The 59402-nt window shown below is 37.9% G+C and overlaps 1 protein-coding gene across 1 annotated transcript; it reads right to left on the bottom strand.

Moving 5' to 3' along the window:
* Positions 1-7509: 7509 nt before the first annotated feature.
* On the bottom strand, positions 7510-55047 carry ZCCHC4 (zinc finger CCHC-type containing 4). Its single transcript, XM_079920450.1, is given in 14 exon segments — positions 7510-8071; positions 8074-8171; positions 12560-12704; positions 13219-13270; positions 14725-14800; positions 15046-15167; positions 22403-22503; positions 24067-24217; positions 28199-28271; positions 36252-36332; positions 36824-37099; positions 53143-53225; positions 54009-54127; positions 54911-55047. Coding segments are annotated over 14 exon segments (1575 nt in total). The 5' UTR covers positions 55038-55047; the 3' UTR covers positions 7510-8000.
* Positions 55048-59402: the final 4355 nt, after the last annotated feature.

Below are 59402 nucleotides of genomic sequence, written 5' to 3'. Positions count from 1 at the left end.
TTTAAATGTGTTAACTTGTTTAAAAGTTTCCACAAGTTATGAACCTGGTTAAGAGAATGTGACAGTATCATCCTGTGATTCTTGATCTTAAAGTCTGTGGTAGAAAGCCATCTATCTAACTTTCACTTCTTTTACTTGTTCAAAGTAGAAAGGAGGCAGGATCTTCAATTTGCAACAAGCCCCGTCTTCCTGCCCTCTGTCTGGATCTAGCCCCTGGGATGAAGGTGATAGAGGTAGACTAATTCATTCAGCAACAAATATTCGAGGCACTCTTTTGTGCCAGGCGATTTGTAACTCCTCATGTTTACCCTGCTTCCTGAGATAGGCTTTTTCCCTTGCCTTTTCTGCAAACAATTTAGAATGTCCCCCAAATTCACCCACAGGCAATATCCTAAGGTGAGAATGGACTTGCCTTTGTTATTCATGAAATGCGTTTTTGGGTATTATTTAATGTTCTGGGGTGGTGTGTGATTGCTAGCACAACTGATGCCACCTTGGGCACGTACAGTTCCTCCCGTCCTTCCACTGCCCTACCCAGGGCTGTACTGTGCGGTAAATCACTTCTCTGTCAAGGGCATTGTAGTTAATTGTTTAATAATCATTAGGACCAGGTGGCCTCTATGCTCTGTTAGTCCCCAAGCAATGATGAAGACCTTCCCTGACGTATTCCTGGCACCCACAAGACTAGTTACCCATTCATAAATCTTGACTTAACGAATGCACTTCCTGTTTCTCTAGGTGAACTATAAAATTGTCCCAGTGGTCCTTCGGCGATGCCGAGTGCAGCTGTGAATGCTTCCAGACCGTTGTCTGCTTGATCCCATCCTGTAAGTTACCGGATAAGCGTATCCATGGATTATATAATAGCTGCCTGCCTCATAGTCTGATCTCAAGATACCTTCTCCATCCTCCAACAGGTGGCAATAGATAACCTACATGGTAGGGGTCCAATATTTTTATCCGCTTAACAATCTTATGAAAACTGAATGCCATTTTCCTGAACCTTATCCTGAATATGAACCCTCATACAACACATGGAAAGGACTGTTAATAGAACTATACACTCAGTGCTACAAGACAGACGAGAGTAACTACCTGCATATTATGAAACCTTCACAGAAGAGTATGAATTACCCAGAAGGCATGTGTAACAACACAGGAAACAGCATAGGTGTGAAGTTCCAGATGTGGCCATAGCACCTCATGCGTGTCAGCGGGAGTGGGTGGCAGGGATTGTTACTGGAAATGATCCGAAGTAGCCATAGGACAAGAGCTGTTAGCACACGGTATTTCCAGGCTTTTCTTTTTCTCACTGCCCCATAAAGGAGACTTTGGCTTTACCCACTCCATTTCTTTGCCTTCCCCATTCTCTAAGGAAAGCACTGCTTAGTCAAATTGGTTTACTTGTGCTTATGTGGCACCGGATCAAAAGGAAAAGGGGGAAAGGCCCAGGGATCAGGCATTGGTGCTTTTTAAGAAGGCAAAGACGGGAGATACAAATGTGCAGAGTGGGAAGTGGGAAAGGGGTGAGAAGAGAAAATAGACTTTAAGAATTCCCATGATGTGTATTAATCTATCCTCTTCCTAGTGCTTGAAAAGAGAATGCAGGGGCTAGCTCTTCTGAAATAACTTTTTGGTAGCCAGGCTGTTTCTTTGATCACTACACCCCTTGGGCTAGCTCACACCGACGGCACCTTTCCACGTGTTATAACGGTGTGGGGTTAGATTCTGAAAGGCAGGAAGTTGAGAACAGAGGTTGTTGGCGGAGGGGCGTGTTGTTGACGGCATCACACTGGTTCATCAGTCATGCAAGACCTTAATTCTTGTGCCAAGGCTGATGATGGGTTAGAAAGGAAGGAAGACTAGTTGGGTAGAGGCGGAGGGGAGGGGGGGTTGCAGGAGGTGATTCCAGAGACATTTCTGAAGTAGGATAATATGAACAGATTATTGATTAGATCGGGGGAATGAAAGCAAGGGAGTAGTCAAGACAGGTTGGGATATTTGGGCGCACAGACTCAGGGAGTAGAGAACTGGTTGTTGTTGGGTGGGGTGGGATATGAGGGAAGTATGAGGGGAAGGGAGGGAAAGTAGACCAGAGCAAAGGAGTTCAGTGGGGACTGTGTTCAGGTGGAGGTGTGGTGTGAAAATCCATCTGTGATGGCCAAAAGGCAGCTGAAAAGGCAGGTGTGAAGGGGAAAGGTCAGGGCCTGAGCAGAGATGTGGGACTCACAGTGTACAGGGATGGAAGATGGGAGTTGTGTGGGATGTGACTGATCTAGGCCAGGTGGAAAGGCTGTTATTTTGAGAGGCCTATTTTGAAGTCAAAAAGTAAGTGAAACGTACAAAATAAGCAAATTAACTGGATTTGCTGGAAAAAGAAATAAATGTTAGTGATAGAATCTCTCTGCCCTGCCGTGGTCCCAGTGGCACAATAACTAGAATGTGTCGGCTCATGTAAGTTACAAGTCCAGTCATGGGGCCAACTTCAGGGCAGACTAGATCCAGCAACTTGGAGTCGCCAGGGACCCAGCTGAAGGTGTGCACTACCATAAAGCTGGCTCCCCATGTGTTTGCTGGAAGACTGCCGACAGCACCTGGAGCTACAGGCTTCCTCATTCAGAAGGAAGAATGAGCGTCTCTTCACCAGTCACAAGACTAAAGTACTGAGCTGCGTTGTAATTAGACCAGCCCCTATCCTGAGCCTCGCTGAAATCACTCACAGGTAAAGGGGGTGGAATTATGCCCTATAAAAAGTCCTCCCCAAGAGCTGGAGCGGAAGTCAGTCAACCCTCCCCCAAATCCCACAGCAGGCACACGATGGAACGGGTGGGAGTGATGGTGGCGAAGCGGCCCATCCATAGTGTTCAATATGACAATCAATCATTACTACTCAAAGGGTGGTTTTACGTTTGAAGCGCGTCTGGGAGATGTGGGTCTAGACTGTCAGTTCGTGGTGCTTTGCTTGTCTCCCACGACCACTTCAGATGCTGTTCGGAGACCAACTCATGTGACTCCCATCTGGAAAAAAAGTTCTAAGAGCTACAGAACCAGTATTTGTATGTATAGGAACTTACCTTAAGGAAATGAGAAAAAATGTGAGTATAAGTATGTTCACCATAGAGTTGTTTACACTAGTGAAAAATGCAAACAATTTAGATGTCCAACCATAAGAGACTGATTAAATACAGTACATGCATACTGAAGAATAATACCGTTGTTATAGGTATAAATTGATGTTCACAACATGTTTATGAGGAGAGGATTACAAACAGTATATTTTAATAGTTCCATTTTTGTGGGGGAAATTTTAGAGCGTCTATATAGCTTTTACACAAGAAACAATCTTTGGAAGAACACACACGTAAGTGTGACAGTGGTTATGTCTGGGTGGTAGAATTAGAGTTACTTTTCATTTTATTTGACTCACCTGGCTCATGTATTAATTGTAAAGTTAGCGGGCAGCAACTTTTATTTCCTTTTGTCCTCTAAGCATGTGGAATGTTTAGGCTGTCTATCTCTAGTTTTCTCCCTTTCCTCACCTCCACATTTTCAGATGAAGAAGCTGGCCCATCTAATCAGGCTTCGTTTCTTAGAGATCACCAGATGTCACGCTGCTAGTCTGCAGGGCTACTAAGCAACACAGTAGTGTGAGAATCTTGTGACTGTCCAGCTAATGGGATAAAACTCACCCCTCAGATCTCTGCGACCTGCTTGCTTACTTTCGGTGCTTTTTCCCCCCTCAGTCTTGCTGAGTTAACATTTATACTAAGTCACTTGAAATCAAATAGTAGAGTTCTTATCTTCACTTTTTTGCAGTAGCTGACGCTCAAGTAATTTAACCCATGTCCTAATGTTCCAATTAAAACCGCATCAAGTAAGTCAAATTGGATTTTGCTTTGCATTTTTTTAAGCTTTTCTTCCTTGGGGAGCTCTAAGTGTATTAGCGTCTTACTGTCAGGCAGCACAGATGGGTTTGGAGGCATAAGTGGCCATCTCCATTCACCCGGTCCGTATTTAGGAGCAGCTTCTACTTGGAGGGTGGAGAACGGTGTTAGCCTGGGCGCCTGCTTCCCAGGCTTGTGGGAGGAGGAATGAGGCCATGCATACTGCAACTGGTTGTCTCTGATGTCACCATGTGCAAGACACAGCTCTGGGAGCCAATGAACGTTCACGATGATGTCCACAGGCCCCTGCCATCAACGAGTTTCTAATCTACACAGGGGAAACAAGCACAAAGAGTTGTTCTAATGCAGGGCATGATTTAAGTACCTGAAAAGAAGTAGAAATGAAAAGACACACAAACACACACCTATTTTTATTTCACTGGTAAGAGACGTACTGTTCCACTGGAGACACCAACAAGGACATCACGAAGGAGGCGGTATCAGACAAGCACCTTTTATAGGCTGTGGTTTTGTATTTAAAAATTAAATATCTTGTTTTATTGTGCTTCGTAGATATTGTGGTTTGTTTTACAAATTGAAGGTCTGTGGCATCCCTGTGTTATGAGATGATGTTTTAGCATTTTTTAGTAATAAAGTATTTTTAAATTCAGGTATGTGGATTTTTTTTTTTAGACAATGCTGCTGCGCACTTAACAGACTACAGTGTGGTATAAATGTAACTTTTAGATGCCCTGGGAAACCAAAAAATTCATGCGACTCCCTTCACTGAGATACTCAATTTATTGCGGTGGTCTGGAACCAAACCCACTATATTTCTCTGATGTCTGCCTATAGTCAAGCTTCTCCCAGATGCCTAGTATTTTAAAAATTGCTTCGAAAAGGGCAGAAATCAACTTAAGTGTTTTTCTTAAAATAACCTGGAAAGCTGAATTATTCTAAGTTTAAAGACTTCCAGATAAGGCTGCCAATCTCGCTCACACAGCACATCCCAACATTTAAACCCTCCTGTTGGCTCGGAATTCCTCCCAATATTGTTTAAGTCTGTTTTCCTATTTTCAGTCCTTCTGAGAAAGAGAAAAAAGCAAGTCCTCTCCATATCTTAGGCATGCTTACTGTTAGGGAATGAATTGTGTCTCCCCTAATCTGCATGTTGAAGTCCTAACATGCAGTAGCTCAGAGGGCGACTGTATTTAGAGACAGGGCCTTTAAAAAGGAGATGACAAGTAAAATGAGGCCATTAGGGTGGGCCCTAATCCAATCTGACTAGTATCCTTATACAAAGAGGAAATTTGGACACAGACAGACACCAGGAATACACACACATAGAAGAAGGACCATGTGAGGACACAGTGAGAAGGTACCATCTGCAAGCCAGGAAGAGAGATCTCACCAGGACCTGAATCAGCAGACACCTTGATCTTGGACTTCCAGGCTCCTGAACTGTGAGAAAGTTAATTACCGTTGTTTAAGCCACCCAGTCTGTGACTTTTTGTTATGGCAGCCCTAGCAAATGAATACACCTACCACCTGAGAACCTCTAGAAAATTCCATGTTTTCATCAACATTTTACTGAGCACCTACAATACATAAGAAAGACATGAGAGTATAAGAAGTGGGTACTGACCTGAAGAAACTGAAACCTTTCGGGGAAACAGAATCTGTCAATATAATCACAGAATAATACATGAAAAGTGCCTCAAATGTGGTGCAGAATAGCAAGGGGTTTGGAGAGGAAGGTACTGGCTGCTATCAGGGACTCATGTGAGGCTTCCCAGGAGAGAGTGGGACTTGGGCCAGGGCCTAAAGGCTCCATAAGACTTTAACAGACAGCTGTATGGAGGGAAATGTTTCAAACAGAAAGAAGAGACTAGGGTGAAAAGATTGGGGCATATTGGAGAAATAAATTAGTCTAAATATCAGACTAAATGTAGGGAAAAAAACAAATCTGATCATCCAGGGCCTACAAAGTAACTTTGTATTTCATTACATTTTATAATATAAGCAAGAAGTAGAATGAAATTTAGCTGTAGTTATTTAAGAAAAATGTCCTTTTAAAAAGCTTAGAAAGTTTTATCTGTCAAATTTCAGGAATTTTTTTCTATTGCTATTTTGAGTATCTTAATGTTCAGATAGGCAGATTTCTAATTAGAACAAATGACTTCATCTCCCGTCACACTTTACCTCCCAGAGACATTTTTACATTCTATTAGTTTATCCTCTGAGAAAAGAAAGGGATTAAGTCCTTAAAATTAGTCTTAATTGAACAAAAAAAACAGAACCATCAAATTTCCTATTTTTAACTCTCTGAGGTAACGAAGTTTTTAAGTACAGAATTCCTGATTATTAGTAATACCCTATTTGCTCAATACTAAGATGGACATTTTTTTCACATTTCAATATTTCTGAAAAAAGAGACATCTAAAATTTAATGTATACAATTAATGAGATAAAGGTGTTTTCTCCCTGAAAAGCTGTGATTACATTGAAAATGCATTTTACAATTGATCGTATCTTAAAACTAAGAAAATATGGTGATGATAAAAACCATTGGCCATCAGGACCCAATTCTTCAGCAGTCATGGTCCCGCAGCTGTTTGAGTTTCTGGGGACATTTCAACAGATTTTAACCACGGTATCGTGGACACCATGAAAGTCAGGCAATGTCCACATCTATGCCTGAATCAGAGAGGGGAACTCTCACAATGATTGTACAAGGTTCATATCTCATCCAATCACATCAAAATCTGCCCCTCCTATCACCACAGGAACCCATGTTAAAGAGGGGGCAAGAGAAGAGTTTTCTGATGCTTGTTAAGTCCAGGAGCTTAGCTCATTTTTTGCTATAGCCTGATCTACCAGGACCACACTGATCAGGGCCACATGTGTGTATTCCACATCAGGCAACAAACCATCCTAACTTAAATACCAGATGGAGTGCAGTTCTTCTACCTTTACTCTCAGGGCTCTAGCTAAGCCCAAGCAGAGATGCCTCCAAACCTGCTCTACAGCAGTCATTTGGGAAAGAGAGAAGAGTCATTGTGCAAATGCAAGCCATTCTAAACTACTAAGAGTTGTGAAATGCAAGCCATTCTAAACTAAGTCTTAAGGAGACAATGAACTGTTTGTTCAAACTACTCCCTTCCATGCTACAGTACCTGACCACCCGGTGATTACCATTAGTGCTCCTAGCCATCTTCATTTGTTAACGTTTCTCACGGGTAGCAGGAGAGCTGAGAGCCAGGGGCATGTGCCTCATTTAATTTCACCACAAACAAACCTGAGGTCTAACTATTATTGTCCCCATTATAATAACGAAGAAACAGTAGCTTCTAGAGAATGAATGACCTGGCTAAGGACATACAACCAGGAAGTATTAGAATAGCAATGAGGATCACCAAAATGAAAACCAAAGTATCCTGCCTTCTGCTACTACTTGTACAAAGAGAGAAAAGTACTGCCTAGGTTAAAAGACACTAAGATGACAGGGCAAGTCATAATTCTAAATACCTCACTCATTCAACAAACATTTAGGTGATTCTATACCATCAAAGGACAACTGCAAAAAGTATTTGAAAAATAAATATTTAATAATAATAATGTAACCATAATCATAATCTTTATATCTTTAGACTGCCTTTGTCAAAATTCTTTCCATCATCTTCAGATTCTGTCTAAAAAAAATTAAACATTGTATTTCTCTTTACAAGTGGGGTTTAAGCCATTGTACAATACTTTAATATTTAAAATATCGAACTTAACATACTCTTATGTTCAATGTAAACAAAACCTCAGGTTTTCATTCTCATTTTCTTCTTTCTTCTAGCAAAAGGACGCTTTATGCCCATTTTTCAGATAAAAGAGGCTAAAATAATATGACTGGAAGAGATTTAAAGAGAGAAAAAAGGCACTGAGAGCTGGCAAACCAGCTAAGGATGAAACAACTCCCCAGGTCTACAGAGGGGCTGCTGGGGGTGAGGAGGTCTATAAACCAGGAAATACCACCTGCCTACTTTCAAGCTTAGAGAGGTGCATACCTTTGAAAGCAACAGAAGTTAAGTCCAGTGAGGCACTTTCAGAAAATGGCATCAAATAAATCTATAAATCTTTCTTATTCGCAAGCCACTGGACATTTAAGAGCACAGATATTGATGAGCTCTTTCTCTTCTTTTCTTCTTCCCTGTAACAGTTGTATGATTCATGGACTGTCCTTTAGTGGTCTCCATTTTCATCTTATTGCTCTTTCTTTGCTTCTGCTTTCTGACAGCTCTGAAAAACAAGGTGCTAAATTATTTTGTAGAATGAGCACAGTGAATTATGTAATTATGTTGAAGTTTAATTAACTAGCTAACCAAATAAGAAAACAGAAGGGAAAGAATTTACTGTATTATAAGCATAAATCCTCAGAATCCTAACCATAATAACAAGGAGATAGAGTCCTGACCAAGCAAAATGTTTGAGAAAAGAAATTCCTTTGAAACATGGTGACTACAAATTTAGAACAATCTATTCAGGAGAAACACACCACAGAAGTAAATAGTCAGGCCAATGAGTTGGGAGGTTTTTTGGTTGGTTTTTCTTTCTTTCTTTCTTTTTTTGGTACATCTGTACTGCTCAACTCAGCACTTCAATCTCCAAATCCCTGAATTACATTTTTCAGAAAAAAGACCAATACACTGGCAGTTAGCAGTGGTAGAAAAATGAAATAGCACAATGGAAAAAACTGAAAAAACTTAAAGAGGCCCATCTTATAGTCCTACAGCTAATTTTCCTTTCCTCAGTAGATCTAAAAGTCCTGACAAGTGCCATACAAGATGCCCACATTTTGTGGTCTCTTCTTGAAGACTAGCTTCAAAATGAACAAGTTGAAGCCACTATGGAGAACAGTATGGAGGTTCCTTAAAAAACTAAAAATAGAACTACCATACGACCCAGCAATCCCACTACTGGGCATATACCCTGAGAAAACCATAATTCAAAAAGATACATATACCACAATGTTCACTGCAACACTGTTTACAATAGCCAGGACATGGAAGCAACCTAAATGTCCACTGACAGATGAATGGATAAAGAAGATGTGACACATGTATACAATGGAATATTACTCAGCCATAAAAAGGAATGAAATTAAGTTATTTGTAATGAGGGGGATAGACCTAGAGTCTGTCAGAGTGAAGTAAGTCAGAAAGAGGAAAACAAATACTGTATGCTAACACACATATATAGAATCTAAAAAAAAAAACGGCACTGATGAAGCTAGTGGCAGGGCAGGAATAAAGATGCAGATGTAGAGAATGGACTTGAGGACACAGGGTGGGAAGGGGAAGCTGGGATGAAGTGAGAGAATAGCACTAACATACATACACTACCAAATGTAAAACAGATAGCTAGTGGGAAGCTGCTGCATAGCACAGGGAGATCAGCTCGGTGCTTTGTGATGACCTAGAGGGGTGGGATAGGGAGGGTGGGAGGGAGGCTCAAGAGGGAGGGGATATGCGGATATATGTATATGTATAGCTGATTCACTTTGTTGTACAGCAGAAACCAACATAACGTTGTAAAGCAATTATACTCTAATAAAGATATTTTTTAAAAAAATGAACAAGTTGAAACTCACTCTCTAAAAAACATTAAATCACACCAGGAAAAAAAACACCCAGATAGGGCTTCCCTGGTGGCGCAGTGGTTGAGAGTCCGCCTGCCGATGCGGGGGACACGGGTTCGTGCCCCGGTCCGGGAAGATCCCACGTGCCATGGAGTGGCTGGGCCCGTGGGCCATGGCCGCTGAGCCTGTGCGTCCGGAGCCTGTGCTCCGCAGCGGGAGAGGCCACAGCAGTGAGAGGCCCGCATACCGCAAAACAAAAAAAACAAAACAAACAAAACAAACAAACAAACAAACAAAAAACCACCTAGATCCTTTGTTTCAGGTGCTCTCTGAACTACATTACAGGCAATCTAGAGCTGAGGAAGATTACTGGTCTATCCATTCACTTTCTCCAAGCTAGCAGAATCATGCCATTTATCATATCATGAACGAAGGGATGGGCTGGGGCTGCCAGTAATGGCAAACCTGGGCATTTCCGTGGCTTCCCAGCAATATCAATTGTTAGATTCACTTATCCTAAACCACCACGAGTCCTAGGGAAATGCTCCTTCTTGATCTTCCCAGAACCAAAACCTGGGAAAGGAGCTTCATAAACAGTATATAATCTCCTAGTGGACCAAACTCAGCCTCTCCTTTTGTTCATTCAGTATATATGTTAAGTGTTGGGAATACAAAAATGAATGGACAAAGTCTTTGACTTCAAGGAGCTGGGAGACTGAGCCAAGGCAGATGTCACTCTTCCCTTTCCTTCCCCCCATTTTTTTTAGGGGAAGAAACAGAGGCTATGAAATCATCCATGAGAAAGTGGCAGAACTAGTTTGATTTAGGAAATTGTGTTCTTAATTACCTTGATACTACATACTCTACTATAAATTATTCAGGTATGTAAAATGCTAAGCATACAGTAATTAATAAATAAATATTAGCTATTATTAGTAGCTCCACATGACTACTACTCAGAATTTTGCTTGGCAATTTTATATTTTTCCATGTTTAGATTTTTCACCATGGACTGGGGTATCCTATAAGTTCAAAATAAAACAGTCATCTTTATACTGTTTTGTGCACGTTACATAAATCTCCTTTCCCTCCAGCCATTTTTTAGAAGTAGGATAATGTCCTGATAAGTGATGATCTAGCAAATTTTTTTTTTTTTCTTTTTTGCGGTACGCGGGCCTCTCACTGCTGTGGCCTCTCCCGTTGCGGAGCACAGGCTCCAGACGTGCAGGCTCGGCAGCCATGGCTCACGGGTCCAGCCGCTCCGCGGCGTGTGGGATCTTCCCGGACCGGGGCACGAACCCGTGTCCCCCGCATCGGCAGGCGGATTCTCAACCACTGTGCCACCAGGGAAGCCCAGATTTAGAAAATTTAATGAAGTATAATCTCTTGATGGCAAAGTCAATGAAGCTATGCATGTCTGTATACAAAATTTAAACAAATTTTCTTTGGTTTGTCCACTCAGAAGAACTAAACATGAACCAGATTTCACTAGAAGATACAGTAAACAAAAACAGAAAGAAAATGTTCATTTGTAATATGAATAAACAAAACTTTCCAGAGATAAAGTCTCTCAACAGTGATAAACTGAGTATAATAAACTGATTGTTTCATTTTGCCTTAAAATTAAATTGACCTAGTATTTGTCCTCTAAATTATAGGTATTTATGTAACTGATAAAATGAGCTCTAACCACAAGAGGGAGCCAGCATCATGCCAGATCACAACCACAGGAAAATTAGTACCAAGGAAAACCAAATTAACATGACAGCTATAAAACATATAAGATGAAAAGATCTTTTATGCCATATATGCTAAAAAAGCTATTAAAATTATTTTTTACTATTATAAAGAAAAAATTTTGCATTGTCAATTTCATTGTAAAATTTTTTTGAAAGCAGTATCTGAAGATCACTGTTCACAGTTTAGGAGTCTTCTCTAAGAGAAGAAAGTGGTACTATTTAATAACTATCAGGTATACCACATCCTAAGGAATTTGGTCTTGAATTAAAATTGATAAAATCTAGTACTAAGAGATACTACATGATTTCCCTCAATGAAAACAACATATTACTATCAAATAGACTAGTCAGGGCTATTTAAGAACCAATAAAGAGCCTACATTGTATTACCAAAATGCACATTCAGTTTCCACGTGTCATAAGATCACAGAATCAAAGGCTGAGCATGTTGTTTGCAAGCAGAATTACATTGTAATAGTGCAACAACCCCAGATCGATCCTTTATTAGGTTGTATTCTATTCTTAAAGCTTTATAAAAAAATATTTTATAAGACTCTTCAATACACCTCTTTAATTAATTTTTAAAATTCCACTTCTACCCTAGATTACTTAGTGGAAATAATTATTTAAAGTAAATTTGATAAAAAGTAATAGAAAAGGTAGCTTAAATACTAGGCAGAATTCAAGTGGCTGGGCTTTAATGGAAAAAAATGATTTCTACTGACCAAAAAAAAAACAAATGGAAAAGAATTCTAATACAATCACAAGTAGCTACTAAACCATCAGATACTTCTAATAATAATAGATTTTTTTTCATCACAAGTCATATGATAGCTCAAAATTTTTATCCTGATCTCAACGGTCATATAATGTTAAACTTGGCTATCTGGTTTTCACATCAGTAAAACAAGAGGACTCAATAGCTATAAGCCCTTCAGTTTAAAAGGAAAAAAGTGTGACATTCAAGTTAGCCCAGTTGAAATACCAATAGTTTTTCTAAATATACTATTGTCATTGGTGTAACCTTGCTCTGAATTACACAGCTATATTACACAAATATATAGGAAGTGAGTCACTTTCTGCCTTATATTTTGGTTATTTTCATGCCTTACCTGTAAAATTTTTAGCTCTTTGACTCACCTTCATATCCTCCCTCTCCCCATCTATGCAAACAATACCTAACAGTGAAAGCAACAATTAATTTAGCATTTAGCATTTCTGGATCCTCTGATTATTGTGTACTTCTGTGGATTGCTCTGTACAAATATACAAGGAAAATTTTTTCTAGTAAATAAAAGAATTCAACTAACTTGTTAACTTTCTTAGACGTAAAGATGTTAGGACAAGTACTCCGTTTATGATCTAATTCACCACAAATAAAGCAGCCATCTTTAGGGCCGTTGCAAGAATGATCTGGAAGAGCACAGTGATTGCAAATGTTACAGTGGATCCAGGCTGTAAAATAAAAATTAGGTATTAGAAGAGGTTCATTTAATATAATTTTTCATTTGATTAACCTTTATGATAAGCAAGCGTGAATAGTGTTTACTTCAAATATTGTGATTGCTTTGCATAGCTAATTATAATTTGGCTAAAGAGGCCAAGGTTAAGAGGTTGGAATTCCATGTAAACCAGCTAACTTCTTTCTGATACATGGCCACAAATTCAGCCCTTCTGCCCTGAGTCATGAGCTTAGAGCCACTGACAAAATGGGGGCTGGCTGAGTGATACAAAACCCTGTTAAAACAAGCCAAAGCAAATGCAACACTGAAACAGGGTTGAAGTCATGTCTCTCTCTGAAGGAGAGAACGTACATTTTGGCAAGTGTAAAAATTAAAAAGCAAGTAAATTAAGGCAAGTCTCTATTATTTTTTTCTTTTGTAAATACAGTTAAATAAAAACCCTATTTAGATGAAGAAAAAGTCAAATATTTTCAGAAGATCTCAAACACTTAAGTCTGAATACTTACAAGGCTTTACACACTTTTTGCAGAGAAAGCAATGATTCCATTTCCTGCCATCCTACAAAAACAATTTTTAAATTATGTTTAACTTGTCACTAAAAATCAAATTTCCACAATTAAAAATTAAAATGTCTTATTAAAATCTGTGTAAATTATTCATTCCTTATTTCTCACTTTCCTGGGCTTTACTATTAAATACTTTGATTTTAATTTATGCATTTCTCTACTCAACTCAAACGCCTCCTTGATGGGCCCCAATTTCCTTAACTCTAAAACTGGAGGATTTATCTAAATGATCTTGAAAGTCCACTCCAGATCGAGCAACCCAATCTGCATAAAGAAGGACTCAATGAAAATTTCAAGAGAATTAATGATTCATAGTTTTTATGTGTCTAGCTGGTATAATCCTTAATAACATTCATATTTGAGAACTTAATGTAATTTAGAAGGATAGAGATTACTATTTGAGTAATTTAAAAACTGTGAAATAAAACATACCTAAAAAAGTACATGAGATGCATATGTCCAGTTTAACGAGTATTATAAAGTGAACACTGATGAACCCAACAAGTCAAGAGACAATACCATCAGTACTCTAGACACTTCCCCACATGCCCCTTCCCAACCCAGCATTCCTCCTTCCCCACTGAGAAACACCTATCTTGGTTTTTGTGATGGTCACTTCCTTGCTTTTGTTTATTTTTTCCACTTACGTGTGCATCTCTAAATAATAAAATTTTGTTTTCCTCATTTCGTACTTTGTATGATCTGAGCATAATTTTTTTTAATGAAGAATACAGATAATTTCTAAACTAATTGGAAATATATAATCAGATGTGTTACCATAGTTAAAAACCAGTATAACCAGTAATATAATTATAAAGTTATAAAAAATGTACTTTCCAATAGTTTTAAAAATATAGCCTTTCCTCTGGCAAATAATATGTGCATATCAGCCAACTAAACTTCACGTGTTCTTTCTGACTGGATTTAGTTAAAATAACCGAGTAACCTAAAGGTGATCCCACCTTCCTAAAAAAATAACTAGGAGGTATGTCCCCTGTAGTCCTTCCTTATCTGTAAAAAGCCCTGTCTACTAGTGATGTGAGGAGTAAATACACAGCACATGTTATTAATTATTGCTTCATCAGAACAGTGATGGTATCTAATAGTTCAATTCCTTATTCAAAACACCTTAATTTTGCCCTCAACAAAATTTAGCCCTTATTTAGTGCCTTATTTGAAACACTAATAATTTTAGCAGTCATACAGTACCATATAAAAATAACTCAAATAGTTGTTAATGATGATGAAGGCAACTAAGTATTTTAAAAGCCTGCCATACTTTATAATTAGAGAAAAAATATTATATTAAATTATAATTAATAAATGATAACACATTAATACAAATTAAAATATTAACAAAATAACATTAAACAAATGTAATGAAACTAGTGACCTAAAATAAAACTAATATGTTTGAGTAAAAACACATTCTAAAGAAAACTGTACCTTGGATGTGCAAGAATTACAGTGTTCACAGTGCTGATTCTCTAGAGAAACATATCGTTGACACAGAGGGCAAAATCTAAGGAGAAAAGAAAAGACTCGAAGAAATCAGCTGCATATACTTATTGAGATTCACAAGGTAGATAAAAGTTCACAAGGCATTTGTTACAAAAGTTCGGTGTAATTCAAATTAAATTCAATATAACATTACAGGCCAAATTTAAAAGTAATAAAAGAACTACATGAGTCAGTATGAAAGGCATTTGGTGTTAGATATATGGAACTTTATTTTCAGTGACTTGTGTACTTCAAGGTCTCTCTTACCTGTACCCTTCTTCAATAGGAAGGATTATTTTGTTGGGTGGGATATTGGTGAAAATACGCACAGGAGACTGTTTCCGTCCTGTCTTTCCATGTTTATAAAGTGCATGATTATCATAATCTACCTAGAAAGTTTAAAAAAATTAAAAAGGAAAAATTTCTCAAATGAGTCAACATTCGTTAAGATTCTTTAACCAATAAATGAACAAACTGATGCCAAGGTACAAATTAAATCAGAGTATTTAATAAGAAGTTCTCAAAAGCAAGAGTTTACTTATTAATCAACAGCCTCAGAGGGGCCTCTATGAGAGTAAAATTTCATTATAAAAAAGGTAAAATTTGTTATGACACATTCATGTTACCTAGGATTCAAAAAACAACTCTAATCTTTTATCCAATGCAACAACAGACTTTGCAGGAAAGGCTTTTATATAATTAAGACTTTAGCTTTGGGCATTAAAACATTCCACCTTTGATGATCTGTGCCAGCTTGTATAGGGCTTTTCATTTTTTGCCTGTGAAATTCACTGCATGCCCGTTTTCAATTCCCCAAGGCTCAGTGCAGCCTCAGTGTGGCCCTCCACCATCACTCTCTGACACAGCCAACCCAGCATTCCTCCTTCCCCACTGAGAAACACCTATCTTGGTTTTTGTGATGGTCACTTCCTTGTGGGGGCCAGGCAGTGGCTCTGCCACTCACTTTTTATGTGACCTCAGGCAAGTCTGCATCATTTTCATCTGGAAAAGGAGGTTACTGATACTTACCTTAGAGTTGTTATGAAAGTTAAATGAGACAATGTATGTAAAACACTGAATTCAGGACCCGGCATATGGTGGAGACAGATAGAAGGATGGAGTGCAGAGGGAAATCTATAACTATAGTTGTTTTCCCCACAATGACTATTTCGAATGTTTACCTCTCTCCTCAAGATCCCTAACTCAACTTTCCATTTCTGCAGATTATCTGGAAAGTAAACTGAGGCCAACAAGCATGATTTCTATTAGCTTCTTGCTCCCTTCTCCTCCTCCACCCTATCATCCATACACATTCTCAATTTGGTTTTAAACCTGCCATGAATCCACCTGGTCACTAAGTCCATCCATCTTCAGATCAGTAATTCTCAAAGTTTGGTGTCTGGATCAGCAACATCAGCATCACCTGGGACCTTGTTAGAAATGCAAATTCTTGCCCCACCTGGGACCTAATAACACAGAAACTCTGGAGGTGGGACCCTGCAATCTGTTATTTTTAACAAGCCCTCCTGGCACACTAAAGTTTGAGAGCCACTGCTTTACATGACCCACAAGAATACCATGAGATTTTTATAAGGTTAATACAGGTAGATCGCAACTTTCAAGTAAGTTGTAATAAATTCTTTAGATTCTAAATAAGGTTACACTTAAGAATCTACAACAGAACTGACTTGCAAAGTAGCTATTTAATGAGAGAATTACAAAAATGTAAGGAATCGGTGACAATGGAAAGAGAGGACTTTAATGGGAGGGAGATTCCTAAGCTCTCTCCATGGCTATGCCAATGCCTGCTAGATTTACAGGTGAACAAAGTTAGGAAGACTGATTAACAAACTTCAGCACTGGGAAAAAAATAAGTACAGGATGAGGAGACTCAGCTAAATGAGAGACAGTGCGGAAAAAAAAAAAGCCCTAGGGCGTTTAGCATGTGAGCACGCACAGTCCAACGTGGGGAGTCCACAGTCTATCACAAAGGTGTAAGACTGGTGTGGGCTCACAGCCGGCTTACACAGAACTGTAATATTGTAACAAGGAAGGGAGACGAAGTTAGATCACATTTGAAGCCCTCCATTCAGCTGCTACATTTTAAGAGAGACATTAATAAAGCCAGTTCATTTCTATTGAAAGTAATGGGAATAAATAGGGCTTATAGTTTAACAGATTGGGGGTGTTTATTCAGAAAAGAGAAGACTGGGAGGATCTGATAGCTATGTTATAACTGAAGGGGTGTCATGTGGAATAGAAATTAGACTTATCCTTTATTGCTTCGGAAAACAGAAGTAGGACCAATGGTTAGAAGTTAATAGGGAGCATATTTTATCTCCATATGAGAAACTTTTCTAATGATTAGAGCTATTAAATAAATTGAGTTGCCTTGTAAGGCTGTAGGACTTTGCTCAGGGAAAGCATTCAAGTGAGACTAGATGACTGCTTGTCACGAATTTAGTGGAAAGGATCATTACATTGGGAAGTCAGCCTACGTTAAGGCTATGCATCTTCACAACTTTAAAATTCTATGAATATACGTTACCTATTAGAGGCTAAGATACAAAAGTAGATTTTACTTCAAAATCACCGTAAAATAGTACCTTAAGTAGTTTTCTTTTAAAATGATTTAAATTCGTAATTTTTCCCTAATGCACCTTCTCTATGTATTCAGTAAATATATGGTACCATATTAAATTCAACAAAGATATTTTGAACGTTTATGAGTGTCATAAGAAAAAGAATTCTTCCCAAGAGAATCTTATGAAGATTTTCAAATGCTGGAAAAGAGTATCTTAGAAAGATTTTTAGTAAATGGAATAGTCCATGCAATATAATAGATAGCAGATGGAAGAGAGGGAAAAAAAAAGAATTTCTTTATGGTTACCTAAGGAGTCAGAGAATATGTGCGTCAGGGAGCTGGTTGATTACTTGATCTTGCATAACCTAATTGAGATTATTATTATTTTTAAATGTGGGTTTGTTGTGCTAATTAACTATAAACATATGGTATGTAAAATGCATGCTGCTAGGGTAAATTAATGTACCTCTAACATACATCCATATTTCATAGCTTCATCCACACAAATAAACCTCCTATGGAAGTGCTGTAAAGCAAACACAATTTTGCAAATTGCGTATCACTAGTGGTAGAGCTGATACACCATTTTCCCATCATTATCCCTGACATTTCACTCACAATGATGATGAGAGGCATTTTTGAATAGAAAATTTCTCCCATGGAACTGATTAATGTGATGAAGTACTGTATAGAAATGAGGGAAAGCACAAAATCTCTGCAATTCCTAACTTTTAATTTTATCTATACACAAATTTCTTCTGCAACATGAGACTGAAACTAGTTATACGGAAAACAAGACATTCAAGTCGACAAACATTTATTATTCTGCACCTACTATGCTCCAGGTATCATGCTAGGAAACAAAGCTTAAATAAAACAGAGTACATGTTTGTATTTTCATAAATCCCTAAAGTGTGTTCTGTTTAATTTCAATATATTCAAAAGATTCCAAGTGAACTCTTCAGCTCCATCAATCAACTTCTACCATAGCAATAAGGTTTTTTAGTCACACCATATTCCATGTAACCTCTTATTTTAAATATCATATGTATTACAGACATACACATACATATATGTGTGTGTGTTATTCCTCATCACTTCAAATCCATTAAATGTTTTATGTTTATTGTATATTGAATTTTGAGAATTTCACGTGTCACCTTATAATTTACAATCATTTCTCAGAAATTCCTGTCAAAACCTCTTCATTTCTGAACATGAAACCAGACTCGAAAAACAGTTTTCTAAACAGGATGATTTTTTAAAAGACAGCTTTAAAAAAAAACAAAGGTCTCTACTTTTAACAATCCAGACAAATGTCCCAGATTAAGCAGAAACAAGAGATCATAGCATGTTCAAGGTGGAAGGGAAGTGAGAAGATCTAGTTCAGATATGGTAAATACAGGACCTGAATGCCATCACTCCCTGACCCTGACCCTGTGGCAGACATCACTAATCAGTCACGCTACTCTTTGCCACTGAGCCTGGTATTCTCAACAAATTCTCCAGAAAGTCACTACCAATTTATCAGGCTTAAGTCTAAAAGTAAAACTTATCTGGCATCCTTTTTCTGGTTCAGTCATTTTATTTTATAGGTAAGGAAACAGAGACCTGGAAAGATAAAGTGACTTCCCTCAAGATTATATTTAATCTTCTAAAAGGCAGTGCTAAGACTCAAACTTCTTCTGACTCTAAATCAGAATTTCTTTTCATTACCAAATCCTTCCTTTCTAATCTGCCCTTAATAAAGCTCTTGGTTTTCTACGTCTTTGATAGCTATTTTATTCTGTACTCATCAAGTGCTTTATCACTGAAGAGTCTACATGATTTATAGTTTATGAAGATTTGCAGCATTTCCGCCTTCCTCTTACCTATAAAGTATTTCCAAAAAAAGAGATTTAGTGATTTTTTTTTTTTTTTTTTTTTTTTTTTACTGCATTGTGGTTTCGGGGCTTATAATCATCTCAGGCAAAGTCAGAAAGAAGGCCTAATCAAGGTCTATGGGAAAAGACCTGTGAAGGAGGAGAGGAAACTTTCAAATTTTTCATTTGATGAAGGTGGCTAATATAAAAGGAAAAAAATTACCACAAAATGAAGTTAAAGTAACAAAAGAAAAAAAAAGAATGCAAAAGGCTCAGAAAGGATAATAAGTCCAGAGAGAGTTTCAAACAAAAAAAATAGTAGAAAAATCATCAAAGGGGAGGTACAACAAACAAAGTTTACATATACCCTAGGAGATCTGGCAAAATCAGTTTCTCCCACTGAGCATGTAATGGGCAGTAGTGTTCTTATCTTTAATAGGAATCATGAAAAAATGAAGATTTTTTTTGTTTTATAGGTTTTATTCTAATTCTTCTTCTCAAAGGTTGGCTTTCTCTTTATTGGAAAGACTGCTTTTCACCCTGATACACATGGCCTAATTAGAACATTTTCCACCAATGCACTGAATCATATGATTACTTTCAGTAAGCTTGGACCTTGGAACTAGTTCTTAAAATTAAAACTACAGTATTTCCAAAAGTTCTTTCCTAGTAACACAGGCTGTCTAAACAAACAGTAACTGGTTACTACACATTAATAATCACTCTCATCTGCTTTATTCTGGATCTGCCTTCTTCTGCCTCCTCACCAACTGAAACTCTTGCCCACAGTGAAAACTCATCTCTAAATTGTGGATGAAACAGTTTTCTGAGGAACGATGTGTTTTGCAGTTAAAATAATGTGTTTTCTGACATAAAAATTGAAGAAAAGTTTTACCCCCATTCTGGGGCCATCTGAATGATGACTATAGTGATGGTTACGACAATGCTTATAGCAATAACCTTTTTTCTCTATTTGCTGTGTGTCAGGGATGAGGCTGAATCTTTTAATGTATTATCTCAAATAATTCTTAAAACCTTATGAAGCAGATATATTATGACTATGCTCATTTAACAGGTAAGATGAGTTTCAGAGAGTTAGATAAAATGTGTAGGACCAGCTAGTAGGTGGCAGAACCAGCATTATAACCTAGTTCCTTTTCAACTCCAGAGTTCGTGCCCTTTTTCATTCAAATATTCATTCAACATGTACAGGGCACCTACTACGTGCCAAACATTGTACTAGATGATTATTCACTGTCAAAGGCAGCAGGTGCTCCTGGAAACCAGAAATAGTTTACTTAGTTAACGTCTTTAGGATATGTCAGCTATCTCTGCATTGCAAATGTCCATATTAGAAGCATCCTTCAGATAAGAAACAGAAAACTGGATGCCCTAAAAAGGAAAGTAAACCAGCTTTGAGAAGATATATGGTATGGATTTGCCTAAAGCAGAGCTCAAGAAGTCAAGGTTAAAATGACTTGTGCTACACACTTTTGGAAAGGACACTGTTAATATGGTTCAAGAGCCATAAAAAAGTCCATTAAATTTGATAATGTAACTTTTATAATTCTATTTTAGTTTTGGAAATTTATTTTAAGGGAGTTATGGAAAATATGGAAAAATTATATGAATAAAAGATGTTCATGGCAGTGTTATTTATAGTACCTTAAAGGTGGGAGCAACCTCTAAGTCCAAAAAGAAGAGAATGATAACATAGCCTATTGATGGAACAATTTACTTGTTAAAAGCATAAGATTATGTAGCTACATTTTAAAATATACACTTATATAAGGCAGAAATGAAGAAAGCAGAATTCATATTCATCTTCTATGATTACAAATATGTAAAAGTGTTTTTTAAAAAGACTGGATGTGAATACAGCTGACCCTTGAACAGCATGGTTTGAACTGCGTGGGTCCACTTATACGTGGATTTTTTTCAATAGTAAATACTGAACCAAAGTTGGTTGGATCCACAGATGTGAAACTGCAGATATGGAGAAACCTCACATACAGAGGGCTGATTATAAGTTATATACCAATTTTCAACTGCACCCATAATCCTCCTGTTGTTCAAGAGTCAACTGTACCTCAAAATTATAATATTTGCTATGTGACGTAGAATCACAGGTAGGATCTATCCCCTCATTTCTGGTAACACTGTTTCATTATTTCTAAATAATTTTCATAATAGTGTATATCTTCAAGACTAGAAAGATTAGAACCAAGTGCTATAGGGAATTATACCCATTATCTTGCAATAGCATATAATGGAATATAATCTGCAAAAATACTGAATCACTATGCTGTACACCTGAAACTAACACAATATTGTAAATCAACTATATAAAAAAAAAAGAAACAAGTGCTATCTTGGAACAACTAGTGAAGACGTTTACAGTTCTAGAGCTGAAAAGCCTGAATCAGAGGCTAGTCAACTGCTCAGAAAAATCAAATAGAAAAATGTCATTACAAACCTGGAAGCAGTGCCCACTTGGTGACCACACATAGTGATGGCGACAACAGGGTTAACCTCAGAACCCAAGGAAATGAATCCAGGAGAGTGGACATTGAAACAGAAGGAGTTGAAGGACAAGGATGCAAAGGAGGAGGTCCAGTCAGTCTGCCCTGAATCAGCACACCCACACCTCAGCATCTCTGCTTCTCTGACATGCCACAACCTTGGGCACACCCCTCCTTAGAGCTCCTGGCATCCTCTGAGCAGCAAAGTTAAGTGTACGTGGCATTCCACCCACCAGAAAAAGCAATTTACTTCTCTACAACCTCTGAATGGAGAAAACCATGTTCATAATGATGATCCTGGGGTGCTGCACAATCTTCTGGTGATGATGAAAGATCAGATCATTTGGTCTAAAACCTGGCTACAGTTCAGAATCACCTGGGAAACTTGGTAAAATATTTTTTCTTAGGGCTTTACCCTCTGATTTTGATTTAGTAGGTTTATTTTGGTACCTAAGAATCTATATTTTTAATAAGCACCCTAGAGATTACAGACGTTTAGGAACTACTGCACTAAGTTACATATGATATAGTTTTAGTGTTTCATACAGCTTATAGTGTTTGCATTTACTAAAACTGATGAATCATCTTATCAGAATATTTATTTAAGCAGAATATCCATTCCCCAACCATGTCAGAAAACAAAATATTTACTATACCTGGTAATCCAGCATGCAGAAGCTTGGGAAAAACTGACAAATTCGGGATTCAAAAAAATAGGGAAAAATCCAGAATATGGGTAGTTCTTTGTGACTGTTATCTAATGGATCACAAAAAAAGAGAAAAGAAAATAAGAAACTGATATTAAAGAAAAAAAATAAAGTAGAAAGCTGTTACTGAAAATATATGGTATTGGGAGAAATTGTAATCCTTCAACACATTTAAATCATACAAACGAAGAGATGATTTACCAGAGTACCATTTACAACTTGACCTTTCCCAGAAGTCAATGGAAACATTCTTTTATATCTAAACACAGCTATACATGGTATGTAAAAGTTATCTTTACATGCATATCACTACAGTCTAGGTAAAGGCAAAGATATTACAAAAAAAGTGGGAGATAAAAAATGAGCATCACTTTGAAGCACAAAGGTGGTTATGATATGGAAGAAGGAAACCTGGACCAAAATGCAGAAGGCCTTAGGTCTGAATCTTAGCTCTGCCATAACTCACTATGCCAGCTTTCAGGGTGAATCCATCTTTTCTGAATCATGGAAAATTCTTATGAACAATTTTATCCAAATTAATTTTTATGAGAGACAGGGGACACAGCTATTAATTACAGAGCACCTGATACAGGCTAGTACAATGCTAGGTGCTTTCTGTATGTTATCTCCTTAAATAACCCCTGGAGTTAGATGTTAATATAGTAATCTCATTTCACAGATGCGGAAACTGAAGCTGCAAAATTTAAGCAATTTGTTCAAATTCATGCAGCTAATAAGCAGCAGAATCAGTTCAAGCTCACAAAGCTTTTTATTGCTTTCCCAACAACAATGACTTTATCCACTCTGATAAGTAGACTTCAGAACCAAAAATAAGTGGAATACTTAGCACTGTGAGTCATGTTTTAAATTTCATTTGCATCCTGTCCCCAAAGCACACTACTTATATAGCACAATTAATGGAGAAGCTTGATCACAAATTCCTGACACTCTTACATTTATCAACTTGCAGGTTGGAAACTGAAAAATGATTATACTGACTAATTAGATAATTACATAAAATACTTTGAAGTCCTAAGCCATTTTAAGCTGAATATCCTCCAGTCATTAACCCACTTCTAAGCTTGGGTTTCCATGTGACACTGATAACCACTGTTAGGCGACTGGACAGCCAACCTTCCCACACAAATCTTGGCACAGTTTAGAGCTGTGGACCAGGGGCTGGGTGCCCTCCTAGAGTTCTGGGCAAGACTTTTGGAAGAGGAAATGTAAGGTCTAAGTGGGCAGAGATAAGTGTCTGTCTTGTTCACCCTTCCATTCCCAGCACCTAAACAGTACCTGGTACATAGTGGCCATTCAGGAAATATTTACTGAAGAAATGCCAACAGTTCACGGCTATTCTTCATAATGTCCCCTTATGCCCACCAAAAACAAATACTTTACCTATGAGCCATTTTTAAAACACATGATTAGAATAATACGAAGTGTATCATGATGATAAAGTTATTATCAAATAAGCCTATTTTTAAAAAAAGAAGAGAACGCAAGACATGTATATTTTATCAGTGCTCTGATTCACTGAGCTCTGCTAATATTTGACAGGAAGTATATACATAGATACATGTTTATTTTGCAGTAAGTAATAAATTACACACCTTGGCTTTGACCTTCTTTCCACATAGCAATTAACTTCTTGAATGTAACAGCCAGAGGTTCAACCAAGCCACCAAAAGGAGGATCTGTCACCATAATGACTCCTTCACCTTTATCCTTCTGTAAAAATGTTCTGCATACTTCAAGGGCAGCCTGGAACAAACAGAAATTCATTTCTAAATTAGGACTAAAGGGAGGTACTTCATCCTATTGGGAGGAGAATGCATTAGGCTCAGTCTCACTCTTCGGACTGAACTTCACCCATCCTGCCACCCCAGAGTCCCTCAGTGACATCCTGAAGCCTCTCTCATTCAGCCCCCATAAGATTTTATCTTTGGGTTCCTTGATAAGTGGGTTTTTAAAATTGCAAATTCAAACACCATCACTATCAGAGGACTACACATTCAAATGGTTAAATTAAAAAACTAAATTTAGTAACCTAAAAGAGAGAAACTCATTACCCATGAGGACTATCTAAAATGCTAAATTCAATTGAACAAACAGAAGTAAGGACTGTGCTAAACACTGGAGACACAAAGACGAATAAGACATATTTTTTCCTGTCTGGTTTGTCCACCACCATAAGTTCAGGTTAATGAGAGCCTAATTACCAGTTAAACATGCACATGTTTTTGAGTGCCAGGTAAATGACAGGCACATTTGAACATGCAAAGTAACATGCAAAGTAAATAAATGAAAGCTCACAAATAAAGCTTACCCAGGCCATGAAACCATGCCATTAACGCATTTTCCCAGCAAGCTGACGTGTTTTTAGTGATTGCAAAGTTAACATTAAAAACTGTCTAGGATATTTATCACTTTTTTGCTTTGGGAGAAGTCAGTAAGAGACAGACCTGTAATATTAGCTCTAATCTACTGACTTTGTAGTTGCTTTCAAGTACTTATCTATAAAAGCAACTCAACACTTACAGTATACAAAATGGCAGAAGATTTGAAAGCTTAATGGCATTTAAACTTTAATAAAGCTATATGTACTTTATAATAAAATATATATTACTTTACTACTAAATCAACTTAGAAGACCCAACTGATGAAAGGAAAAAAAATCACAACATCCTAATCCCTTTTCTCTAGTAAAGTCTTTATTAACTTCCTCCTCAAAGTCCTACAGCAAAGGATGGTGTCAAGAAGGTTAATCATTTTTCAAGTGCTGCCTGGCACTTCCTTAACCTGCCTACACGAACAAGGACTAAAAGTACAGATGATGTTACTGAAAAACTTCAAATTCCTTGGAGTAAACCAGCTATACTCCAATACAAATTTTAAAATAAATTAATTAATTAAAACCCCTTAGAGTTAAAAGTAGAAAAAAGAAAATAGGTGAACGAGGCCTGAACTCTTAACCAAATTAAAAAAGAAATTAAAGAATATCTTCCCAGGTAAGAATCAATGGTGGGATGTCCCGTCCTAGGTTGCTGAGGGTCCTAATGTTGACCACCTATGGGAAACAGACACTTGCTTACGCCACCAAGGTTGACAATAACTTAACTCTGTTCTTCATCTCAGTCATCAATAAAAAAGTGCTCGGCATTTTAAATAGCCACCCTCTGTACACACTTTAACCACCTTACCAATAAGGCGTATGACATTTTTTATTACGCAAAAGACTGTATTATTTGCTATGAAAAAAATCCTGTGCAGAAAACTCCTACTTTTTAATCCCATGAACTGTGAAGAGCTTCTGTGCAGTGGCAGAGGCTTAGATCCTCAAAGGCACATGGTACCTCAAAGGCTTATATGTCTTCACAGACAGACACCTAGTAGACACTTAAATGCTTTGGTGATTGATTAGTAGATGGTAATCTCTACTGAAAACCCTGACTCCGTAAGTAGGTAGAAAAAGGGGAGACAGTAAAATCATTAAACAATAGTTTTCTGTAGGTCACTCTCTACAGTTGCAGTGCCATTTAGTGGCTGCTCTTAAAATACAGAGAAAGGAGAGCCTGGGCTGGATGACTGTTTTCTTCTGTGAAACAGAACATGGAGCTCAGTCTTGGCAGCTTATTCCAACCGTTATTCTAGAAACTTGTAAGGTAATTCTATAAACTCTCAATAAAAGTTACATAGAATTTCCTAGAAAAGGCTACTTACATGTTACTTTCTTAAGATATATGAAATTGCTAGCCAACTCTTCGGTATGTAATTTTACTCTTGTCTTTATTGTTCAAATTAAAAAGCAAAGTCATGGTCTGGTATTAAAAACAAATAAACAAATACCTGACCCACTACTGCAGCATCAAGCAGTAATATGAACTCAGTTCCTTCCTCAGCTGTGTCACCAGTGCTGACAACCCCCCTGAGCTCAAAGCCCCACAGTTTCAAGAGACCACACTGGACATTTGCACGTCGATGTCGTGCCAGCCCCACAAACTCAACATTTCCAAACGTCGCTTCCACACTTCCCTACTCTCTGTTTTGAAGAATGGAAGATGAATCCAGGTCACGGCCCCAAGTCATCTTTGATTTCACCCCTGGTACACTTATCACCAAGTCTTCTTTTTTTTTTTTAATTGAGGTATAACTGACGTATAACATTATATTAGTTTCAGGTGTACACAGAGTAATTACACCAAGTCTTCTGGTTTCCATCTGGGAAATGCCTTCAGAATCCACTTCTTTCCTCTCTTTTCTCCACTGTCACTGTCCGAGGTGAGAAGCCCCTCTTCATCTTCTGTCAAGCGGTCTTTCAATTCCTCGTTCTCCTTCATGCTCATCGAATCAGTTCTCAAATTCTAGTGTTTATCAACCACACAAGCGCTCTGGGAAACAGTGAAGTCTAATTCTGTTATTTACTTCAATACTCGGTTTTCATACCTTTCGCGGCTGAAAAATATGTATCCCCATGCTAAACGGATTCTGATGGAAGGAGTACATCACTGGCTATACTTACTAAATCTCACTTTTCAATGAGTCTCATTTCTTCAATCCCAACCAACAATTTAGAATCTATTTTCATTTCCTGGATGCTTAGTTTTTTAGTCTTGCTTGGTTTTCATTCTATCATTAGCTAATATCTTAAAGCACAATATATACTTAAAACATGACTCACAATTCTTTAAAAATTGATATATACCCATCATATGTATGTATGGATATGCTTCAAGCAGTCTTGATAATTTCAAACATTTCTGACCAACCTCCTGTCAGGTGTGATTACTTGGTTGGTTATAGATTTTATTTTGTAATGGGACTGACAAAGAGCTCAAATTAGGAGTAGAAATATCAGCTCTGCTATGTTGTTTATTCACAATGATGTTATTAACATCATATTGAAAGAAGATTTTTTTAAACCACTCTCCCTTTATTACAAGGCTATTTTTTTTTAGAGTAGTTTTAGGTTTACACCAAAATTGAGAGGAAGGTACAGAGGTATCCCACATACTCCCTGCCCCACACATGGATAACCACTCCCACTATCAACAGCACCCACCAGAGTGGGACATTTGTTAGAAGTGATGAACCTAAACTGACACATTATCACCCAGAGTTCATAGATTGGAGTTAACTCTTGACACTGTCTATTTTTTAAGGATTAGTTTAATAAAACCATAAATCCCCTTAACTGGGACATGAAATTTATCAGGAAGGCAAACAGCAAACAACTAACTACAGAATTATTTAATTACAGCATCATAAATCTACAAAGGAGAACCTGACCTTGTCTGAGGGCCAGGAGAGGCTAAAGAAAGTGACTTGGAACAGGGTTCTGAAGGATGAGGTGACATTAACAAGGCAAAGAGAGAGTAGAAGGTGGAGGGAACAGCATGGGCAAAAGCCCCTGTGCTGGAAAGGCCAGTTTGAGATGAAGGTCATATGTCCTGAACATGAACAGCAAAGCAGGAACAGGGAGAGGACAGGCTGGAGGGTGGCAGGGGTCAGATCACAAACAGCTACGTGAGTCTTGGTGAGAAAGTGGCTCTTCACCCAAGAAGCAGTGAAAAGTCATGAAAGATGAATAACATGATCACCTCTAGGTGCTCAATACACACTCAGTGAATGAACAAAAATAAATATCAATAAATGGTAGAAAAGCCACCATTTGCTCTTGAGGGACCCTAGAAAAATAATGAAGGAAATACAATAAAAGAAAGAGATAATTGTCATAATTCTTACCTTTCCATCAAAGAAGTGATGGTTAAACATGTTATAATGGCAAAAACTATCTTCCATATAAAACTGTGAATACCTGTAAGATAATTTGTTTATTACTGCAGTTACTTGTCTGGTCATAGTTATACATAAATAAATAAATAAATGTAAACTAAATTTTAAAACTATGAAATCACACCTTTAATAAAATCAATTTCATCATCCTTTAGTTTTTTGAAATAAAGAATACTTTCCCAAAATCTCAAGAAGTCAGCAACAGAGGATGAATAACAAACTTAAATTATGGTCCCAAGTTTAATAAACCAGTGGCAAAACTACAGAACACTCATATATAAAAAACACATATAATCTTCTGGTTCCTACGGACCAGAAGATTCTACATAAATAATCATGTTCCTGATAGATTATTATGCAACTTAAGCTTGAGATGGGCTGGCAATTAAAATACATCTCTCATAGTTAATAATTTTAAGGAAAATACTGAATCAACATTTCTTCTCAACAGCTGTTAATTATTTTCTTCCGTGGTTAACAAAAAAAGGTATTTAATACAGAGTTTTTCTTGTCCATTGTGAATTAGCTTAATAAAATATGCTTCTCAATATGTAAGAGAAAAGAAGTACGCACATTTCATATATACTGAATTAGTGCCAGGAAAGAGGATATTTATTTACTGATTGAATCATTTTATTCTTCTAACATACTACTTTAAAATGCAGTCAGTAATGAATGAGAGTACCAGCTTCGGGTATTAACATTTTATAAATTTTCACTAATTTACTAGGCAAAATTCATACCACATTATGGCTTAAATTTGCATTTATTTGACTTCTTACAAAACTGAGTTTTCTTTATTCCTTAATTTTATTTGTACTGCCTAGGTCTGTTTTTCCCATTTATGTCTATGGGCCTTAATGTCTTTCTTGCTGATTTCTGAGGTTTTTTTGTATAATATAGAAACCTCAATAGGATTTTGAACTTCCACAGTTTTGTCATAAACAATTCACATATGAACCACACCATCCTTCTACAGAATTCATAACCTAGTGGAAAGACTGAGAAAAAATCAGGGACACATCCTTACTTACACAGCTTCTTTAACCAAATCACGATACGGTGCTTCTTTGCTTCTACTTCTACTCACAGTTATTTATGACCATCTATAACTGATCACCGACCATACTGAGTATTTAATACAACGGACAAGCCTAGTTTATCCTCTTCCTATTACACTGAGGCTAAGAGTACAGCTGTACAGTCGGGTGGTCTGGTTTCAAACTCTGGGTCTCTCACTTATTAGCTGTGTAATCTTAGTAAGTTATTTAACCTATCTGAGCCCCCATTTCTTCATCTACAAAATAGGAAAATAGTTTCTATAATACCTCATAGGACTTGGTAAGAATAAATAAGATAATGTATGTAAAGTGCTGAATACAATGCCAGCTACAAAGCATATAATGAAATGTCAGGTATCATTATTTTAATAAATACCAGCTATAAAGATGTATGTCTCAGTGACTCTAATGTTAGGGAATTATGTTTATGCCCAATCAAAATATCTCCTCCTATAATCTAAATCCATTTCTTGTTATTCTGTGGAGATGAAAGAACAGCTGTTTGCCATTCTCAGTACAATATCCTTTAATACATTTAAGATACTGTTAGTACATCTGATGATTTCATAAAACAAATTTTCACTGAAGAAATAAACAGAAGGTTTGAATAACTGAAAAATATTTAAACTATATACTGTAACCCAAGGAACATTCCAAAACACTGTGGGACAATGTAAATTACCATTAATAAACAAATGTCTTCCTCTTTAACCAAATCCCAAATAGCTGATAATATAGCTATATCAGTTACTTAATTTACACATATATATTAATACTAGTACAGCTGTAGATCAACCATCATTTGAGAGTGTTTTTCGCTCTGGCATTGCTTTGTGTAAGCAAGGGAAAATACAATCTCTTTTAAAATATATTTCTACCACCCTCCATTTATTTTCATTGCTTCATGATGCAATAGTCATTTTTTAAAATTAAAAAAAATTTTATTTACATAAAATTCAGCATAGCACACTCATCCAAAATGTTCTGGGCAGCAGTGGGCAGAGCCAGAGAGAGAAAAAAGCCAAGATTTCAGCTCTAAGTTTCGATCAAACACAAACAAGGAAGCATAATTATTCATATTTTAAATTATGAAAAATCACTCAACATCACCCTCTTAGAATGAAAATGGCCACAAAGAATTATTCTCTCCATTGAATAAGGCAAACAAAACCAATCAGAAATGCATGCACTTGAAAACTGCTCAAAAGGACATTCATTTAATTTGGCCATTCATTCTCTTTAAATCTGAGTCAGTTACCAAGTATGAAACATGTTCTACACAAAGGAAATGTAATCAAGAGCTGAATAAAACTAGTTCATGAAATGAGCCTAAGAAATACATTTTTTTGATACAACGTTATTTGGATGATAGTTTGCCAAACAGAGTTTCATATCTTTCATGCCAAAATCAGAGCATATAGAAATCCATCTTAGCAAATGTTAACTTCATATCTTAGACCCCCAGAAAAGGACATTTACCGCACATCTACATATAGCCCTGGATTTGAGGCAGTTCTCTGTAGCCCTGCACAGACCTTACATAGGGCAACAACAAGCCAAAGTCAAAGTGCCAGAAGGAACTATTCAGTACCACTTTATACCACAAAGGAATGTTTCCCTGATTTAACTGTGGTCCTTGTGAGAAATCTGAACCAACCCCACACTCCATCATAGTGTAAATACAGGCAACAGGCTGAGTTCATTCTGGCTACAAACATATGTCAATAAACCAGCTCTATCTTAGCACCCAACGTTGACCTTTTACAGAACTGACTCAGAAACAGAGTAGCTATCAAGGAAGCTATGCTAGGATACCACAGTACTATACCTTCAGCTTTTGTCTGAAACACACACACACAGGTTTACACACACAAAGAAAAAGAGCATCTGTGTATTCCACAGGTTATAAAACAACTTTATCCACATCCCCTACTCCCTATTCTGACCAGGGGATTTGAACTACAAGCTCAAGAAAGGTAAAACTTCAAGGCATGGGATTTAAGGCAAAAGAGTTAAAGGGCCATATAAATCTTTCAAATTAAAAGTACATCAGGTAAGATGCAAAGAGTTCTGGAAAATGTGTATAACGATATGCATGTACTTCACTTACTTAACACTACTGAACTATACACTTAAAAAATGTTTAACATGGTAAATTTTATATTTACTATGTATACTTTATTGTAATTTTTTTAAAAACAGGGCAGTAGCAATGAACACTAGATAATAAAATTTTAAAAAACAATTTATTTACAATAGCAACAAAAAGAATAAAGTGTTTAGGAACAAATTTAACAAAAGAAGTACAAGTCTTGCACACTGAAAACTACAAAATATTGTTTAAAGAACTTAAAGAATATCTAAATAAATGGAAAGACATCTCATATTCATTAACCAGAACACTTAATATTAAGATGAAAACACCCCTCAAATTGATCTATAAATTCAATGCAATCCCTATAAAAAGGCCAGTTGGCTTTTTTGTAGAAACTGAGAAGGTAATTCTAAAATTCATATAGAAGTGCAAGGAAACCACAATAGCCGAAACAATCTTGAAAGAGAATTAAGTTGAAAGACTCACACTTTGTAATTTCAAAACTCACTACAAAGCAACAGTAATCAAGATTGTGTGAGACTGGCATAAGGACAGACATAGATCAATGGAATAGAATTTACAGAGTCTACAAATAAATCCATACATTTATGGTTGTTTGGTTTTCAATAAGGTTCCAAGACCATTCAATGGGAAAAGAATAATCATTTTAACAAATGGTGCCAAGGCAACTGGATATCGACATGCAAAGAATAAAGTTAGACCCCTACCTCACACCATATATAAAAATTACTCAAAAGAAATCAATGACCTAAATATAAGAGCTAAAATTAAAAACTCTTAGAAGAAAACAAGTGTAAATATTCATGACTTTGGATTAGGCAATAGTTTCTTGGTATGACACCTAAAACACAAGCAACCAAAGAAAACAGAATGACTGGACTCCATCAAAAGTGAAAAAACACAAAGAACGGGAGAAAATATTTAAGAATCATATATCTGATAGGGGTCTAGTATCCAGAATATATTGAGAACTCTTTCAATTCAACAATAAGACAAATAACCAATTTTAAAAATGGGCAAAGGACTGAATAGACATTTCTCCAAAAAGATAAACAATTGGCCATAAACACATGAAAAGATGCTCAACAACATTAGCCACCAATAAAATGCAAAACAAACCACAATGAGACACTACTTCAAAAAGACAGAGAATAACAAGTGTTGACAAAGATGTGGAGAAATTCGAACTCTCATACATTGCTGTTGGTAAAATAAAACAGTGCAGTCACCTTGGAAAACAGTTTGGGAGTCCCTCAAGAAGTTAAACATAGAATCACCACATGACCAAGCAATTCTACTCCTAGGTATATACCTGTTATGGCCTCGGTTGTGTCCCCCCAACTAATTCATATGCTGAAGCACTGATCCCTCAGTCTCTCAAAAGGTAACTATATGTGGAGAGAGGGCCCTTAAAGAGGTAATTAAATTAATTTTTAAGCATTTATCCTTTTAAATGTTTTTTAATTGAAATATGATTGATGTACAATGTTATGTTAATTTCAGGTGTACTAAGAGGTGACTAAGTTAAAAGGAGGTCATTAGGGTGGGCCCCAATGCATATGACTGGTGTCTTTATAAGAAGAGGAAATCTGGACACATAAAGAGATACCAGGGATGTGCACACACACAGGAAAGACCATGTGATGACACAGTTAGAAGGCAGCTATCCGCAAGCCAAGGAGAGAGATCTCAGAAGAAACCAAACCTGGGACTTCCCTGGTGGTGCAGTGGTTAAGAATCCACCTGCCAATGCAGGGGACACAGGTTCGAGCCCTGGTCTGGGAAGATCCCACATGCCATGGAGCAACTAAGCCCATGCGCCACAACTACTGAGCCTGTACTCTAGAGTTTGCGAGCCACAACTACTGAGGCCGTGTGCCACAACTACTGAAGCCTGCACACCTACAGCCCATGCTCTGCAACAAGTGAAGCCACTGCAATGAGAAGCCCATGCACCACAACGAAGAGTAGCCCCTGCTCTCCACAACTAGAGAAAGCCCGCGCACAGCAACAAAGACCCAACACAGCCAAAAATAATTAAATAAATAATAAAATAAATTAAAAAAAAAAAAAAGAAGAAACCAAACTTACTGACACCCTGATCTTCGACTTCTAGCCTCCAAAACTGTGGGAAAATAAATTTCTATTGTTTAACCCACCCAGTCTGTGGTATTTTGTTATGGCATCCCTAGCAAATTAATACAATACCCAAGAGAGATGAAAACGTATGTGCTGCTGACAACTGACATATATTGTCTTGAATAATTCAGTTGTGGACATCTTTTCTTTTGTCTTTTCTTTTGTCTTTCTAGTACCTGTATCTCCCCTCGTTTCAGTCAAACATCTATTTCCTATGGAGAACCCACTCCATAGCACTCTATCTGCCAGGCCACAGTGATGATTCTGGAATGGCTATGTAACCCCAGGCAAGGTAGGCAGAGTACTCACTGGAGTTTTGCTGCTGGAGCTCTTGGGAAAGATTCTTTTTCTACTGGGCAGTTCAGCTGAGACTATGTAAGTTTAAAGCTGCTGCCCACCAAAGTCCTTGGCAGAATGAAGGAAGCTGTCTGAAGAATAAGGCCAGTACAGACAGAAACGCAGAATGAGAGGTAGAGAGAGAGAAAGACAGAGCTCTAAAAAATTATGTGAGGCCCAGGATCTCAACTGGACTGAAGCCTGTTATACCCTAGACTCCAGCAGTGTGAGCCAATACATTCGCAGTGACATAAATGGATTTCTGGGACGCTAATGAAAGAAAGATTCCTGACTAATATGAATGCCTGACTCTAAATACATGAATAACCTGGAAACCAGTTATTAACGCATTTGCAAACTATTGTGGAACAAAGCAGGGGGATAGGTGGAAAAAGGGAAACCTAGAGGGATGACAAGAGAGAAATACAGGCTATATAAGAAAGGCTTATATACACTTCCAAAAGCAAAGTTATTTCCAGAGGATAATTTAATTTTGGGGGCCAGACTGACTGGGTTTGAATCCTGAGCTGGACATTTATAAACTGTGACTTTGGTCAAGTTATTTAATTTCTTTGTACCTCAGTTTTCTATTCTGAGGAAAAGGAGAATGTTAATAGTATCTACCTTATAGGTCTATTGTGAAGATCAAAGGATTTAGAATAGGGTTTGACAAGTGACAAGTATTCACTAAATACTAGTTATTGTTAATATTTTTATTATAAGACCTCAAAAGTTAAATTTCTGCCTTTAAAATAATACATTTATAATAATTTAACAATAATACTTTCCTAATACTTTAGGAAAGAAACATGGTAGTTAAAAAAGAAATTGATATATTCATACAATGGGATATTATACAACCATAAAAGGAAGTACAATTATATGCTATGACGTGGAGGAATTTTGAAAACATTATGCTAAAGTGAAAGAGGCCAGACATAAAGGTCACACATTGTATGATTCCATTTATATAAAACATCCAGAATAGACAAATCCATGGAGACAGAAAGCAGATTAATGGTTATTAGGGGAAGTAAGGAGTTCCTTTGTAGTGTGATTAAAAATGTTCTGGAATCATGGGTGATGGCTGCAGAACCTAGTGAATATACCAAAAACTGCTGAAATACACACTTTGAAATGGTAAATTTTAGTGAATTATAACTCAATTTAAAAAAAGAATTTGAGTTTAAGAAGAAGTCCATATTATCACTTATGGAATTCCATTTTCCCGAGGATTACTCCCATCAAGCAGGTATTTGTAAAGTGTGTGCTAGTCCTGTTAATAAGGGATGAGGGTTACAGAAAGTGTGGGTTATTTCTGAGAAACATATGTGCTTATATTAGATAACCTAAAGTTGACTTGGAAGTCTAAAGAAAAATAAATAACGAAAGCTGTACATTTTATTGTGACTTTCTACACTTTAAAAATCTGTCTGCCTGTTTTTAGGGAGAAAAAGCATATGTAATTTCATAGAGAACCTGAGTAATAATACTAGAGAGAATCCAGGAAATGCTGGAATATTGGCCAAATAGACTCTATCAGATTAAATAAAAAGAAACTCAAAGCCCGATTCCTTCAATACACTCAAGAACAAGTAAAATATACTAAGAACACGGTGTCTTACAGACTCACCATGAACTCCTGGAAATCAAACAATTACAGAAACTAGGAAGAGTACTTCAAGTTTACAGAATCAGAGAGTCTGAGGATGGACACATTTGCCATCCTGTGTTGTAAGTCAAACGTCTGTATCTTCTCAATTACCACCAGAGGGGGGACTCAAGATGTGGTCCACTGTCTCACCTGTTTGTTCCAACACATCAGGAGCCATTTAATTCTGACCCTCTCCCACAAGCTTATCTGTTTGTTTATCCTCTGCCTCGGGACTTTTCTATTTCCTAGTTAGCGCTCCCTTCACTTCAGGTCATGTCCAGTGAAAGACAGTATGCATATCATCCAGTAAAAATATTAAAATACATGTCTTATCACACTTAAAACATCATGATGAAACAAAATTCTGGAGGAAATTTGGAATTACCCTTGAAAAATAAGTATATTAGAAGAAATTTCACTCAATTGAAATGTATCTCTAAATTATAAGCCAAAGACAACTAGACATATTCACAGAGAAAATTCAGGAAGCACACTAGCAAAAGGAGAAATCTACCACCTCCCTGTCTGAAATATGGAAGATTACATGTTGAGTCTATCTGACTAAAATGATACCTTATAACCAATCACTACTTCTAAATGTTAAGTAAAGGACTGTAATAGGATTAATAAGATGAAAACATTAAAAAGAAACAGAACACAATGAAGGAGAATAAATATTATACTTTGTAAACCTACCGAAAATCAATATCCAATAAAAGGCTTTTAATGTTAGACTTCTTGTCACCTGATGCTTTCAACCTGATCAGCTCATGCAACCTAAAGCAATGAGTGAAAGCAAATTTAATAAGAAATTAGAAATGCCATAGATGACAAGCAAACAAAAAACCCATCAATGTTCTCCTGATATTTCTAATATTTCAGTGAAACACTGAGGAAAATTTGGCAAGTATAAGCAAGGTTTAAATTTCACAAATATTTTTAAAACAGTGGATGGATCTCATCTGAAACAGAAAACTCTAAAATAATAAATAACTTAAGAATCAAATCAGAAAGAATCTCCTATCATATACCAGAAATCTACAAAGATTTCTCTCAAATGGAATAAAGATTACAAACTCCTCAGAGAGGGACCATGTCGTAACCTGCACATAGTATTGGGTTGGACAAAAAGTTCATTTGGGTTTTCCATATCTTATGGAAAAACCTAAATGAACTTTTTGGCCAACCCAATAAATAACTACTTAATAAATTTTCTTACAGTTTAAATAGTGGTGATAGGAAAATGTTTAAAATACCATATAACATACCTTGGTGTCCCGACACACAGTACTCTTCTGAACCCAAGGGTAGAGAGTAGGTCTACCAAAAACAGACAGCTCCTATCAGCAAACAAATACTGGGCATTTGTCTTCTTGTTTTCCAATGGATAAAGGAGTTGACTGGGCCTTTTTAACTGGGTGATAGAAATATCACCCACTATCTGATGCTTGCGATGCTTTTCCTCATCATCTGGCAACAGCAACTGCTGACATCTTTGACAAAACTTCCTCTGAGACAAGGGCAACTCAATAAACTTCAAGTACCTTCAAGACACAACAAAACACAAAGGAATACATTTTAAGTTTGTTGCTTTAAAGACAATTGATTTTCGCCAGGTTTAACATGCAAAAAGTATTATTACTTCCTAAAGAGTACTGCATGAAGAAGCAAAGGTACGAAACAATCTGTGGAATGTTGGCTAGGATTTATGTCTGGCTGCATACCTACAAAGTGGAAAAGAATCAGCGATTTCTTAAAAATTGAGATGCTCCAATTTAGTCACTGGCTGAAGATCAATATCCATTTAAAATGTGAATATAAGATATTATTCAAACAACTTAGTAGTAATGGAGACTACTATCACCTTTAAATTTATTGACAAATCCATGTGTTCTAACTTGGAGGTGTTAAACAGTCTGGCTCAGTAAGACAGTCATTTTCAAACGAGAAATTAAGATCATTCTTCAATTTCTTATGGCATACATAGCAAGAAAAATTACCTCCTAAAAGAAAAAATGTTCCCACAAAGTTCCTCTATTCTTAGCAGTACTGATGGAGGCAGTTCTGAGAAGCTCACTCCAAAGCAGCAAAACAATAATCAAAGCCTTAAGAAATACGATACCAGATAGCCTATTTGATCCCTTTCAAGTCATCTTTATATCTGATTTCAAAGCCACTACTTTGGGTTTTTTGCCCCTCTCTTTCCATTTTATTACTGATGATTAAAGAGAGAAGACAATCACAGTATGTTTTTAAAACTGCTGATTTTGTATATGCAATCCAGCTAAGAATTCACAGTAAGATGGACTTCCCTGGTGGCGCAGTGGTTAAGAATCCGCCTGCCAATGCAGGGGACATGGCTTCGAGCCCTGGTCCAGGAAGATCCCACATGCTGTGGAGCAACCAAGTCCATGCACCACAACTACTGAGCCTGTGCTCTAGAGCTCGCGAGCCACAACTACTGAGCCCGCGTGCCACGACTACTGAAGCCCATGTGCCTAGAGCCCCTGCTTCGCAACAAGAGAAGCCACTGCCATGAGAAGCCCGTGCGCCACAACAAAGAGTAGCCCCCGCTCACCACAACTAGAGAAAGCCCGCTCACAACAATGAAGACCCAAAGCAGCCAAAAATAAATAAATAAATTTTAAAAAATTTTAAAAAAGAAAGCAGAATAAGAAAACAAAAGAAAAATAAGTAAGATTATCCTGGCTCATAGAGGGTCAGAAATGTCTAGATCTAAGCATGTCAAATAGTGCACTAAAGGATTCTTAGAGTTTGAGAACAGTCATATGATTTCAGTTGAACTAAACTCTGAACTGCACTGTAAAAACTGTGAACTTAACACAGAATCAAGGTGGATATTAAAACTTTCTGTATATAAGCACAGTTTCACTTCAAAGCACCCAAGGCAGTGAGAAATAGGTATTCTGAATGGCGATAGCAAGAAATAAGCTCATCATGCTGGTAATTTGTTTCTATTTCTATGATAACTGTTCTTTTGACAGCTTTATCTATGACTGCAAAGAAAAAGGAGCATGATATTAGAAGAAACTTTAATAGTAATTCAAAGTAAGAGTGTCAGTAGAGAAAAGGGCCCCTAAGACATGAGATGCAAGTGGAAGGAACCAGCACCCTCCTTGGCAACAGACACACTGAATTTACTCCTATTACCGTTCATTAGTAACTGTTCATTGTTGAAGACTTCCACATTCAGCCACGAAAAAGCAAGAGAGACCAGATTTACCATCCTGGCCCTCAAAAAATTGATAAAATATATGAAACCACAGTTTTAAGATACTGGACAAAAGAAAAAAGTAGGAAAAAAAAAGATATCGGACAACTGGCAGCCCAAACAGTGAACGCCGAGAGAAGGGAAGAGGTGAGTGAGCAGTACAGCTGCTCAGCTTCCTGCCTGTGGAGAGCTGGCTGCACAGGATGGAGGCCCCAAACACAGCACAACAAGTTGATGAGGTAGAGTTGAGAAATCGTGGAGGCCAAGGCAGCTGGATCCACAAGGCAGGGCACTGGATGGTACGCATGGAGTACACGGAAGGCAGACAGCAGACACTGAGCTAGTGCTCCAAGGCTTGCTGAGATTCCCCTCCAGTCTATGCTGAGCACTGACTAGCAGGTGCGTGAAAAGACTACCTACCAAGAGAGAGAGGACTGCTGGAAATGAGCAGGTAGAACAATCACCCAGGGCCCAGAGTGAGAAACCTCTGAATCCACAAGGATGAGGTAGGGCGCTCAGGACATACAGCCTCAGGAGTGGGAAGAAATCAGCCCTACCCCAAGGCTGCTCTGGTCCTCCAAAAGGCTTAAAGATAAACCTTCAAAAGCAAGAGACTATAAAGGATCAGACAGTAAATATTTTGAGCTTGGCAGACGATCCATTCTCTCTGTCACGACTATTCTATCGCTGCAGCACAAAAGCAACCACAAGCCCGAACAGAAATGAACAGGCATGGCCAGATTTGGCCTGCAGACTGTCGTTGGCCAAATCCTGCTCAAGAGTATCAAACATTAGCCAAGTAACTTAACTGTATCTTAGAACAAAGCTCAAAAATAGGTAAAGGAATAAAAAATATCCAGTATACAAAAAGGTAAAAATCACACTGCTAGCACTGAATCAAATATAACCAGGTATGCAAAGAAACAAGAAAACATGACCCATGATTAGAGGGAAAAAAAACCCAAAAAACCAATCAATTCAAACCAACTCAGAAATGACAGAGATAATATAATCAGTAGGCAAAAACATTCAAGCCATTTTATTATAACTATATTCCATATGTTCAAGAAGGTAGAGGAAAGCATGAGCCTAAGGAAAGCCATGGAAAATATAAAAGGACCCAAATCAAACCTATAAAGATTTTTTAATTGTCTGAAATGATGTGACTAACAGCAGTTCAGACACTACAGAAAAAAACATTGGTGTACTCGAAGGCACAGCCTTAGAAACTATCCAAAATGAAACACCAAAGGGCCTAGATACATGAAAATGGACCCCTGAAAGGGGGAGGGGGAAGAAAAATTTTTGAAAAAATAATGGTTAAAATTTTCTAAAATTACATTCAAAGATCAAAGAAGCTCAGTGAATCCCATGTACAAGAAATGAAGAAAACTATAAGATACATCATAATAAAATTATTTGAAGATCAGTTGATAAAGAGAAAAATCTTAAAAGAAACCAGAGGGGAAAAAAACACGGAAGAACAAAGATAAGAATGATACCAGATTTCTCACTGGAAATTAGAAAACAGTGGAACAATACCAATTCTGTACAAATTCTTCCAAAAACCAGAAAGGAGGGTATAATTCCCACTTCATTTCATTAGGCCAACATTACTCCAATACCAATACCAGAAAAAAATTATAAGAAAACTAGACACCAATATACTTCATGAACACAAACTCAAAATTATTAACAAACCTTTAGTCAATCAAAAAACACATATATAAAGACAGTAAGTAATACATCATGACCAAGTGTAGTTGACCCCAGATATGCAAGGTTGCTTTAATGTTTGAATTCAATCAGTGCAATGCACCATGTTAAAAATCAAAAAAAAGAAAAAATGATCTCTTTAGATGCAGAAAAAAGCCCTTGACAAAAATCAAACATCCATTTGTGATAAAGAATCTCAGAAAACTAGGAATAGAAGGGGACTTCCATAACCTAATAAAGGGCATCTAAGAAAAACTTACAGCTAACACCACTGATGAAAGACTGAATGCATTCTTCCTGAGACTGGAACAAAGCAAGGATGTCTACGCTTACCATTTCTACTCAGCACTGACCAGGGATTCTAGCCACTTTGATAAGACAAGAAATAAAAGGCACAGATTAGAAAGGAAACATTAAAACTTCTTTACTCACAGACATGACCATGTATATAGAAAGTCCTAAGAAAATCTTCAAAAAAGCTGTTAAATAAGTAAGCTTATCAAGTATAAAAGATAATATACAAAATCAACTCTATTGTTAGACTAGCAATAATCAGAAACTGAAATCTGAAATATAACAATTTAAAATAGCATTAAAAATATAAAATATTTAGGAATAAATCTGACAAGAGACATATAACCCCAGTACACTGAAAATTACAAAATGTCATAGAGAAAAATTAAAGATGACTTAGTAACTGGAGAGATATACCATGGCTATGGATTATAGAACTCAGTATTATTAAGATGTCAATTCTTTCCAATTTTATCTATAAATTCAACACAATTTCAATTAAAATCTCAGCAGGACTTTTTGCAGATACTGAAAAACTGGTTTTAAAAAGTTCAAAAGCCTGACCCTATTTCATATCATATTTAAAAACTAAGCAAGGACTTCCCTCCCGGTCCAGTGGTTAAGACTCCATGCTTCCAATGCAGGGGGCATGGGTTCAATCCCTGGTCAGGAAACTCAGATTCCACATGCCATGCAGCACAGCCAAAAAAGAAAAAAAGGAAAAGAAAAACTAAGCCAAAATGGATCATAGACCTAAATCTAAGAGCTAAAACTATAAAACTTCTAGAAGAAAACATAGGAGAAAATAATAATGATTGGATTTGGCAAAGATTTCTTAAATAGGACTTAAAAAGCACAAAGTATTTAAAAAAACCCAATAAATTGGAAATCAAAATTTTAAACTTTTCTTCAAAAGACACCCTTATCGTAAGCAACAAAAAAAATAAATTGGACTTAATCAAAATTAAAAACTTTTGTTTTGCAAGGGATACCACCAAGAAAGTGGAAAGACAACCCAAGAACGAGAAAATGTTTGCAAATCGTGTATCTGGTAAAGGAACTGCATCCACAATACATAAGAATACTTACAACTCAACAATAAAAAGAATTAGACCAACTAAAAAATGGCAAAGGAAGTGAACAGACATTTCTCCAAAGAAGATATACAAATAGCCAATAAGCACATGGAAAGATGCTCAACATCATTAGCAATCAAAGGAAATGCAAATCAAAACCACAATGTGATACTACATCACACTTAATATGATGACTATAATTTAAAAAATAATAATAAGTGTTGTGTAGAATGGGGAGAAACTGGAACCTCATAAATTGCTAGTGGGGATGTAAAATGATGCCGCTACTTCGGAAAACAGTTTGGTAAGGTTAAACACATTTATCATATGATCCAGCCATTCTACTCCTAGGTATTTACCTAAGAGAAATAAAAACATGAGTCCATACAAACCCTTACACACAAATGTTTGTAGCAGCTTTATTTGTAATAGGCAATAACTGGAGGCAACCTGAATGTCTACAAACAGGTGAAAATATATCCATACAACACAGTATTATTCAGGAATAAAAACGAATAAACTAATGATACAAACACTTAAACATGGATGAACATCAAAAATATTTATGCTAAGTAAAAGAAGATAGACACACATCCCCTCAAAAACTACTATATACTGTATAATTCCTTTATATAAAATTCTAGAAAATGCAAACTAATCTATAGTGACACAAAGCAGATCAGTGGTTATCTGCGGCCTTTGGGGATGGAGGAATATAGGACAATGGTAGAGGAGGAAACTTTGGGGGGTACTGGATATGTTCATATTCTTAATTGTGGTGACGGTTTCATGAGTAGATGGTTTCATGTCAAAACTTATCAAACTGTAATTTTAGATACATGCAACTTATTGTACACAAATTATTGTACTTCAGTAAAGCTGAAAAACTTGGGGAAAAAATGTTAATTTCCCCCTAACAACCCACATTCCTCCACGGTGCCCATACACCCCTGTTTGCCCAGAACAGTCCCAGTTTACATCTGCTGTCCTGGAGTTCCATCTAGTTAGTGCCCCCTTTTACTCTCAGAAAGTATTCTGGTTTGGATTAAAATTATATGGGCACCCTACCTATAACTTCCATCATATTGTAAAAATTAAATCAAATTCAAAAAGTGCTATACCAAAAAGAATAATTTCAATTAACTAAAAAATAACTAAAATTTTAAAATACATGTTTTCATAGTGATGTTAAAAATAAAAGAACAATGACCCTGATAAGTCAACTCTGTAAGTTGCTGGGGTACCGAATCATTATTCTGAAAACAGGCTGAAAACAAACAATAAGAGGGGAAGAATTAAACATTTATCTTGACTTCCCAGATGAACTGTAAACACAGTTAAGTCAACAGCTGATGAAACAAAGTTCTTCTTTAAAGAATCGCAGCTAATAAATGCATGAGCGATGACAGGAATTTGTAAACCCTTATAACTCTAGGCAATGATCGTCAATTACTGCTGAAATCATTAGAAGAAACAGTGACATAGAACTTTATAATGGATGGTATAGGCTGGCCTATACCTATATGATCTGAACACACAACCAGTCTTATAACACACTAAGTGAACAGCCAGACATTATCTGCCTTTTGATGTGATATAAAAGGAAACAGACCACACAACTTACAGAAGAGGTTGCTCCTAAAACTGAACTCGATTCTGGGGACGCCGCTACTTTCCAAGAAATACAGGGGATAGAATAAATGTTAGCTGACACTATAGGATGCAATCAACCAAATTCAGAATATGGAAATTTCTATCAGACAAATGACTCTGTTTCTTCAATGAATAAAAGATTAAAGATATCAACCAATTGCCATGTGTAAAGTCTCTATGGATCCTGATTTGAACAGACCAATTATAAACTGGCATTTATGAGGTAACCAGAGAAATGCTGAACGCTAACTGCATGCTACGTAATATTAAAAAATTGTTTATGTTTTAGGTATTTTAATAGTATCGTGATCATTTTTTTTTTAAAGGCCTTATCTCTTAAGATACATAGAGAAGTGTTTCCAGGTAGAACTATATAATATCCAGATTGTAGGTCGGGGTAGAGGGTACAGGGGAAACAAAATTAGCCTCGTACTGATGACTGAGGAAGCTGGGTGTGGGTGCAGGAGGTTCTTAGTATACTGTTCTCTCTGCTCTTGCGTATGCTTGAAATTTTCCTAAATAAAAGATATTAAGAAGTGCTTTAAAGGAAAGGGAAGAGTTAAACTCAAAGAAAACAAAGACAATTCCAGAAGATCACTAAGCAAGAACTGGGTTGTACTCTGTCCTAAAATCATGTGAGACTTGGTTTTTCATTCTTTGGCAATAGGGACATAATCTGGGAAATTTCTCAGAACTCAAGAACATGAGTTTCCAGTTTGAAAGGATTTACCTAACACCAAGCAAAATAAAATAAAACAGACTTAACATCAGATAGATCATCATGACATGTGACATCCCTAGGAATAAAAAGATTCTAAAAAACTGACAGAGGGATTAAACAAGTCACAGGTCACACATAAGAGATCAAGAATGAACTTGTTGAACTTCAACCTCTCAACAGCTATAATGAAGACAGAAGAAAATGGAGCACTGCCTTCCAAACCCTGAAGGAAAGATATTCCCAACCTAGAATTCTATCATCTGTATAGGTTATAAATCAAGTATCCGCATAAAGGTATTTTCAGAAATGCAAGATCTCAAAATATTTACTTCCTTTTAAGCATTCAGGAAAAAGATCAAGTCAACTGCTGGGTGGTCAAAATCAAACCGGCCCCAGACATCTACAGTACCTACTTAACTCTAGAACAGTGCTCCGCAAAGAGGGCCATGCACTGGAGCTGGCCGCCAAATGTTTCCAGTTCCTGATGAGACAAAGACAGACATCCAGAGTACATGTTTAGAAACTTTTATACCAATTAGACAGAGTACTTTTAGGTCTGTTCAATCTAATAACAAAAAATGTGGGCTTGTATTTTGTATGTCTTCTCTTTTTTTCCATTTTATTTTCTAGTTATTTATTTCTATTATATTTACAGAAGTATCTGATCCCAGTGGACTAGAAATAAAAACAAAAACATAAAACAAGCAAACAAGCAAAAGACTGACCCTTTAACACAGATCATTTAAGAAGTACTGCTCTGGAGGACATGAAGCAATCCTGCAAAGTCCCCAAGTAAAACATACACCCAAACAATTTTATACTTAAGTACCATGCCATTCAAGAATAAAGGAGTTACACAGACATAAAAAATAAACTTATGGTTACCACAAGGGAAAGGTGGGTGGGGAGAGATAAATTAGGAGTTTGGGATTAGCAGATACACACTACTGTATATAAAACAGAAACAACAAAGTCCTACTGTATAGCACAGGAAACTATATTCAACATCTTATAATAAACTATAATGGAGAAGAATCTGAAAAAGAATATATAACTGAACATATATATATATATATATATATATATATACACACACACATATATATAGAGAGAGAGAGAAAAAGAGAAAAAGAGAGAGAGAGAGAAAGAGAAAACCGAATCACTTTGCTATACACCAGAAACTAACACAACATTGTAAATTAAACAATACTTCAATTAAAAAATATATATGTAAAAGAAAAAATAAAGAGATCAAATTTCTAATTTTCAAAAAAAAAAGAATAAAGGAATTAAATATTTCTGGACTTGGAAGAACTCAGGTTATATAGTTATATTACCTGGATCCTTCATGAAGAACCTGCTGGACAGCTGGATGCCAAGGAGAAAGGGCAACCATTACAGATGGGAACATTTCTGAAAGCTCTAGGACAAATTTCTCCAAGAAGATGAAACCAATAGATTATGCTACACTTGAATGTTCTGAAAGGATTCAGACAACAGGCAGAGAGTTTGCAGTTGAATCATTTCTGAAGCACATAAATAATTAAGCAAATAGTCACTATAACAACAAATAAATTCAAAATTGTTATTAACTAGGAGGAAAATAAAAAGCTGTGTAGGAAAGAAGTTATTATGATTTATATATTTTTATATAAATGGAATCATACAATAGCCACACAGATATTTTGATTTAAATTTTTTTGATTAATAAAAGCCTTTCTAAAAAAATTAAAACTGCTAGAGGATGAATTTCAGCCAAATAGGAGATGAGTGAAGAAACTACAGCAAAGGGGCTATCAGTCAGCACTAAATCTATTTGACCACAGACTAAAAACAGAAAAAATATGGGTATTACAGTTAGAGTACAAAATGTAAATAATATAAAACCAAATAAAACTGGTATGGGAAGAGAAAGGGAAAGGGAAATCAAAAAGTGTATTGATTTTCTTATATTTTAGAGCCATCGGCCAAAAGATATAAAACTGAAAAACCAAGTAAAAGAGCTATAAGCAATATTCAAAGGCATAAAGGTTAACCCTAAAAGGAAATAACCAACTAAAATCAGATAGTAATTGAGCCCGAGTGCCACAACTACTGAAGCCCACGAGTCTAGAGCCTGTGCTCTGCAACAAGAGAAGCCACCCAATGAGACGCCTGCGAACCGCAAGGAAGAGTAGCCCCCGCTCGCTGCAACTAGAGAAAAGCCTGCGCGTAGCAACAAAGACCCAAGGCAGCCAAAAATAAAAATAAATAAATAAATTTTAAAAATAATTATTAATTAAAAAAACAGATAGTAATTATAGAGAAGGAAAGAGAGAGGAAGAAGAAACATATTAAGTAATCATTTCTCATTTTTAGATGGAGGAAGGCAATCTAAAAAAAAAAAAGAAATATGGTTTAAAAAGTTACAAAGGCAACCATTAGAACAAAAATACAGAAGAAACACACATTAAAACAAGAAAAACAGGGCTTCCCTGGTGGCACAGTGGTTAAGAATCCGCCTGCCAATGCAGGGGACACAGGTTCGAGCCCTGGCCGGGAAGATCCCACATGCCGCAGAGCAGCTAAGCCTGTGCACCACAACTACTGAACCTGTGCTCTGAAGCCCGCAAGCCACAACGACTGACCCCGCGTGCCACAATTACTGAAGCCTGTGCGCCTAGAGCCCGTGCTCCGCAACAAGAGAAACCACTGCAACGAGAAGCCCGCGCACCGCAACAGAGTAGCTCCCACTCGCCGCAACTAGAGAAAGCCCGCGCACAGCAACGAAGACCCAGCGCAGCCAAAAATAAATAAAAATTAAAAATTAAAAAATTAAAGAAAAACAGGGCTTCCCTGGTGGCGCAGTGGTTGAGAGTCCGCCTGCCGATGCAGGGGACACGGGTTCGTGCCCCGGTCCGGGAAGATCCCACATGCCGCGGAGCGGCTGGGCCCGTGAGCCATGGCCGCTGAGCCTGCGCATCTGGAACCTGTGGCCCGCAATGGGAGAGGCCCCAACAGTGAAAGGCCCGTGTACCGCAAAAAAAGAAAAGAAAAGAAAAGAAAAGAAAACCAAACACAGACCACAGAGTGAAAGAGCATAAAAAGAAGCAATAAAAACAGGAAGTATAAAAATAATAAAACTAAGACCAAGCATATCTGTCATATCCGCTATAAAAACGGGCTAAACCCACCCATTAAAAGAAAGCCTGGGGGCTTTCCTGGTGGCACAGTGGTTAGGAATCCACCTGCCAATGCAGGGGACACAGATTTGAGCCCTGGTCCGGGAAGACCCCACATGCCGCGGAGCAACTAAGCCCATGAGCCACAACTACTGAGCCTGCACTCTAGAGCCCGCGAGCCACAACTACTGAGCCCGCGTGCCACAACTACTGAAGCCCACACACCTAGAGCCCGCGCTCCACAATGAGAGAAGCCACCGCAATGAGAAGCCCACTTACCTCAACGAGGTAGCAGCAGTAGCCCCTGCTCACCGCAATTAGAGAAAAGCCCACGCGCAGCAACAAAGACCCAACGCAGCCAAAAATAAAACAAATAAATAAATTAATTTAAAAAAAAAAGAAAGCCTGTCAGATTGGATCACAAAGCAAAATCCAATCACTTCTAAGATGCAAACATTTTCACATTTTAGCATCTAGGATATTGAGACATGATTTATAACTGCCATCAGCCAGACTGTAGGTGGAGTGTCACTGCTATTATCCTATGACTCAGTCCCAAAACAGAAAGTTATTGTACATGCACTCAGGGACCAAAACAGAGAAATGGAGCAGAAGCACACTTTTGATATTAGAGAAGTAAATAGTTGTCATTGAATGAATGATGAAAACAATCAAGGGCTTTATAGGAAAAAGGAGAAAGGAAGCTCCCCAAATAGATAACGCTGTGCCAGCTTCTGCTACTCAAATATGGTCAAAAGGACTGCCTATCACACACCAAGTGAAGCTAACTGAAGGCAGCAGAAGCTGCAAAATCACCAGGAAGAGATGAAAGTTCAAAGCGAGGGGCTAGTGTGGCAATTCACTCACTACATGGGACTATCTTAAGGCACTAAGTTTAATTATTTTTAAATGAAGGATAAAAAGAACAATGTTAAATGAACCTCCATTGATGTATTTTGTGCCTGGTCAAAACTGTCCTTCAGAAAGCTTCCATTGCTAGTTTATTAACCTTCTCTTGACAAAAGATCAACTGAGATCTTGCACATATTTCTATTCAAAATTATGTCATTATCATTCAACTGTATGGCTTTAAACGTAACATTCAGACACAAGGGGTTTTTCTTAAGTTTGGTAGGAAGAACTTGAGACTCTCAGGAACTAAGGATTACTCAGTGCTCCTTCCTCATTTGTACTTACTACACATACCCGGGGGGAGAAGAAATTCATTCTGCTGCATGGCTCAGCATGACTCACAAATTGCAGGCTAGCATTTTGAAATGTCATTTTTATTGATCTCCATTTGATGTTCCATTTGACTTTCCGGGAGTAGACAAATTATGTTTATGGCATTTCCCTAATAGCAGACCTTGAAAATCTGAGTTTAAATGAGCTCTGAAAAAAACATAACCGAATGAAATATCAACTAAACAAAACTATCGGGATGCACATAAATTAATGCTGATTTTAGCATTAAAATATATCCTCCCTAAGACTTCAGCAGTCACGATAAAGATGTCAACATACTACATAATAGAATAGCACATTTCAGGGCATGACAGGCAGCTAAAACCTATAAGGAAAGTCAAGTCTCAGACACAAAATGTAAATCTGTCAACTGAACACATATGAAATATAAAGCATGGTTGAAATTAGAAAAATGAATATCAAATCCTATTCTGTAGAACCTAGAAGTCTGTGCAGCACTGCCAGTTCCATAATAAAAATCAAGTAAGAAAGGTCAATTTATCTCAATAGCTACCATTATTCCTTTCTAATAATTTCAAAACTAAATCAGTCAATGAAAAGCTATTGCTATGTCACAGTAACAGATAAAAAGTTTGCTTTATAGAATAGGTATAATGTTTTAATGCATTTTAACACTTTCAAATATAGTTGTTATTTAATAAGATAACATAAATGAGTTGTATAAAGTTAAATTAGAAAATAATTATAATCTCAAGTAACAGTACGTCATCCTTACATCCATTTACACACAAGAATAATCTGCCAGTCTCAAGCTGAAGACACACTAAGAGAGTAATTAATAACACAGAAGAGGTAATTTAGTAAGCCTTTGGTTTTAAAAAGGCAAAATTTTTAATTTTGAGAAATGACTGATTTCAAACTTTTCACTCTTGTTGAAAGCATGTAAGAAAGCATAAGAGCATCAATTATAAAGTGATCCAGTGAAATCAGTGATATTACATTTCAAAAGCAAAAACTTTTACCTATCCTCCAAAACCTGTTCGAATACTATATCCTTAAACTGAATTGATCAGCTAAGGCATGAGTTAGCTGTAAAGCTTCTGACCTTCCAGAGTACTCAATCTTTTCTATGAATACTGTCAACACAAAACATTCTTCTTTTGCACTGTATTATGTTTAAATATATCTCAACTCCATTACTAGCATTTTAAGTTCTTTCTGAACCCTCAACAAAGAATGAATAAATGACTGGATGGATGGAATGGATGGAGGCTTGGACAACAAAATCTGAGGTTTTGGGTCACAGATGATTTAGGATGTTGAAAATGACTTTATTAAGACATGCTCTCAAGAATCAGCACTAAATAACAGATGAAATTATGGCCCCCAAGAAATAACCTTTTGAAAATTCTTTAATATTCCATAGTCTAGCCAGTGTCTTTAAATTCTAACTAACATGAAATGTGAATTTCAAAAATTCTTCAGTATCAAAAACCACACTCTGGTAGTACAAAGTCTTGCACAGTGGTTTAGCTCCAGACTAAAATCTTATTACGCAAGGAAAGAAGATCATCTAAATTTTCTTATAGAGTGTAACTGCATCACCAATATCCTTATGTAATAATATGAAGTACATGCTTATCAGCTAAAAGTGATACGGCAGAGTACAAAACTATGTCCACATTATGACCACAATCTTGTACAACAAACCTTTGCATAGGAAAAAAGGCCAGAAGGAAGACTACAAAATGACCAAGGTGATGGGTTCAAAGGGAGAAACCAATAGTGATATTTTTCTACTTTCTGCATCTTCGATATTCTATCTCATTATAATAATCTCATAATAATATATCTCTATATAACTCTTTGTTTTATATCCTTATATCTCCTTAAATTAAATCACTACACATAATATATTAACTACTATCTGCTTATATGCTTAAAAATACTGTTTTAGAATCTGGGAGACATACGTTTGAGTCACTGCTCATTCATTCTAATAGTATGAAGTTGATGAAGTTACTTAACTTCTCCAAGTACTCAATTTTCTCATCTAAGTAAACCACCTTGGCAGGATTCAAACAATATATCACGGAAAACACCTCGCATAGTGCCTAGCTCAGTGGTGCTCAGTTTACATTAATTCCTTTTTCAACATTTTTTGTTGTTGATTTAATTCCCATAAATTAAGTAGACTTAATCACTGATTAAGTACTGCAGTTAAGGGGCAATCAAGTTATCTCAAGAAAAGCCTCCCCTATCAAAGGACTTTAAGAGCTACTAAGAAGCTCAAAAAGACATTTTTAACAGATCCCAATATTCCTTTACACTTAGCCTAGATATGACCTCAGAATCCTTCTAAACACAGCAGCCCAGGTAACCAGCAGGAGTTATCATGAGAGTGAAAACCTATTTGTCATCAGCAACCCAGACAGAGGCTTCTTAAGAAGTCTCTCCCAGCACACAAAACACAACGCCTATAACAAAGGAGAGGGATGAATTCTTTTCACAAGTTTGCCAAAAAATTAAATCTATGACTCAATTCCAGTTCACCCAATAAAACATTTTAAAAATGCAGATTTTTAGGGACTTCCCTGGCAATCCAGTGGTTAAGACTTCGCCTTCCAATGCAGGGGTGCAGGTTCAATCCCTGGTCAGGGAGCTAAGATCCCACATGCCTCACAGACAAAAAACCAAAACATAAAACAGAAGCAATACTGTAACAAATTCAATAAAGACTTTAAAAATGGTCCATATCTAGGCTTCCCTGGTGGCACAGTGGTTGAGAGTCTGCCTGCCGATGCAGGGGACACGAGTTCGGGCCCCGGTCCGGGAAGATCCCACATGCCGCGGAGCAGCTAGGCCCGTGAGCCATGGCCGCTAAGCCTGCGCGTCCGGAGCCTGTGCTCTGCAACGCAAGAGGCCACAACAGTGAGAGGCCCGTGTACCGCAAAAAAAATAAAATAAATAAATAATTTAAAAAAATGAAGATATTTAAAAACAGATGTTGACAGCTTTTAAAAGTTTTTTTTGTTTGCTTGGTTTAGTATTTCAAAAAGGAAGATTACAGTAAATCTTCATGAGATTGGATTTGGCAATGGATTCTCAGCTATGATACCAAAAGCACAAGCAACAACAACAAAAAAATTGAAAGCTGGACTTCATCAAAGTTAAAAACTCTTGTGTATCAAAGGACATCATTGAGAAGTGAAAAGACAATCTACAGAATAAGAGAAAATATTTTCAAATCATCTGATAAGAGTGTAATATCTAGAACATATAAAGAACTCCTGCAGCTCAACTACAAAAAGACAAATGACCTTATTAAAAATGGACAAAGGACTTGAATAGACATTTTTCCAAGAAGATATACAAATGGCCAAAAAGCATATGAAAAGATGGTCAACATCATTAATAATGAGGGAAATGAAAATCAAAACTACAATGACATACCACTTCACAACTGCTAGGATGGCTATAATCAAAAAAACAGAAGATAATATGTGTTGGCAAGGACATAGAAAAATTGGAACCCTCATACATTGCTGATGGGGATGTTAAATGGTGCAGCCACTGAAGAAAATAGGTTGGCAGTTCCTCAAAAAACGAAGCATAGTATTATCATATTATCCAGTAATTCCACTCCTAGGTATATATGCAAAAGAAATGAAAACAGGGGCTCAAACAGATATCTATACACCAACATGTGTTGAGTATTATTCACAATAGCCAAAAGGTGGAAACATCTGAGTGTCCACTGATGGATGAATGGATAAACAAGATGTGGTACAGGGACTTCCCTGGTGGCACAGTAGTTAAGAAACTGCCTGCCAATGCAGGGGACAGAGGTTCGAGCCCTGGTCCTGGAAGATACCACATGCCACAGAGCAACTAAGCCCATGTGCCACAACTACTGAGCCTGCGCTCTAGAGCCCGCAAGCCACAACTACTGAGCCCCCACGCCTAGAGCCTGTGCACCGCAACTAGAGAAAGCCCGCACGCAGCAACGAAGACCCAATGCAGCCAAAAAATAAACGAATAAATAAATAAATTTATAAAAATAAAAAGATGTGGTACATGGATACAAAGGAATATCATTCAGCCATAAAAAGTATGAAGTTCTGATACATGCTACAACATGGATGAGCCTTGAAAACACAACGCTAAGTGAAATAAGCCAGACACAAAAGGACAAATATTGATGATTCCGCTTATCTGAGGTACCAGAATGGTCAAATCATAGAGACAAAAAGTAGATTAGAGGTTACCAGGGATGGGAGAAAGGTGGAATGGGGAGTTATTGCTTACTGGTGACAGAATTTGTTTGGGGTGATGAAAAAGTTTGGAAACAGACAGTGGTGATAGCTGCACAACACTGTTAATGTAATTAATGTCACTGAATTGGCAAATGTTATCTTATATATATATTTTACCACGATAAAAAGAAATTAATTACTGAAAGTAAACTTAAAGGCACTGAGGGAAAAAAACAATAGGATAATAAATGAAAATGACACAGCATCAGTACCTTTCCACACACTGCGAACGGGATAAAGGAGGCTGACATTTTCGGTTAAGAGCTTCTCGGGCAGCCAGTCTGGCTCCTGACAACTGAAACAGAGTACAAAATAAACTTAATAAACCATCAAACTTGCTACTATCCTAGAAAAACTGGTATCGCATTCTGCCATTCAAGAGGCCAGAAATTCGAGCAACTCTAAGCTCTAAACAAGCATTCATTCCACGGGAAAACAAAACACATTAACCTGGGAAAATTCTAGAGCAGTTTGAAACAATAACCAACATATTAAAGCACTGAGGGATTAATTCACACATAGTGATTTTAACGAGTCTACAAGAGTGGCATACAGACTGTTTTCCAACAAACCTAACAAAGCTGAAAGATTTCTAGTCAAAACTTTCAGGGCTTCCCTGGTGGCGCAGCGGTTGAGAGTCCGCCTGAAAAAAAACTTTCAGAAACTTTAACTGGAGCTGAGTCCAAGAGAATTCCAAGCTCATAACTGTATCTCTAAGTGCCTTCATCAGTCATCCAGTAGCGGAATAAGGGATGGTCAATGCAAATGCTTCCCAAAAAGTGTTTTTCTAAAGCACTTCCTGGAATGGTAATGACCTGCACTCTTTAGGGAGAACTCTATATTGGCAAAACCAATACTAACACCCCAGAAAGCCTTAAAGGGAACTCAGACTTTGAGACAGTAGTTTAAGACATCAGTAATCAGAGTAAGTTCAGAGTAAATATAAACTCCAGTCTCTCAAACCAAAAAACATGGTATCTTCATCTCAAGAGATTTATCTCATACATTCTCAATGAAATGTCACAGACATCAACAATTAAAAAAAATACATATATATATATCCAAAAAGTTGATATACCTTTTCATCTTCCCATTGAAAAAAATTACAATCTTTTCTATCTCTACAAGCTGAGCAGGCATAAAACCTCCGTGTTTCTTCTTTCCCTTGGTTCACCTTTACAAACAGAAGAGTGGGTCCTAGTTCCAGAATAGGAAAATATAAGTCAAACAGTCATCTACCTCAAGTTCCTAGTTTTCATCGCCTTTAAATAAAATTTGTTTCAGTTTTACGCACAATTTGTCACAATTAAATGCACTACTCTGTTTAATAATTTTTTTTCCCCCAAAGTCACAACATTCAGGCAAAGACTACTCAAGAAATAAATTTTGAAAACTGGTCTCTCCAGAAGGAAAATGCTATTGTCAGTACAGTTGCAGTCCACATGGTGAACGGCCTGGGTCCTGACACAACAACAAAGACGGAGTGCAAACAACTGAGCACTCTGCCACCGCCGCTCAGTTATCCTTTCAGTGAAAATCTGAGCTTTTAGAGTTGGACGCACTCTCTCTCCGCAAGAAAAACTGGGTCTAGTTAAGCAAGAATTCATTCTATCGTGCTCCCTAACGGTTTTTTAATTTTAATGGAAAAGACAGTAAAACAACAAATGAAATCTTCAAGTACTTGGCAAGGGGAATTACTCAATAACACATATCCTTTTTGCCTAGCCTCTGCCTCATCCCTTCAAAAAACATGTAACAGCCGTAAAGCCAAAACCACAACAGTGGGGACTTTCTATGACGGTTTCTTAAGCAAGTGGAAAACCACAACTTCCCGAGGAAGGAGCGTTTTCTAGATATCACACTCGGTGGGAGAGAGAGAAGGGGATCTGAATCCGAGAGCCCTAAAAGCCCACGGCACGTTCAGGCTCACCCACGCCCCTTGGCTCCCGACAGCCAGGCTCAGCCCAGACGCGGACCCACCGTGAGGGCACAGCGGGGCGGGCGGGGCGGGATCGGAGGAAACCACCACCGCGACTCCCGAGTTCCCCTGGCGACCCGAGCTCCCCTCTGCCTCTACGGTTCCAAGCCGCTCCCTGGAGGCCGCCATCTTCCCGCCGCCGTCCCGAAAGCCTCAGTCCGAACCAAAGAGGCTGAGAAAGAGCGCCGCCATGACCCGCCGTGACTCAGAGCGCCCCCGCTCGCCTAGGAGGAGCTTCGGCCACTGGGGCAGAGGTCACGCCCCGAAACCCAACTTCTGCTGGAACGTCTGAGAAAGAAGCCGTAAGATCCATGTTGTCATCTCAGTGATTTCTCATGTATCTGAGGGGTTCAGCTCTCTAATCTTACCTGCGCTAAGTCATGTGTCTAGTGACCGGCTGATCTAGGTTCATCTTGGCAAGAGTAACTCAGCTCTGCTCCATGTGTCTCTCATCCTCCTGCTGTAACCAGCCGGCCAGCCTGGGCACATTTCTTTCATGGGAATGGCAGAAGCACAACAGAACTAGGAGAAACAGACAAGGTTCTTAAGGCCTAGGCTCGGAGCTGCCACTGTCACTTCTACCTCATTCTTTTGGCTCAAGCAAGTCATATGGTCAAACATTGCAGAGTTACATGGCAAAGGGCATAGGTCAGAAAGGGGTGAAAAATTGGAGCCAATGACACAGTCTATCACAAAAGCACTCTTCACTGGGACAACCAAGTGTCTGGTGGTACTGTTTCCCACCACTTAAGGAGCACCTGCCTCAGCAAGAAGGCAATAAGGAGGAAGCAAAACTAGGAGGTAGGAATGTATGACGATACCATGTGAGCACCTAGATCCAACCATGCCTGAAGTTTCCAGTTACATGAGTCACAAACGCCTCTGTCTACTTAAGACAGTTTGAGATGAGGTTGGTTCTATCTATCACAACCAAGAATGTCCACTAATGTTCTGTGGTCACAGCACAATATTGGATGGATATATCTGTTCATTAATATGCCTGGATTCCCTTTTCCAGTCAAGACCAGCTAACCCTGCTCTCCATTCTCCCTGCTACGATCCCTGTCAGTCTGCCTGCTATGCTCCCCTCCATCCAATCTGTCCCTTCTGGCCCTTGCGGTGGAACCCAGTCTCCTCAGCTGCCTTTTGCCTTGCTGCCCAAAAATCAGCACACAGACCTACTTCTCTTTAAGGGGAAACCTGTCAGGGGTGACAAGAAAGGAATCCTACAAAAGACTTTACCATGTCAGTCTCTGCTCTCTTGTTCTGGATCCTGACTCCCCTGCTGAAAGGGTCACTTCTATGGACTGAATTGTGTCCTGCTCAAAGTTCATATGTTGAAGCCCTGCCCCACAATGTGATGGTATTACAGGTGGGATCTTTGGAAGATAATTAGGTTTAAATGAAGGCATGAAGGTAGGCCCCCAAAATGGGATTAGTGCCCTCACAAGAAGAGACACCAGAATGTGCATGCTCTCCCTCTCCCTCTCCCTCTCCCTCTCTCTCTCTCCCTCTCTCTCTCTCTCTCTCTCTCTCTCTCTCTCTCTCTCTCTCTCTCTCTCTCTCTCTCTCTGCCATGTGAGGGAGGACACAGTAAGAAGGGGGCCATCCACAAGCAAGGAACAGTATCCTCACCAGGAACTGAATCTTCTGGCACCTTGATCTTGGAATTCTCAGCCTCCAGCAATGTGAGAAATAAATGTCTGATATTTAATACACCCAGTCTACAGAATCTTGTCATAGCAGCCTGCACTGACTAAGATACTCATTATGCCCCTTGACTTCTGATCTCTGCTTTAAATTCTGAGAGCAGACCTCTCCCCACCTCTGAAAAGCCTTAACTGTAACAACTTGGTTGGGGAAGGACTTGGACACAGAGGGGCTTTGTGTGGCCTTCCACACATCTTTGAAAAACAGCAACAACCCTGCTGAACCAAACACCCCGAAAGTAAGGACACCTTTCAATAAGCTACTGAGATTCACTGGTCATTTCTGATGTACCGGGCTTGGCGTGCATCCCAGGACACGACCGACAGCAGTCCTTACAGAGGAAGCCTTTTAGAAGCCAATGCAGACCAGAGGACATGGACCCCGGCAGGCATACCATCAGTGCGCTGAAGGGACTGGCCCTCCACGTTTCTTCCTGCCTGCATATGTCCCTCCAGTGAGAAAGCCAGGAGCAAGGTGCAAAAAAGAGCATGCATTTATGTGTGTGAAAGTGACCGTTCCTTGTCTACACATACAAATGAAACCTGGAGATAAATAAATCTTCTGAAAGTTAAAATCCTATGGGTAGTGGGCTGAATAGTGTCCCTCAAAGAGCCATGTCCAGTCAGAACCTTGAATGTGACCTTATTTGGAAATAGGCTCTTTGCAGATGTAATTAGTTAATGATAAAGATGAGGTCATACTGGATTAGGGTGAGCCCTAAATCCAACGAGAATGTCCTTATAAGAAGGGGAGAGGACATAGAGAAGAAGGCCACGTGAGGACAGAGGTGGACAGAGATTGGGGTTATGCTGGCACAAGCCAAGGAATGCCTGGGGCCACTAGAATCTAGGAAGAGGCAAGAAAGGCTCCTCCTCCCCTAGAGACTTTGGAGGGAACATGGCCCTGCTGACCCCTTGATTTTGGACATCCAGCCTCCAGAGCTGTAGGAGAAGACATTTCTGTTGTTTGAAGTCACCTGGCTTGTGGCACTGTGTCACAGCAGCCCTAGGAAACTAACACACCTTGTCTGAGGCTTGGTCTTGAGACCTTCTTGCTCAGAGCCCCACCGTTTACTTTCCAGGTGACCCTGGAGAAGTCACTATCTAAGCTTCAGGTTCCTCGTCTGTAAAAATAGCACTGTTGGGCTTCCCTGGTGGCGCAGTGGTTAAGAATCTGCCTGCCAGTGCAGGGGACACAGGTTTGAGCCCTGGTCCAGGAAGATCCCACATGCCGCAGAGTAACCAAGCCCGTGCACCACAACTACTGAAGCCGGCGTGCCTAAAGCCCGTGCGCCGCAATAAGAAGCCTGCACACCACAATGAAGAGTAGCCCCCATTCGCCACAACTAGAGAAAGCTGGCGCGCAGCAATGAAGACCCAACGCAGCCAAAAATGAATTAAAAAAAAAATAGTACTGTCTACCTTCAAGGAGAGGGAGTGTTTGAGTACACGAGAAAATGAACACAAGAGCTCTTTGTCAACAGCCAAATGATATGTACATATTATTACATTCCTCTTTTACAGCTATGTTCCAACCTACAAAGGTGCTACTCTATGGAAGAGAATTCCATTTATTCTGGATTACTCAGCACGGTAGAACCTGGGTGAAATTATGAGAGGCAGATTTTGGCTGAAAAAGAGCATACTGTGGGGTTCCTAGAAGCAGAGCCCAGGATGGAGATTCTTGGGCAAGTGACTTTTTGAAGGAGAAACCTGTAAGGAAGTGAGAGAAGCAGGAGAAGGCAGGGGTAGAAGTGAGGCAGAGTCCAGCCTCAGCCTGATGCACAGGGAGCTATGGTGCATGACGGCACCGTGGAGTTTCCTGCTTTGGCGGGGGATGGGGGCTATTGTACCCTGCCATCTGTCAGTCCCAAGCCCAGAATAAGTAGGAGTCCTTCTTAAGGGAACCAACTCAACTGGGAGGTTTATCTCCTTATTTTTTCCCCCTACTCCTCCCTGCTGGTGGAATGCAGATACAGTGATGGAAGCTCCAGCAGTCATTTTTGGACCCTGAGGTCCAAATAGGAGAAACTGGACTATCAAACTCAACTCCTTTTAGGTGACAATAAATTCTTGTCTGTTTAAGCCACTTGTTTATTGTGTTTTCCCTGATACATAATCAAACTTAATGTTAAAATAGGGGTTTTTTTTTTGTAATAGCACTTCAGGTTTCAAAAATGTTATTTGTAACTAAAATCATGTACTATACGCTCTCCAGATTATAATGCTCCTCCTTTGAAAATGGAAGGATTACAATCTGAATAGCTATTTAAAAAAAATATTCTACCACCATGTCTGGTGCTTAAATGTATAAATGTTTCATTTATATATCAACTCGCAGGAGCTATACTATTAGGTACACTTTACAGATGAGGAAACAGGATCGGAGGTTGGGCTGCGTAGGGCAACCGTGAGGAAAGTTGGCTCTGGAGTCAGTTGGTCTTGGTTCTAATTCCACTCCACCACTTGCTAGGTTAGGCAAGTTACTTAACCTTTCTGTGCCTCAGTTTCTCATTCTGTATACAGAGGGATGAGGTACTGTTGGGAGGATAAAAAGAGCTAATTCATGTAGTGCACTTACCAAAGTGCCTGGAACATAGTGAGGAGTTATTATAATGGCTCAGGGTTAGAGATGAGGCAGGATTTGAACCATGATCCCTCCAACTCCAAGGCTCATATGCTCCTTCAGCAACCTCTGCAGCAGATAGGCCACCCTAGTCCTTGCTTCAGGGAAAGAGCATGCTGCCTGCTCTTCATCTGTTCACGTCTTATTCCTGTTTGCTTG

Source organism: Stenella coeruleoalba (genome assembly GCF_951394435.1).
Source record: "Stenella coeruleoalba genome assembly, chromosome: 4".
In the NCBI taxonomy this organism is placed as follows: domain Eukaryota; kingdom Metazoa; phylum Chordata; class Mammalia; order Artiodactyla; family Delphinidae; genus Stenella; species Stenella coeruleoalba.
Note: the sequence above shows the minus strand (reverse complement) of the source record. Positions and strands in the feature narration are given on the sequence as shown.